The sequence below is a fragment of the Leuresthes tenuis genome, unplaced genomic scaffold, assembly GCF_036924035.1.
Source record: "Leuresthes tenuis unplaced genomic scaffold, fLeuTen1.0.hap1 SCAF_16, whole genome shotgun sequence".
Classification (NCBI taxonomy): domain Eukaryota; kingdom Metazoa; phylum Chordata; class Actinopteri; order Atheriniformes; family Atherinopsidae; genus Leuresthes; species Leuresthes tenuis.
Window position 1 is genome coordinate 31,267,582 of NW_027325370.1, and position 68,003 is coordinate 31,335,584.

Consider the following 68,003-nt stretch of genomic DNA (forward strand, 5'->3'; position numbering starts at 1 on the left):
AGCATGGTATCAAGTGGAATCATATTATTTACTTATGAGAAGTCAATGCTCTACAAGCAGTAGACACCAATCAGAGTGCACTTGGAGAAATAGAATTTTCCTGATGGGCAAGCTAAAGCTAAAATCTACTCAGAATGGGGCCACTAGTCCCACTGTCCATGTGACGTGTTAGAGACAGTGTAGATATTCAAACTATAGTGTTCGATCAAACCACCATCATTAAAAATGTGCTTTTTTTGTGGCTCTTTACTTCGTAGCTTTTAACTTTAGCTCACTTGTCAGGAAAGCTTCTGATCAAACCCTGCATGGTATGGGGCTGCAATAGTGTGTATGGAACTGGAAACTTGCAAATATGAAAAGGCACAAGAAGTTTTGTATAGTTTGTAAAAAATGTTAGAATAAAAATGTTCAGCCAACAGAATGTTTAAAAGTGTTTGCAACAGTCACTTTGAATGCTGAATAAAGATTGTTATCAATGCAGTAGTTCAAGTATTTGCACTGCTGTGGTTAAAAACCTAATTCAATAATGGTTAAAAGCATTCCAACACTGCCAAATGAAAAATGGTACATCAAAAAATGCCGTTGGCAATGTCATTTGACAAATTTTTCTTTCATTTCAGAGGGCAGCAAGAAAACCAGGATTTGCTCAAAAGGGTTTGTCAAGACAAAATGCCAACCTGTGAGGAGAGACGGTGTGAGAGGGAGCAAAAGCGAAGCAAGGGGGGATCTGAGCTGGACTAAAAGCCACCACACACAAATCTGCAATTTCCAGTGTCTCCCTGGCTAATGCTTGCTTACTTGCCATCAAACTAAATGACATATATCGACAGATTACAAGCCATCGTCTAGACAGCTGCATCATCCCAAACATCTCCAATGTAGCTGCAGAGCTGGTAGGCTACACCATTTATTGAGCAGACTGCACAGATTCTGATTAGACAAAAAGCTGGGCAGTGTGTGTGTGTGTGTGTATAGCAACAACAACTGGTGCACAGACACAAAAGTAGTTCAGACTACTGTACCACTACTGTATTGATGTGAAATTTCCAAAGCTGAAGAGCCAATCCTTGAAGAGAGGAAACCCTTAAACCAAGTAGCTATATGGTCTTCTCAACTGATGAGTCAATCAATCAATCAATCAAAGTACTTTATTAATCCCGCAAAGGGAAATTCTCTCGATGCAGCAGCAAACAGTACACATAATAAGTTATATTATTGACATCAAAATAGAACAGAGGATATGCCACATATATATACATGGTATATAAATAATAAGAATAAATATATATTCACGGAATAAAGGGCTTTTATTTTATTGTGCAAATCAATACTGAACACAAATGGATAGGTGCAAACTGTTTCATCTGTTGCCCGAAGGAGAACTGTTAAAGAGTCTGATGGTGAATGGTAAGAAAGACTACTTAAAATGTTTTTTGTTCTTGAACTGTCAGTGGAGCTGAATCAGTCTGTTGGAGAATGAGATCCGCTGTCCCCGTAGTGTTTTATGGAGAGGATGGGAAGGATTGTCCATGATGGAGAGCAGTTTGTTCAGTGATCTCTTGCTCATCACTGACTCAAATGTCTCCAGTTTCAGTCCAATAACTGTGCCAGCCTTTCGTATCAGTTTGTTGATTCTGCTGGCATCCCTGGCATTGATGCTGCTCCCCCAGCAGACTGCAGCAAAGTAGATGGCACTTGCCATCACACTGGTAGAAGATCTCCAGCATCTTACTGCACGCATTGAAGGATCTGAGCTTCCACAGCAAATACAGTCTGCTCATCTCCTTCTTGTACACAGTGTTGGTGTTGGTAGTCGAGTCCGCTCTGTTGTTCAAGTGCACACCTAAATATTTGTATTCCCCAACAACTCCAGCCCCTTCGCCCGTGATGTCAACAGGCTTGCTCCTGACGCTTGTCCTCCTGAAGTTCATCACCATCTCCTTGGTCTTGTCCACTTTCAGGAGCAGGTGATTCCGGTTGCACCAGTCCACGAAGTTGTCCACCAACTGCCTGTACTCCAACTCCTGCCCATCCTTAATACAACCGACCACAGCAGAGTCATCAGAGAACTTCTGCAGGTGGCACGATTCAGAGTGGTGCTGTAAATCAGAGGTGTACAGGGTGAACAGGAATGTGAGAATGTGAGACAGAACATGTTGCGCTCCTGTGTTACTGAACACCACATCAGACAAGATGCTCCCAAGATGAACAAACCGCAGCCTTTCTGACAGATAATCAGCAACCCAGGAGACACTAGATGAGCTGACACCCATCCCTAGCAGCTTATCACACAAAAGATTTGGCTGAATGGTGTTGAAGGCACTGGAGAAATCAAAAAACATGATCCTCACAGTCAGTACGGTTACATGCGGGGAATCGGATCAGATTAATGGCTAAATTACAATAAGATTGAGTCATTCAGCTCATGTAACAAGCTTAATCCGACAAGAAATTGAATCACATCGGGTTACTTGCGATCGAATTAAGACCCTGAGATAAGCGTTCTGCAAATGCTCGAGATTTTTTCCCGCAATCATCACCCAGAAGTCGAAGGAGACGATATTACTGTTGTTGTCACCGCCGTCAGAAAGAAAGAAACAACGCGATGGAGAATGCGCCGTAGTGCATCGTCTGTGCCATAACCAGCTCATCACAGATGTAGAGGGACGCAGCTTCATCTTGCTCTTCGTTCGCCATCTTTCTCGAATGCCTTAGTTTTGTTGTTGTTGGTGGTGAAGACGTCAACAGGAAGTAGCTCTATTAGCGATAGTTGAAATGGGTACAACGCCACTTATCTACTGTGGTATTGCATGCTTTGTGCCAGTGATTAGATTCATTCACCGCCATGTAACAAAGGATAATTACCGTTGCTCAGATAAAGAGCATAACTCAACTATAGCTATAATCCAGTTAATCTCATCATGTGGACCCACTGAGTGTCTCCACCACCATCCAGGTGAGAGTGAGCATGCTGCAGCAGGCAGATGACAGCATTATCCACACCCACACAAGGCTGGCAGGCAAACTAAAGAGGGTCCAGTGCAGCTTTCACCAGCAGTTTCTGGTGGGACAGAACCAGTCTCTCCTGGACTTTCATCATTATGACTGGTCTGAAGTTGTTGAGGTCAGATGGGTTGGTTTTCTTTGGTACCAGTACTATGCAGGATGTTTTCCTCTCCTGCAACAGACTCAGATTGAAAATGTCAGGATATCAGACAACTAGGCTGCACAGGACTTAGGGACCCTCGGGCTGATGCCATCAGGTCCTGTTGCTTTGGCATGTTGGAGTCTATCCAGCTGTCTTCTCACCTGGCCAGATGTCACAGTCATGTTGGGGGGTGTGACTGATCCTGAAGAGGTTGTTGGAGTTGGAGGGTTGTAGTCCAGGGTACTCAGCATGGGTGGTTGTGGGGAAAGCAGTGGCAGAGAAGGTGTGAAGGCAGTTCCTGTGTGGGATGGCCCAGTAGGGGGTCCTGAGCTGAATCTGTTGAAAAATCCATTCAGCTCATTTCCTTTGTCCTGGCTGCCCACTGGTAGTCTTTGATGTTGAAGCCGGTTATCTGCTTCATACCCTTCTACACATCCTTGGTGTTTTTCTGCTGGAGTTTGCTCTCCAGGTTTGTCCTGTAGGAATCCTTACACCTTCTCAGATCAGCCCTCAGTTCACGCTGAGCCCTTTTCAACTCATCCTTGTCACCAGATCTGAAGGCTCTCTTTTTTAGTCTTTTACCAATATCCCTGTATATCAGACAGTTACAGTGGATAGCTTCTTCCATTCTAAATGACGGCTCATCACTTCCACTATGACTTCCAGCTTCCTCCATCTGGATGGAGGTTCTTAGTCTTACTCCTTAAAATAAACAACTTTGTTCTTGAACTGAACAAGCTGCAGCGTTAGTTTGTGCATATATTTGTAGATTTTCACCAAAACAGCAATGTCAGATCAAGAAAAAACAACATACTAGACCAGGCGTATACCAACATTCCTGAAGCTGACAAGAGCCACTTGTGTTTTCACCTGGGTCATCCAGATCACTTCTCCCTGTTTCTGACACCAGTTTACAAACCCCTCACTGCCAGAACAAAGCCTGAAAATATGACTTTGGCCAGAGGGAGCCATATAATCATTACAGGACTGCTTTCTGGACACCAGATGGGAACTTTGTAGAATCTAACATAGCAATACATCTCTACAGTGTTGTCATGTCAGTTTCTGCAATGACATGGTAACAACAACGAAAAACATCAAAGTGTGCCCTAACCAGAAGCCCTGGTTCAATAACCATGTGAGGATGTTGCTCAGGGCCCAGGAAGCAGCCCTTAGAAGAAAGCATGGGATGCTGTACATCGTGGCATCAAAACTGCCAAATGAGAGTATAAAGAGTGGCGTGGCATGAGGACACTAACTGATAACAAACAAGTCATGCCAACCACACAACTGATGCCAGCATGCTCAATAGATTCTTCATACACTTTGAGGACAGCTCATGTAAAAGCCCTGCCAGTATTACGCCACCATCTGAATGTGTCCAGCCACTCACCCACATGTCCTACCAGGTGAACTGTGTCCTTAGCAGGATAATTGTCAAGAAGGCATTGGGGCCAGATGGGGTCTCCAGCCAGGCACTAAAGGTTTGTGCTGACCAGCTTTCACAGGAGTTCACAAATATTTTCAACTTGCCTCTCAAACAAACCACTGTACTCACTTTCTTCCCTGTGTCCAAGTCCTCAGCACCAAGAGGTCTGGATTATTACTGACTAGTCACCCTAACACCAGTAATAAATAAATGCTTTGAGAGACCGATAATGGACCATCTGAAAGCCTGACTTTCCTCTGACCAGGATCCAGTGTGGATGCAGTCTCTCTGGCTCTCCATACAGACTTTACTCATCCTGATAATCAAGATACTTATGTCAGGGTTTTATTTGTGACTTCCATAATCCAAAACAAACTACTAGTAAATAAACTACTGACGTTAGAACTGGGAACCCCTCTCTGTGGATTAAAGACTTCCTGACTAACAGACCCCTGCATATCAAGATAGGTTCTTATCTCCTCTTCCATTACACTCAGCACAAGCACCCCACAACAATGTGTGCTCAGTCTGGTCCTCTATTCCCTGTTAACATGCAACCACCATGGGTCAGATTACTAATAACAATGAGGTGGCACAAGCGCATTCTCCAGGTGTTTTCCAGTGTCCCCCATTGTGGCTAATCTTTATATGGAGGAAGAGGAAAGCAAAGCACTGAGCTCATACAAAGGAACAGCACCTCAAGATAGTAAAAAAATGAATAAAGAAAGAAAGAAAGAAAATGCAATGTTGTCATAGTTTTACTTTCAAGAATTGATTTACCTGAAAAATAAATGACAGACAAAATGACAGCATTTTAACATGCTCTGTCATTGTTACAAAACAAGCTTTAGAACAGATGCCAGTTTTAGTGTAGATAAATAATTTACCTGCAATATTATTTTTTGCTCTCTGCAATGCAGACAGGGTTGCACATGGGACTTTTTCTGAGCCATGTGACCAAGTAGGAAGGAGCTGAAAGCCACATTGACTCCTCCACCAATTCCTTCAGATAGTCCAGAGACAGCTCTTCTTGGCATTTGGCTGAGTAGAATACAGACTTCTTTATCTGCCATCCTCAAACTCCACCATGAGCAGTGTGGTCCAGAATCCCTATATTGGTCGAACGCCAAACACTCGGGTGAGTAACTAAGTGTTTAAGATTCTTTTAAGGATTGATGTTGCATGGGTATGCTGCCTGTGTTTTTCTGCCATACATTGGGAAAAGCAAAAATAATGGTGACATGAGGCAGTAAACATTGGGTCATAGAGTTGCTTTTTCTTGTTATTCTCTTTTTCGAAACACAGCTGTTCCTCTGTTCGGTCACAGAGAAAGTAGCGAGTAGACATGTTCCATAAACAGAAGAGAAGGTTTTAAATTATTGAGTCACTGTGAATTTTTTAGTGAAGAGCATCTAGCAGATTGGGGAAGTAGAAAGAGCAGAGTTGTATTCTAAAATTATTTGCATTTTGAGAACATTATATTTGTAAAATGTTGTTTTTCAATGCAGTCAGGTTTAGTAATTTAAGATTTAAGGAAAAAAACAAATTTCCAATTTTTCATGGTAGAGTTTTATATTCATGGTAGTGTTTTATTTTCATGGTAGTGTTTTGTTTCCACATGAGCTTCCAGAATAGCTTCACTGTTTCCTGACAAGTATTCCTTACATTTATACTAATTTCTAAATTATATAAAAAACCTAATCTTTTTTTATTTTTTTAAGTCCTTAATGACAGAAACGTAACTCATTTTGGCATATGAGACACAGTATATGTTTAATCCGTTATGCATGGTTTGAAAATAATACCATAGAAATAGCTATGAATAGCTATGAATTCAAACAAAATTTATGTAATGTGTTTTTAGTCAATTTGTGTAGGTGTAGGAACAGTGGAGACATTTGTAGGACTCACACAAAGAGTTTAGAGTCTTGCAATCCAGAGTCAGTCCACAGGAAGCTGAAGACCATTGTAACCATGTCCAGGAATGCTCAACCAACAGTAATTAATTAAAAAGCGACTTGTATACTAATCTGTAAACTGATGAGTGCACCCAGGATAATTTCTATGCGATTACAAGCCTCTCTTATGTTAACCAATAATAATGCTAATGAATCCTCCATTACTGAGCGGTAACACTTGACAACATTTGTATGTATGGTAAATACTACTCCCCCTGAAGAATGGTGCCGTCTGTATGCAATTTGCAAAAATACTGATCCAAGTAAAAAAAAAAAACTATTCCATATAGACCTTTATTTACATTAAATTAAAATATGTTGCAAAAAGTATAATCACTATAATAATAATAACTTTTGGTCTTCGTGAAAAAAACAAAACAAATTTGAGGCCTGAACCATTATTAATCAAATAATTTTACTTTCAGATCACACTCCTGTCTTTAGTAGAGTGAGAGGTGTTAAACAGTAACACAAAAAGGGTTAGGGTTCTATTTGGGGACCATAGCTAAAAGATTTGAAAAGTGAGAGAGATGCAAATCAAAGTCCTTCGTGTGTTGGGTCTACATTTTCAATTATGAAGTAACAAAAGAGTTTGTTCCCATGGACTACAAAGGGAGAGGAAGTTGGAGTTACACAATGAGTACTGTCATTTCCAGGTTTAACCAGGCAGGCTGGAAGCTACATATGTTACCTAGCCAATACAGGGATTTTTTTCACCACAGAAAAACTTGACAAAGAATATCAGCGTTAAGGGCGACCAACTTAATTAAGCTTATTGTAACAATAGGAACTGTTTTTTGGAACCTTTGTTTAGTTCCGGATGTGACATGGACATGTTTTGAAGTGACACCACCTGTGTTACCGACCTAAGCTGATTGTACCCTACTCGCTACAGATTAATACAGTTTGTCACCCAAGTGGGTGAAACATCAAGAAGAGTGAAGAGGATACAACCACTCCCACCCCACACTGTCTGGAGATTAGGCAGGGTGTTGAGGCCAGTGGATGGGAGGTCCTATGAGGTTCAGTTGTACTATGGAAGCGTTATTAGGAGAAATCACAGATGCCTCAGGTGTGCACCTGATGTGACCTTCAGTGACCCCTCGAAATTGAGATCAGCCAAAGGCTGTGGGATATGAACTTCCGGAGACTGTTAATGTTCCTCACAGTGGACATAAGCCCAGAGACACCCTGTTACGACCAGGGCTGGTCACACAGTGGTGTAGCCACAGCGATAGAAGGACTGTGTGATATCATGCAGATGAATAAACTGATATGCTGATGTTTACATGCACTTTGCACTCTGGGAAAGTAAACAAGCACAAAAGTTGTGATTTACATATGTTGATATTGTGATGTGATCATTTGCACATTTCAAGTTCGTAGCTAATGGTTGAGTAATATTAAACTGTGATATGAGTTGATTTGTACTATGTTTTCAGTTATGTTAGTTGCTATTTTCATCAGTTTCTGAGAGAAGATTTAGATTGATGATCATACAGAACTGTTTGGGATGTTGTAATAAACACTGTCACTATTAGAGTTTTGTTTGTTGGCTAAAGTCTAATTTTTAGATAATAGCGCTAACTCTCAACAAAGAAAGGATGTAACAATAGGAACTATTGTTGGGAACCTTTGTTTAGTTCTGGATGTGACTTGGACATGTTTTGAAGTGACACCACCTGAGTTACCAGACCGAGCTGATTGTACCGTACACGCTAAAGATAATGTTTGTAACCCAAGTGGGTGAAACACCAAGAAAAGTGCATATTTCTTAGGATGAGGTAACAGATTTTAACACTTATCTGACCTACAAGGGAGAAACAATAGTGGTATTCTCTTTGCTAAAGATAAGAAGTTTACACAGAACCACTACCACTCTCTGCAGGCATTTGCGGTCCATGACAGCGGCATTGCCGTACCACTCAGTGATGCAACTGGTCAAGATGCTCTCAACAACACAGCTGTAGAGATTCCTGAGGATCTCAGCCGACATGCCAAACTTCCTGAGCCTCCTCAGAAAATACAGCCGCTATTGAGCCTTCTTCACCAGCTGTGTGGTGTTCACTGTCCAGGTGAGGTCCTCGCTGATGTGCACCCCCAGGTATTTGAAGGTGCTCACCCTCTCCACCACAAGATCTCGGATGAATAGCGGCTGATGAGGTCGCTTCTCCTTCCTCATGTCCACTATCGTCTCCTTTGTCTTGTCCGTGTTGAGGATGAGGTTGTTGTCCTCACACCATGACACCAGATTTGCCACCTCCCTCCAGTAGGCCGCTTCATCTCCGCCGGTGATATGTCCTATCACTGTGGTGTCATCCGCAAACTTCAGGATGATGTTGTCCCTGTGGGAGGCAACACAGTCGTTGGTGAAGAGGGTGTAGAGGATAGGGTTGAGGCAGGGCTGTACAGTGCGACATATGTCGCACGTGCTACGTCAAAACATGCCTGTGCTAAGAATTGATCTACCTTGTAGCATGGATGTTATGGGCAGATTTAGCCACGAAAAAAAAATCTTGTTTCGAATCTCGAAACAACAACAAAAAAAACAAACAAAAAAAAACAAATCGCAGCTAAATATGCAAATATTTGCAACTTTTTCACTAAAACGAGCTTGCGGTTTGTAACATCAAATGAGAGGACGATGAAATGGGTAAGGCATATTGCCTTACCCATTTCATCGTCACCCATTTCAAGGTCATCGTTGACCTTTGCCTGCAAACCACCGTTCAAGTCAATTAATTATCAAGCCAATGAATTGTGTGTCGTTGTGACATATAACGTAATGTTATATAATTTAAATTATAGTATGATGCAGCGCCACATAACTGGGAAACTTTGTCTTGTAGCCCCACAGAGTCAGAAGATACAGCACCAAGCACAAGCCACGAGCCCACAAGTCCAGAGTGGACAGGTTGTTGTGAGAATGCTGTAAAGAAAAAAGTGCCCAGATATGCTAGATGATTCAGCACTACATTAATGAAACTCACCTGAATTTATCTGAAGGCTTTGTAAAAAGGGGAGAATTATGACCATTTTTAAAATGTGATTTAATGTCAGAAGCAGAGCAAGGAGGGATGAGGGGACAGCGTGTGTGGACAAGCAAGCATTGGTTATAATATAACCACTATCCAAACGATAGTAGAGACACGTTATACTTTTATCATTAAAAGTAAGATAATAAATACACAAAGCCCACAATTAAAAGGGAATAGGATGAAAGTAATGTGAATTAAACCTGCATATTTTGCCATTGAAAATAACTCCAGGGCTGAAAATGAGTCCCACTCAGGCCCTGGCCTGGCTAAAGTTCAATGCGACAAAGCTGAAGAGGTGACAAGCATTTTTAGGGTGTGCTACAACTGTCTGGTCCTGTGCTAAAAAGCTGTCAGCCTCTGTAGCACTAGTGCTATGTGCTGAAAAAGTTAACGTACAGCCCTGGGCTGAGGACGCTCCCCTATGGGGTGCCCACATTTGTGATGATACTGGCTGAAGCCCTGTTGCCGATCCTGACAGACTGCCAGTCAGAAAGTCTAGGAGCCAGTCACAGAGGATGGGATTCAGGCCAAGGGCAGACAGCTTATGGATGAGCTTGTGGGGGATGACCGCGTTGAAGGCGGAGCTGTAATCAACAAGGAGCATCCTGATGTAGATGTCTTTGTTTTCTAGGTGGGAGAGGGAGTAGTGAAGGGCAGCAGCAATGGCGTCTGAGGTGGATCTTTTGGACCATTAGGCATACTGCAGGGGGTCCAGGGGGTCCAGCATGGTGCTCTGAATGTAGGCCAGCATCAATCTCTCAAAACACTTCATCATGATTGGAGTGGGTGCTACTGGTCTGTAGTCATTCAGGTAGGTGGGTGGGCTCTTCTTAGGGCGGGGGATGATGTTTGTGGTCTTCAAGCAGGAGGGGACGGTGCTCTGGATGAGGGAGAGGTTGAAGATGGAGGTGAGAACATCTGCCAGTTCGTTGGCACATGTTCTGAGGAGGTTGTCCTGTATTCTGTGATCTGCTGCAGGCCTTGTCACATCTGCCTGGAGTCGGCAGAAGAGTAGAAGCCATCCAGCTTCTCTCTTTACGGCCTCTTGGCCGCTGTGATGGCTTTCCGCACACCGTTCTACGCAGCTTTGTGCTCTATCTCATTGCCAGATTTAAATGCAGTTAAGCAAGCACGCAGCATGTGCTGTACCTGACTGTCAATCCAGAGGTTTTGTTTGGATTACTTCTTCACTTGTGTGGTGGGCACAATGTTGTCAATACAAGTGCTGATGTACCTAGTGACACACTCTGCATAGTTCTGTATAATGATAGAAGAGTCCTCCAGTATGGCTGCAGCTTTGAACACATTTCAGTCTGTCTGGGCAAAACAGTCCTGCAGGGTGCTCTCAGTCTCTGGTGTCCAAAGTTTAACTTGTTTGGTGACAGGTTTTGTCTGTTTCAGTCTTTAGGCTGGGTACAGGAAGAGAGAGATGTGGTCTGAGAGTAGTGGGGGCAGGGTGCAGCCCTGTATGCACCACGTATGTTGCTGTATACATGATCCAGTGTGTTCTTGCCACAGGTGGGAATATCCACATGCTGATGGTACTTAGGAAACACAGTCTTTAAGTTGCAGTGGTTGAAGTCACCAGCAACAATAAAAAAAAACTAATTTAAAACTTGATTGAAAATCTACCAGAGCAAATCACCTGGATATACTTTTTGGATCATATCACACCATGTGATGCCTTTTAAGCCTTTATCTAAGGACAGCCTAATAGCCAGTCAATCGCAATAGCGAAAAAAAGGCAGCAGTAGAGGAAAACCTTGTGTATTGTTTGTTTGTCCTGCAACCACCTGGGATGAATATTGTAGCCTTACACAGCTGATAAATTAACTACAAAGGCAGGTGTGACCATGGATAGTGTGGAACGGGCAGCAGCTGGAGCTTCTCAGCGGGAGGCTGATGAGATGCCTTGGCCCAACTACACTCTGGACATGCTTTGACAAATTCATGAACATTTGAGGCCATGGTTGGCCACCAAAAGGTTCTCTATAAAACATAGGGTTATATTAATTCCTGGATAGCAGGTTAACCAGGACGAGTGTCCCCACTGAAGCAACTGGGATTGAAATGTAGCAAGAACAAAAATGTGGTTGGGTGGTCCAGTTTCCAGATCATTTCACTGGGCCTGTCTGACCCTCTCCCTCAATGTTCTAGGTGAAGACAGCCACCACACAAAAGGAAGAGAGAATGGTCTCTGGGTCCGAAGAATTTGTCAAGGCAAACTGTCGAGAAAGGGCATCAGGCTTAACCTTACAAGAACCAGGATGGTATTAAATGGTGAAATCGAATCTACAAAAATATTAAGACAAGCATGCTTGCCGGGAATTTAGCTGTGTCGCACTTTGGAGATAGGAAAGGTCATAATTTCTCTCGGCCTTGGAGAGTTGGCGACAGAAATACGCACATGGATGCAGCGCCTGATTGTCCTCGGACTGCTGTGAAAGGACAGCCCCTACACTGATATCTGGAGCATCTACTTCCACAATGAATTGCCTGGAGGCATTTGGCTGTGTGAGAATAGGAGCAGAAACAAAACAAGATTGTAGTTCTTCAAAAGCTTGATCAGTCTCCTGGGTCCACGAGAACTTAAATGCAGAAGAGGTGAGTTTGTGGAGGAGGGAAGCGATGCTACTGTACTTCCTTATGGATCTCCTGTAGAAGTTTGCAAACTGTTAGAAGGGACCACCCACTCTGCCACTGCCTGCACCTTACTGGGATATACCTTTAAGCTGCCTTTGATGAAGCTGAATGATGAAGCCCTAAAAGTTCACTGTATCTAAGTGAAACTAGAATTTCTCTGCTTTCACAAAGAGTCAGTTTTCCTACAATCTTTGAAGTACTTTACATAATTGGCTCCGATGTTCCTTGGGGTTGTTGTTCTTAACAAAAACCAAACGGTTTAGGAAATTCTTTAAGACATTGTTAATGAGGTTCTTGAAAACAGCAGGCACACTGGTCAGACAGAAAGGCATAACCAAGTACTCAAAATGTTCAAGGGGCATGTCTTCCATTAATTTCCCTTGCATACATGAACTAGATGATAGGCATTACAAAGACATAGTTTAGGGAAAACTTGAGCACCATTCCAAACCTCTAATCAGAGCTCAAAAAGGTGAGAGGGTATTTATTCTTCAATGGGATATTATTTAAACCTCTAAAGTTAACGCAATTATGAAGTAAACCGTTCTTTTTAATCAACAAAAAAGAACCCGGCCCCGACAAGACAGGCTGATGGTCTGATAATGCCAGCTGCTAAAGAGTCATTAATATGTTTTTCAATGGCAGATGGTTTGGGTCAGAAGGGGTTATTGACTTTACTAGTAGGGTTAGGTGCACCAGGAACATGATCTATAGGACAATTCTATAATCTACGAGGAGGGAATGAGAGAGCTTTATCCTTACTGAACACTTCAGCCAGGTTGTGATACACAGTGGGAACCAGAGAAAGATCAGGAGATTTAGGAAGTGGTGTGCGTCCCACAGTTTGAGGAACTGCCAAACAAAGACAAGCAGAATGGCATGAAGGACTCCAACCCACCACTCTTAGTTGCAAAGGAGTTGGACATATCTCTCCCAGTTGATGAGGTACTGGTCCCGCAGTGGCGCAGCAGATGGCAAACCATGAAAGTAGGGTTTCCATCAATGATCCAGGGAAGTGAAGTGGTGGTAGCTGAGAAGCCGGTTCAAGAGTCAATAGGGTCTTGACTCAATAGGGTCTTTTGAACCAGCTTGACCTTTGAGATGTGGATAACAAATGGTCCAATAATCTTGGGGGACAACTTCTTGGACTCCACCCTCAGTGGAAGGTCCTGGGTCGAGAGCCAGACCTTCTGACCCACCAAGTAAATGGGTGAGTTGGAGGGGGTAACGATTTTTGACAGTGATATAATTGAGGCCCATGTAGTCGATGCAAGGCCTAAGGGACCCATCCTTCCAAGGAAGAAAACCGCTGCCCCAGTGGGTGACAAGGAGGGACAGATGATCCCGGCAGCAAAGGCATGATTAATATAGGCCTCCATAGCCTCTCTTTCAGGTGAAGACAGGGAGTAGAGGCGACCCTTAGGAGCTGGGGTTCTGGGCAGGAGGTCTATGACGCATTCACAGGGCTGATGACGGGACAGGGAGGTAGCCTTCGCCTTGCTGAACAACTCCCGAATATCGTGACATTCGGCCAGGCCAGGGACCAAACTGGAGCTGGCAGAGGTTCAACAGCTTGTCCTATGCAGACCTGATGACAAGAGGAACTCCACCCCAGGATGGACCCCATCGCCCAGGGGTAGCCAAGGATCAGCAGGAGGTGAGGTAATTTCAGGACGTGGAAATGTAAGGTCTCGTGATGGTTGCCGGACAGGAGCATGTGGATGGGTGTAGTCTGAGGAGTGACAGTCCCCAGCAGATGACCGTCCACAGTTAGGGCTGGCTGTTACTGGATGTGGCAGAGGAACCTGGTCTCTACCCAGCTGAATGGCGAGCTCCTCATCGATAAGGCTGACGTCTGCCCCAGAGTCAATGAAGGTGGCAAGGGTGTGAGAGCCCTTCGTCAACAGAAGCCTGATGTGAAACAAGGGTTGTGGGCATGGAGCAGAGTCTTGGGCCCGGCTCAGCAGAACATCCCTCTCTACTGGTGAACCCTCTCTTTTACTGAAGTGTCTGGCTTGGCCGCAGTAGAGTCAGAGGTTCCCTTGGTGGCGTCACTTCCACTCCTCAGGCGTCAGGCTGGTGCGTCCCATCTGCATGGGTTCAGCACCCCCGATTGCAGGCTCTGCGAGAAGGTTGGGAGTGGATGGAGACCCTTGCAGGTGTCCCTAATGGTGTAGCTCCCCTCTCCTCACCTGAATCCATCTGTCCAGCATAGAGGTTAGCTCGATGATTCCGTCGAGGGAAGGCGGAAGATTGAAGGAGACGAACTCATCCTTGATGTATGGCAATAGTCCATTGAGGAAGGTGTCGCACTGGACTGCAGAGTTCCAGTCGCTAAGATGGGCTTGAGTACAGAAGTCAATGGCGTAGTCCCCCACAGGTCGGTTCCCCTGCCTCAGGCTCATGAGTCCTCTGGTAGCATCAGGGCCCAGGGAAAGAGGTCCAAAAACTTTACGAATCTCCACTGAGAAAGCTTGGAAGGAGGAGCAGACCGACGTGCTGTTCCCCACAGACGTGCTCTGCCAGTAAGATGGTTGATGGCAAAGGCGACCCTCACTGACTCTGAGGCGAAGGTGTGGGACTACAGGGCAAACGTGATGGAACAGTTTATCAGGAACGGATTGCAGCCCTCTGGATCCCCGGAATAATGGTCCAGGGCTCCCACCCTGGGCTTGGTGGAAAACCCAGAGCTGGAGCATGGGGAGTTGGAGCCGAGGCAGGAGCGGCCTGTTGCGACATGGTGACCGCCAGCTGTTAGACCTAGGTGATTAGCGAGGGTAGTGCTCGCTCCAGGGCCGACGCTGGTGCCAACTGCAGAGCCCTCGGATCTGTACATTTCAGTTCTTTAGCAGCCTTCAATAAAGGGAAGGGCCTTACAGCAGACGAGGTAGCCGAGGCGAGGTGTCCAGAGTCAGAAGATGGTGCAGAGGTGCCGACAAGGAGCGAACAGCAGAGGAGCCGGGGCCAGGTGGAGGAGTCAAAGCCAGGAGAATAGACAGACGCCAGAGTTGAGGCAGAGCACGTGGTCAGGGACAGAAGGCAGATAAGATCACCAGGAGGCAGGCGAGGAGGGCAGGTCGGAGGCAGGCAGGGTTGGCAACAAAAGATCAGGTAGGTAATGAACACTGGAAAGTCTTGCATGGATGCAGTAGAACAATCTGGCAAGGAGAGAAAGCTGGAGAGGCTTATATGCAGGGCTGATTGGGAATGAGCTGCAGCTAAGCTTGCAGGTGACTGTAGTTGGGCTGATTATGGAGAAGTGGCTGGCAGGTAGAGTAGAGGGAGAGTGGAAAATTACTGAGGCAGAGTGATAGGAGGTGATACAGGGAGGATAAAACTGTGACAGTCAATAAACATTAGGACTTCCTATGTTCTCTTGAGCCAGTGTAGAACTATGGATTTAATAACTAAACAATTACCTAGATATAAACTACTGAAGATGCTGAATAGTGCATTTAATATATATATTAGAAATTAAACTGTGCTATAATAGTCTGACATCTGTTCAGAATCCCCTCAACATTTAGATTTGATGTAAAACCAATCTGTTCTATGACTATTGATTTGTCAGTCTCTTGGCAACATGGGTTCTTGGGAATGTGGTGACTTTCCAGAGTAGACTAATTACAATACTTAACTCAACTTCTGGTTGTTTGGCCTCTTCAATTCAATTCAATTCAATTCAGTTTTACTTATATAGCGCCAAATCACAACAAATGTGAACTGCCCTCTGTCCATTCTTGCCCTGAGACATGTTTCCTCCATTTTAGTTAAGTCTGAGGTGAAGTATCTGGGTTTAATTTTCGTTTAATTTTGGAGAACGTTTAATAACGATGAAGAAATCCCTAAGTCGTTGGCTAACAAGAAATTTCACGATTTTCGGACGAGTCCTCTTATCTAAAGCCGATGGGGTGTCCAAACTGATTTATCTGTGACATTCTTTATTGACCTCTGATAAAAATATGAAAAAGGCTAACTCAATCATCTTTCAATTTCTCTGGAGGAACAAAACCCACTACTTAAAGAGATCTCATCTAATTAGAGAATACAATCAGGGTGGTATCAAAGCTCTGGACTTTGAAGCCTTAATTGGTTAATTCAGAGTAAATTGGCTGAAAACGTATTTCTCAGTTCCCAACTCTATGTGGTTTCATATTCCTAGAGCTATATTCAAAAAGCTCCATTGCCTAGACCTTTTGCTCAAATGTGACTTCGATTTAACTAAGATTCCTATTCAGTTATCTAAATTCCATAAACAAGTTTTGCATTTCTGGAAAATGATATTCACTCATAATTTTACCCCACATGGATCAGTTTTGTGGAATAACAGAACAATACTGGTTAATAGGAAATCTGCCTGTAAAACTGATTGGTTTGAAAATGGTGTTCTGTTTGTAACTGACTTAATGGATAACAGGGGTGCTTTGTTAGATCACAAAGAGTTTATTGACTAATTTAATCTGGATTGCACTCCCCGAGAGTATAACAAAATATGTAAAGCTATTCCTGTTGCTCTGATCCATCTGATCCAAAACATTTTAATCTACTCTAATGTCACTTCAACTTTACCCAAATTAATAGTAGCTGGCTGCAACTTAACTGATAAAAAATGCAACAATGCTGTTCTCACAACTGCCCTTAAGTCTATTTTTTTTCAATGATTATGACAGAATGACACCAGCAGCAGTAGAGCCAGATATAGCAAAAAATTAGTTTTCTAAATACATTAAATGGCCAGTTCCACCTAAGGTCAAAGAGTCTCACTTAAGAATCTGTCACAAAATCTATCCGGTGGCTGATTTTTTACATATACGATTTAAATTTGATCTGGCGAGTTGTACCTTTTGTGCTTGTCCGACTGAATCCTTAGAACATCTCTTTTTCACTTGCCCCATCTCTAATAAATGTTGGAGTGACATTAGCGACTGGCTATCCTTGACAATAGCAAACATTCCATAGTTTACCATAAACCACGTCTTGTATTACTTTAATGACCTCTACAGTAAAACATCTGATATAGTAAATATTGTTTTCTTGCTTGCTAAATATCATATTCATTGTTGTAAGTGGAGAAACTCTGCCCCAAATTTTGATAATTTTTCAATGAATTTAAACTTTATTACTCCTCATTGAAACATCTTAAATCTGAGTGTGTCAAAAGAATTACCTTCCTTTGTTTTATATACTTTTAAATTATTACTTTTTTATTAGCCTTGCACTGCTGTTTGACTTTTATTTACACTCATGTCCTCTGTGTATTTATTTATTTTCCTATTGCACTGTTCATTGTACCAAGATGTTGTATTTGTGTTTGACAAACAAAATCTAAAAAAAATACATCTTCACTTCCTTGTTTGCACTTCCCATGTGACTGAACTAATCAATCAGAAGCCAGGCCTTCAATTAAGGTAAACTTGAGGGAGTCAGAAAGGCAGATTTAACTTAACTGTCCTAAAGATGCACTTGTAAATAATAAATGTGCAACATACATATGTAAATAGTTAATTGATGTAAATTATAACATTGTAAATGCATTTTTAGGAAATTAACTCAAATATAAATTGTATTAACTTCTGAGCCTTACAATAGCAATGGCAGATAACTCAGATAACTTTGGTATTGTCAAAGAGAACCATCTGGTAGGGTTTTGAAGATGAACTTCTCATTAAAAATACTAATTTCTTTATCCATTTCAACTTGCCATCCACAAGATTAGACTAAATCCCTTCTTGTCCCCAACTACAGAGTGGACTAAGAGTTATGTTCACATAATGTACCTACATTAATCTAGTGTGAAAAAAAAAGTGAATGACTTACAGACAAAATTATGTGAACTCCTTATGAACAATATTTTCTGAGTTCAAGTCTTGGAGTACATTTGTATTTGCATTCTTCACTTTCACAGTTAAATCGGACTTGGGAACTTTGCCTAGCTCAGTTACAGCAATTTTCTCCATGAACACCAACTCTGGTTTCGCTCTCAACCATTTTTTGAGAGTTAATCTGGTATGGTTGTTACTTAATGGGAGGTGACCCACCAGTATCTACAACAATGATTATTACTTTTTTCAATCCCGGAATATCTCCAAACAAAGGCCTATTTTTGTCCACTAGATGCAATATTTGCTCTCTTTTATCAATGCTAAGATGACACAGTGAGTCTCTGAGACTGGTCAGGTTGTTGGAATTCCACAATCTTGTCATAACCAGCTTGAACTTTTTACATAAACCAAAACTATTCAACACAATTGATAGAACTTCACAAGTATGATAAGGCTTCATGAGATAAATTAGACATAGTTGTGATTTTTATCTCCAATCAGGTATCTCTACAATAGAATTGCTGCCCCCCTTTATATTCTCGATAATCTTCTTGTTCTTGTATTTCTTTTTCTTAGTAGCTTGCAATTTACTCGCCAGGTAAAAATCTGAATGTGATCTTGTTCTTTAAAAAATTAAACGATTTGTACGTTTGGTCCCTAGTGACAGCTCTCAAATGTTAACATTGGTGTCTGTAACAGCAAACACTCCCTCAGCTGCCTTTGCACTGAGGCTGGTTATGGACAGACATGACAAATATAAAGTTTGTTATCCTCTCCATAAAACCTGTAGCTTTTTCATAGTTGGTTAGTGGTGACAATACTCAAGATTAGTAGTAGAAAGAAAACATTATAAGAGGTACTTGAAATCTACCTGCCTTTGCTCTAGTTGTTGAGATTGCTGTGGTGATGAATTGCATTATGGGAAGCAGTATGCAATGTAGACTGGTTAGATGCATACTGGAGAACATTTCCAAAGCACTACACCATCCAGGTATTTGTTGTACACCGTATTTTGAAATAGTTTATAAGCAGCATAGTGAGTAATAAGTTTTACATACTATACTAATAGTGTGCAAATTTTAAGACAGTCATACTCGTTAAATTGTAACATCAACTTTTGTTTGATTATCAATTTTTAGATACCAAAACCCGGGGGCAGTGGAGGGGTGCCACCTGGGAGTCGTGACAGCAGTGGATCGTATCGAAGCAGTAGCATTAGCAGTGAAAGTGGAGGGTCTGGAGGCAAGATACTGTCTTTGTTATCCATGAGTGAGAGTATGCATGCTGGCCTGAGCTGTTTCTTGCCGGAGCAAGCACTGGAGCAGGAAGAAAGGCGTCAGCGTAGTCGCCAGTTGTCAGAGATTCAGCGACTGAAGGAAGTTCGTGCAGCTGCTCAGCTTAAAAACTTGGAAGATTTTCTTAAAATGAACCATGTTTCACTCAGGAATAGCACGTCTTACACCACCGGCATGATTTACAGGTAAGATGCTATTTTAAAAAGTACCAACCAGTTACAGATGAATAGAAGCTCATACTAGGAGATAAAAGATGTGATTTCTGATCACTTTGCTGTTACTGTTGAAGACAGTTGTAAGCTATAAAGCGCGTAAAGAAATTAGTTTTGTGGAAATTAGTCAAATTATTTCCACAAAAGAATTTAACATGAGATGAGCAGTTTCAGGTTTCTGGAGATTAATATCACAAAATTTGTAATGGTCCCAACATACCTTCATCGCTTTTAAGAAAGGACAGGAATGACTATACATCCTATGATAAGACAGTATTGGTATTGTCGACCAGGCTAAAGAATAATTTGTTTGCACGTACAAATCCCCTTCACAATGTGTTTCTCATTAATCCAGAGGTGTTGCAATGCAATGTGGTGGACTTTTATCAGGTGCAAACTGGGGTTCAGTGGCATATGACATTCTAGTTAATGTACTGCTCACTCTTCTGGATTAGCCATGGCCTTGCTAAAGCAAAACCATTTGTCAGTCCTCAAAGAGAGGCCACTGATAGCAAGGTATTCTCAGACTATTTTCAGGAAGGCATGGCAAATGAATCAAAGTGCTTTACATAGAAGATAAAAGCATTAAAAACTAAATTTACAATTAAAAAAAGGAACACAGAGGGAGATGTACAGTGCAGTGAAAGTTATTAATCTAAGTTATTCAATTAAATTAAATCAGTTAAGTAAATGCAGTAGTAAACAGGAAAGTGACGTATTTCCGCGGCCCGTAGTCGTGCACCAGTCAAAATTTGTAACTTGGTGCGCACAGAGAACGACAAACCGGATGGACCGATTCGAAAACAGGCTCATGGCTGATGATTGTCTCATGTAAAATACTTATAAATACTGTGCAATTATTTGTAAATAAATGATGTCGTGAGGAATTTACTGTTGTTTCATGCACTGGTATTCACTGGAAGCGGCTTTGAGTATTATGAAAAGCGCTATAAAAAAACCGGATCTGTTATTATGATTGTTGCATCCTGATAATTTCCAAATGTGTCCATTGCAGCACACTATTTCATAACAAATAAACAAACAAAGAAAAGGTAACACAATACAACTATGCAACTATGCTGGGCCCTTAAGTAGTAGAGAGGCCATTCACACTTGGGGGGCCATTAAGGTCACATGTGTGCCTCTGAACCACCTGACCAATGTGTTAATTATTTTGGTCATCCTCACCTGCGCGTTATTTACTTGCCTGAACAAGCATTTGGATCTGGATTTAGATCTGGTTTGGTCACCAGATCCAACGTGCAAATTGTTGTAAAATCACGTCAGGAGGAGGTCAACACCTTCATCGAAAAAACCCAGCTGTCACAACACAAGAAGAGCAACAAGTGCCAAAAGTGGAGAGTCCAAATTGTACGGCTGGCAGCTAAGGACTTCATCAAACCAGAAAAAGATGTCATAGCCAAAGGACTCAGTTTAGACATTTCTCCACAGCAGCTACCAATGGTGGCTCTCATCTTGGCCACTGAATCTGCAATAAGGAAATACAATATTTCAGAAGGAAAAGCAGAGCAACTACTATGAAGGAAACAGGAGCCCTCTCTAACACTAAAACACCTACTTTTAACATTACACCATAGGAAAGGAAAGCAGTGACATCCCCCAGTAGAGACCAAAACATCATCATTTTGCCAGCTGAAATGGGAGGATGCTCAGTCAACGCAGCTGATTATCACAGAAAATTAACAACATTATTGAGTAACAACACCACCTTCCAGACTCTGAAGAGGCAGCCAACTACCAGCTATAGGAAGAAAGTCATAGATTACCACAGACTTTACCCTGGAGAGGCCATACTATGTATTTATAGATTTCCTAAGATACACTAAGAGGGAGTCCCACTCAGACCCATTATCAGCAGCATCAACTCGGTCACCTAACATTGCCAAACACCTTGTCTCCATCTTTGCACCCCAGGTAGGAAACACTCTGCATCATATACAGAACTCCACAGACTTTGCAAATAAAATACGACATCTGAAACTGGCCCCAAGTGAAACCATTGTGTCCTTTGATGTGACCACTTTTCACATGTAAACTGATATCAGAGGCTGTGGAGAACATCAGGAAATAACTGCAGCAAGATGACTCTTTGAATAACAGGACCAACTTAACCCTCGGCAAGATGTCTTTCCACCATCTTTTTCATGTACAATGTACAAATGTTTTGACAGACCTCCATGGATCTCCAGTGTCCCCCGCAATGGTCAATCTTTACATGGTGGAATTGAAAAGCAAAGCACTGAGCTCCTGCAAAGGAACAACACCATGCCACTGGTTCAGATATGTGGATGATACTTGGGTCAAAGAGGACGAAAGACTCAACACTGAGTCACATCATTCACTAAAACACGAACTGGCTATTATCAGAACGCGAGACCTTTTGGCTTAGAATGTCCCCACCAAGGCTGTGGGAAAACAAAGGAACACAAACATTTCAAGAAAGCACTTCAAACCTGTGAATATCCCAACTGGGCTTTTCTCAAATTGGCAAAGAAATCTGGACAAAACAATACAAACAGAGAAGATAAGAAGAACAAGTGATAACATATTTTGTTTCAGGAGTTTCTGAGAAGCTTAGAAGGATCTCCGCCAAACACAACATTCCGGTGCTCTTCAAACTGAAGAACATCCTGAGACAGAGACCGCATCACCCAAAGGACAAAACACCCAAACAAAAGCTGAGTGGCATTGTGTCGGTATTGCAGAGCAGCGAGGAGTGTACGGACCATTATATAAGAGAGACTGACGACTACTACTAAATAATAATAAAGATAATAATGACATATTTATTGTATGGCACCTGTCAAAACCAGTATTACAATGTGTTTGCCACAAATACACATTGTACACCTATGATGTAACACTTTATGATCAACTCTTCTGACTGGCCTGCATTTTTTATGACAATAGAAATCTGGGAAAATCTGGGCTGAGGGTATCCTGTCTTGGATTAGGTAAGTGTAGCATCATACAAGTACATTTATAATGAGTAACACCATGAATGTTCGTAACAAAATCAAGTGCAATTCAACTTTTTTGAGCTGTCATTCATTTATATTTATAATTATTATTATAATTATGATCCACCTGTCTCCTTTTTTGATAACTTCTTAATATTGTAATATTTTTCATGACTTTAAGGTTCCACAGCACAGTTAATATCTATAGGTTTTGTCCTAATACTACATTATTATGCATTCCTATCATCTGGTATGGAACGATTCCATCATTCTAATTTCTCCAGTGGAGCAGTTGACAAAGTAAATCTTAATTAAGTGAAATTTAAGTGTAACAGAAAGAATGGTGTGATTGAAACCTCCAGAGATAACAATAAATACTTTTAAAAGCTGTGTTTCTAGCCGGCCAGCAACAAAGTCCATGACAAGCAGCATCGGCAGAAGCTGATGGTGAGCGGGGAAGGGGGTTACCCTACCCACCTACCAGTGTAAGTCGCTTTGGATAAAAGCGTCTGCCAAATGCATAAACATTACCATAAATATAAACCCCTCAGTTGAAATAGATTAGTTGTGGGAAGAAAAAAAAAACAGGCTGTCATCAAAACATTTGATAAAAATATATATTAATAGAGGGAATACACCAATACAAATGCAGCAACGATACCTTGCTATATTTTCAAAAACTATGCACATGGCAGTATGGCAAAGCTCAACCAACTCGTTGCTTGGACATAGCAAGAGGCTTAGAAGAGTGGACATGGAAACTAGATGTTATTCTTGAAAAATAAATCCTTTTATGTCAGACATTCAAATACAAAAAGGGAGTTTCAAGAAGGGGAAAGCTTGGTCTGCTGAAGCAGATACCTTGATAGTTTCACTGGAATAAATTTGAAATCATCCTAAAGTTTGTGTGAAAAAACATTCTCTAATACAAGAACAATACAACCCCAATTTAAAAAAGCTTGGGGTGTTGTGTAAAATGGTAACAAAAATGGAATCCAATGATTTGAAAATCTCATAAATCAATATTTTATTCATAGATTTATTCATAATAGAACATTGAAAACATATTGAATATTGAAAGTGAGACATTTGACTGTTTCATGAAAAATATCAGTTTATCTCCAATTTGATGACAGAAACATGTCCAAAACACAGGTTGGGACAGGGGAAATGAAAGGCTGGAAAAGATAGTGTTACCAAAAAGAGAAAAAGAAGAATTAATCCTGTAATAAAATCAATAGCTGAATTGGATATAAAAGAGCACCTTAGAGAGGCAGAGTCTCTCAAAGGTAAAGATGGGCAGAGAGAGAAAAACTGTCAACAAATTGTGGAGGATAACGTTCCTCAATGTAAAATTGTGGATAGTTTGAATATTCCATCATCTACTGGACATAATATCATCGAGACGTAGAGCATCTGAGGGAACAAGCACAAGACCAATTGTGTAAATCAGTGTAAGAAGCCAATGATCTTCAGACCATCAGAAGTGCATAAAAAAGATTCTGTTGTGGAAATCACTGCACGGGCCACAAGAAATCCCTGTGAACACAGCTCACCATGCCATTCACAAATGCAGGTTATAGCTCTATCATGCAGAGAATAAGTTATATGTGAACGCAATTATTTACAGCTCAACTTTAAAATGTACGTGTTTTTGACTGAACATTCTTATCTTGGTGACCCCTGCTACACTTAAACCTTATCTGTGTTTGACAGCTGATTCTTTTGAAAATGTTGTTATCTATCTTTAACAATAACTTATCTTTAATACCACTTTATACTGCAGAAATATTTATCTATTAAAGTGTTATCACAGAATATAAGGCCAAATAATTTTGTTCTTGTGCAGGCACGTGGGTTACCTTTGGAGGCCAGATCACAGATGAGGTAAGAGAAAAGATGTGAAAACATGTACATTCACAAGTAATCCATGCTCATGTTTAAGAGAATGTACTGCAGAGAGAATGATTGATTGCCAAATTACAGGAATTAGGAGTTATCAGTTAATGACAGAAGCAGAGAGCTGAACATCTACTAGATTACTTTCTGTTCTTAATTAATTTATAGTTTTAATTTTTTTTCTTTGTTTACTTTTTTTTAACTTTATTTTTTGAAGTTCAGTTTTATAAAAGGAGGAAACTCAAACAACACAGAAAAAGGGCAGGTCACCGAGGGAAAAGAATAATGATGCATCAGAAACAAAAGAAGCAGACAATAATATCGCTTTGAATAGCAACGGGTTACAATAATCCTTGGTTAAAAGCGAACAGGATTAGGGGTCAGGGTTTTTCCCGGCTAAAAATGAGGTGATGGTGGTTCATGATCGTGGGCTCACAGGTGCACATGTACCGTGCCTTCAACTGGCTCAAGCAAGTGTTTTACCAGCAGTCTATTTTAGGAGTTGTAATTACATGAATTAAAAAAAAATGTACAGCATATTCATTTATTTTTAATGTGCTAAACTGCCTTTAAGTGCCCTCTTGGGAGCCAAAACGCATGCTAAAGTCGCCTCTTAGGAGCCAAAACGTGTTCTAAAGTGCCCTCTTAGGAGCTAAAACGTGTGCTAAGGTACCCTCTTAGGAGCCAAAACGCGTGCTAAAGTGCCCTCTTGGGAGCCAAAACGCGTGCTAAGTACCCTCTTAGGAGCCAAAACGCGTGCTAAAGTGCCCTCTTGGGAGCCAAAACGCGTGCTAAAGTGCCCTCTTAGGAGCCAAAACGTGTGCTAAAGTACCCTCTTAGGAGCCAAAACACGTGCTAAAGTGTCCTCTTGGGAGCCAAAACGCGTGCTAAAGTGCCCTCTTAGGAGCCAAAATGTGTGCTAAAGTGCCCTCTTCCATGGTGAGGACGCGCTATATGTGCCCCTTTTTTTCTTTCCGCCCCTGCCCTTCAAAAAGTCTGTGCATGTCACTGCCATATACATCAGCCACACTACATAGAGTAAATAAATTAAAAAATGAATAAATGAAAACATAAGGCGATAAGGTTTTTATACCCCATTCTCACCGACATACAATAGCCATTTTGACCAGTACTTCTGGACCTTTTCCCATAGAATCTAAGAGATAAGGTAAGTATTTCCATTTCACATATTTCTTTTTCAGTGGCAGTCCACTCTCTTAGTGTCGGTTGATTCTTGTTAAACTTTGTTAAGCCACTTCCTTAATCGACTTCTTACCGCCTGTCAGCAGCATTTTCAGAAGGTAGTAACCTGGGGATTAATGATCAATGCTACATTAGCAGGCTTGTGCAGAACAACCTTTTGAAGTGATCCATTTAATCTGAATTAGGTGTGCTGAAGCAGGGCAACATCTAAAACCTGCAGGACAGCAGCCCTCAAGGACCGCCTTTGGACATCCCTGCTCTATAGCCTCTGTTGCGCTGTTATATGTGATGGGGCCACTGTCGAAAAAACACCCGGAGCTTAGCTGGTGGCTGGGTTTGAAAGCGGAGACCCTTTTCTTTCAGAAGCTTTCTGATAGGGATGAATGCTTTCCTCTTCTTTTGGGTCACTGCTGAGTAATCTTGGTCAAAATATATTCTTTGTTTGTCGAGGCGGATCTCTCCTTTTTTCCATGCGGAGCGAAGTATCACTTCTTTGGTTCTGTACTCCAGAAAGTAGATCAATATAGAGCAAGGGTTGATGTTCTGCGGTGGTTTGGGACCCAGAGTGCGGTGTCCAATTCAATTTGGAATTTGTAAAATGCAAGTAAAATTTTAAAAAATTCTATTTTTCATGCTCATGCTTGTGAGTAACCCCCAATTATAAAAGGTGACATGTTGAACAAGTCAGAGATGATTTTTATTGTTTGACTTTAAACTTTAGTCTTTTCTGCGTTTTTGATGAGAAGCACTTTGGTCAACAGCAGTTTTTAAAAAAAATAAAATTGGCTTGATTTGAACTGCAAGATTTGGAAAACATGTACAAAGTCATTAGATACCTGAAATAATCTGTGAGAATCACAAAGTTGTTTCATCCTCTAGAACACTGAAAATCGTTTAAACTTTTTTCTGAATACATTTTTTTTTCATCTTTATTATCTCGAACTTTCTATTTGTAGGTGGCAGAGGAACTGATGACCTTTGCATATGAGAATGGAATTAATCTGTTTGACACAGCTGAAGTATATAATAGTGGAAAGTAAGTATGTTCAAATTTCATATGTCTCTCTCATATCTAAAGCCCCTTTTAATCAAGCCTTCCCTGCCATTGATCTAACAGGAAGTCAAAAGAGAAAGAAAATGTGGAGAAAGAAAATGTATTTTACTGTGCTTAAGTGCAAACATTTAGCATATCTGATATGATTACCAACTCAAAAAACTATTCAGATTTTCATCACTCAACGTGATCAATTTATAACTATAAATCAAGCATATCCATCCACCCTCTTAATCTGTCGGTTGGGTTGCAGAGGGTCTGGAGCCTATCCCAGCCATCACTGGGTGAGAGAAAGGGAACACATTGGACAGGTTGCCAGTTCATCACAGGGCCATAGAGAGAGACAAATGACCACACACACGCTCACTACTGGGGACAATTTAGAGACACCAATTAATTTGGATGGTGGGAAGCAGCCAGGAGAACTCATGCATACACGGGGAGAAACAAACACAGAAAGGCCAGGAATTGAACCTGGAACCCTTTTTCTGTGGGGCAACAGTGCTAACCACCACTGTGCAGCCCCAATTCGTTCTAATTTATCATAATCCAGTTAAGTCAAACAAGCTTCCTAAGTAGACATTGTTTTTTTCCCTTAAGACCTTGCTTTGAACAACCAAAGCCCCACAACAATAAGTACAAAGTGACAGATAACATCGAGAGGGAAATAATAACAACAATTATGAAAATAACAACAGATTATAAAAAGCAAAGTAGGCAAAAAAAGAGTGGAAATTGCAAGCCTACCATCACTGTTAGATAAAATTAAAAAAAAATATGGTTCAAATATTCACATTATTATTGCCTGTTTATGGAGTGAAGAAAAAAAAGTTAATTCTTCCTAATAAATAACAGGAAATGGGGCTTTGTATTTACAGTTTGCACCTCAAAATAAGATCAAATTCAAATGAAAGAATGCAGGAGAGTATTTGTAAAGAAATGAACAAACAAAATGCTTTTATGTCAGAGCAGCATCAATTGATTCATCGACCCCAACCCCCAGGCAATGTAAGAGTCCACTGGGTAGACCTCATTTTTGAGGGCAGCAAATAGATCATTGCATTAGCCCCCTCTGACTTTCAGCAATATACTGTAGCTGTATGCTCTGGGCAGTGATGAAATCTGGAGCCAGGCAGGCACTCACCAAACTAGGTTTTTAGACTTTTAGACCCCAGTTGACTGCCAGGTTAACTGGCAGGTGAGACTTTATCAGAGTTTTGAGTTGGTATTGACTTCAGAAACCCAAATATTTGCTCTCAAGCATGGAAAGGGACTATTTTTAAAAGCAGCACCTAATGCAAAAATCTAGCAACCATGTGCTACCTGTCCCGTTACAGCTTTTGATCCAGCATATTGATGCAAATATGAGATAAAAGTATGGGCAGTCAAATTTGTCAAATAGATGTTTCAACAGTATTGGCAGTTCTTTCTTTAGTGAGAGACAGAAAGAACAAGGAGCAACACAACAGTAACAATTACAGTACATGAACGAGACAGGAAAAATTAAGGAATTGTGTTGCTTCTTATAGGATTATGTGCAATGAAATATGTCTTTCTTAACCAGCTGACCTGTAGGATTATTCAACCATAAGAAATTGTATTTGTATTGATTTACTTTCCCAGGGCTGAAGTTGTCTTGGGAAGTATAATAAAGAAGAAAGGATGGAGGTAGAGTTTATTTTTTCTTTGTTTTTAAGTGGACATGTCACAGTTTATGTTCTGTTCCATGTTTTGAAAGCACTGACCTTCTCCTCTCGTTTCAGGTATCTTGCTCTTCCTCCTGTGTCAAGCGCCTCATTGTCTTCCCTGATTCCAAAGTGTTTCCACCTGTTCCCCTTGGTCCCTCATGTGTTCAAATAGTCTGCGTTTCCCTTGTCTTGTGTCAGTATGTTGTCTCTGTCCATGAACTACATTAAAAGTAATTTTGTCTTGTACCTCGATCCACAGTTCCACGAGCCTGCAGTGAGTGATCCTCCTGCAGTGCTTTCTTGTTTTATAGTTTATTCTTATCCCTAGCCTTAGTTTATTTATTCTACACGGTAAGTTTCATAGCTTTGTTTTTCCTCCGTTTTCAAGGAGTGATTTTTCGTTGTAACTTTTCTTAGTCGCCTCCGTTAAAGGAGAGCTTTAAGTTTATCGGTAAAGTTTCATAGTGACTCTGTTTGTAAAGAGTGCGTCTTTTGTTTAATTCCGCCTCGTTAGGAGAGCATGTCTTTGTTTTGTTAAGCGTTCATAGCCTTTTGTTTTCCTCCCAGTTTGGAGAGTTTTCTGTTTGTAACTTTCATAGCTGCGCTCATCCTCTGCCATAGTTCCTGAGGAGAGTGCTTAGGTTTTTCACAGCCCTTTTCTTTGCTCTGCCGGGAGATCGCCCTGCCTTGCTGTGCTCTGAGTGCTTTGTTAAATAATAAACCCTCTTGGAACCCATACGACCCTGCGTCTGTGTCCTGAGTCCCCTGGTAACTGACAGGACAAAGTCGGCCATTTATTTCCATGAGTGATTTGGTAGTTTGAGCCAGCAGGCCGCCAACACAATTTTGAAAATCCATGTTTTATCCTACAACACCAGCTACCAGTTGGACTAAATGTAATTCAATACCTAATTGAAAAGTTAGATTTTACTTGTTGCCTGAGTGAGGTCCGAGGTTGGGTCATCATGGGTCCATGAATGAAGAAAGCTTGGCTATGTTGAATTAGCTTTATAGTACAGTTAGGCAATGTGCTTTTGATTTTGATGTTTTAGCATTGATACACACTTTTATAAGCATCATGATAGATTGAATAAAACTCACACAGTCTGATATTTGTTTTCATGTGTTCTCACAAAGGCGTTCCAGTTTAGTCATCACCACGAAAATCTTCTGGGGTGGAAAGTATGTGTTTTCTTTTCTTCTCCTTTTCCTTCTCTTTGTATTTTTCTTTCTTTGTATTATTGCGGTTAATTAAGTGTGTTTAGAGGGAGGCATTTAGTTGTGCTGAACATTTGAAGTAGTTTTTCATTGTCCAAAATGTTGCAAAAAGGGTAACCATTTATCAGAACTGTATAGTCAAACAAGCATCATTGCCATTAGTTATTAGAACTTACATGTACATCATTACATCAGCAGAGATCTTAGCAGTGGGAGTCAAATAAAGCTGTCTGTACAACTAATAGTAATAATTATAGTAATTTGTGCTGTTCACACCTAAAATAATTTCCATCATTATTAGTGCTGCTTACACAACAAATAGGAGTGTCTCTCTGTAAATTTGTACCAGCATAAATCCTATTTCTAATTTCAGACAGACTACATTTTGTTTGTCCTGGTTTCTTTCTGTAAATCATTGGGCCTTATACAAGAACCAGTACAAGTGATTTAAGAGAACTTGCGCATTCACCAATTTTTTTTGTATTTTCAGTTTTCTTTTAGGTACAAACATAATTTACAAGTGATCCAGACCTGTCACATTAAATAGTCCACTGTTATTCGAATTGAGTTTGCTTGACTATTGGATTGTATATTTAATTACTTTGAAGATATCATGAATTGGGCTGCACGGTGGTGTGGTGGTTGGCACTGTCGCCTCACAGCAAGAGGAATTGGAGTTGAACCTTAGAACCTGGTTCTAAATTGGTTTTCATATCAAACCATTTCTTCTTTATTTCGGTGACATGACGAACTACAGGTGTCATAGAATTAACAGCACTCGTAATTGCTTCCCATTTCTTCGCTTTACAGGTCCCGTAATTCCACTGCTGACACTGCTAAAAATAACAGATTTTCCTTTTTGGATCTCTGAAAGCAGAACTTCAATTCTCAGAGCCTGTAAAATTGTTCTTTTTGCGCCTTGATGCCATTCTCATGACTCAACACTTCCTGGCACAGGAGATAGTAAGCGTAGCCTTATACGGTATTATTCTGGGCGTGGAGTATGCAAATTTACTATCCTTGTGCACGTGTACTTAAATATGCACGGGTGGCATTCATCATTTACGCATTCATTGTTTACACACTTTTCCGAAGTTAAGAGCTTTTGTTGAATCTGACGTGACGTGTTCGTACGAGATCTTCATGTGAAAAAAGTGAGAGAAATTGAGAATGAGAATACGAAATACGTAAATGATCTTGAATGAGGCCCAATGTCATGTTAATTAAACACTGAGATTTAAATATTTTAATAATAATATTAATGCATTGCATTTTTTCAGTGTACAACTCTTGCTTATAGAAATGACGAGATATATGAATATGACCATTATAATAGTTGAGTGTATGCCTAAACTATAGTTAGCTATAGTTATTTTAAGATTATTAACTTTTGAAGTACTTTGTATGAGCTACTTAGGGAGTGTAAGTGTGTTACCTTCAGTACAGTGCCTACCTGTTTGAAAGACCATAGATACACTGCTAAGCATGCTAAGCATGAGGCTCATGAACCAAAACCTTTTTTTATCATCTTAAGATAAGTCTCACTTGTTGAGGTTGTTTTAGAGGAAAAAAAACGAGTAGTCGCACTCGTCCTAGCATCCCCTTGGGGAATTTATAAACAGGAACATGAGGGATACAAGCCACACAGCGGCATACAAGGAATTTCCAAAAAAAGTAGATTGTGCCATTCTTTTATCATTTCTGATAAAACAAAAAAAAACAACAACCATTATCTGATACCACTATGTCTGAATTTTCCACAAACATTTTCCGTTGTTGACCTTACCAGAGAACAACCTGACCTCAGTCAGGACAGACAGTATGTGGTGTGGGTATGATATTGATTAACCCCCATACTGTCATGTGTTCAACAGTGTACTTCTCTGGTTCTATGCCTGTCACACCACCAGCACTCTGCCCCTACAAACAAGAGTGTATGTCTTGTACATGCAATACACTCACTAGGCATTATTTGGCAAAAATATAAGTTGGAGCAAGACAGTGACTTAAAGTTTGTACAGAAACTTCTCTTCGATCCCACCTCCTAACCTGAGTGTGCAGAAGGCAACTGTGGAAAGAAAAAACTCCCTTTTACCAGGAAGAAACCTCCATCAGAACCAGAACCAGGAAGGGTGGTCATCTGCCTCAACCCTCTGGGGTTTGAGAGGGCAGGAAAGAGGGGACAAGACCAGGCCAGGTATACCTGCTGAGAAAGAGATGGTAAGGTAATGACAACAATGATGTCATATAAACATGGAGAGTAAAGAGGGCAGAGGGAGGAAAGGTGTATCATGGGAGGCGCCCTAGCAGTCTAGGCCTATAGCAGCCTAATTCGTCAAGGGTCAAAGGACATTTGATATTTTGAGCTGGGGTGTGAGGCGGAGCGGTTAGGCGTTACTTCACACACAGCGTGGGCTCTGGATCCAAACTCCTGGAGAGGGGGTGGATTCTGTCATACTCCAGAGTTGCCCAGGGGGAGAGGCGTCGAGTGGATTTGGGATACTCACAAGCCCCCAGCTGAGCACTGAGGGAGAGGGTCACCTTGCTGTGGCTCTATGTTGCAGGAGGGAAGTTTCTGACTGTTGTTTGTGCATATGCACCAAACAGCAGCTCGGGTTTCCCAGTATTCTTAGGGTCTCTGGGTGGTGTCTTCGAAGTGATACCACTTTGATCTCGGGATTCCCTGTTCTCGGGTTCTGATGGAGTGACCTGGAGAGGTGTGAGTGGGAGGAATGGCCTCCCTTATCTGAACCTGAGTGGAGTTTTGTTTGTGGACTTCTGTGCTGGTTATAGATTGCCCATTACAAACACCATGTTCATGCATAAGATGGTTCATAAGTGTACGTGATAGCAGGTTACCTTAGACCAAAGGTTGATGACCAGCTTTGTAGTTGTATCAGAGAGGGGCAGAGCTGTCAGCAGAGTTTATGGACTTGGGAGAAGTCAAAAAGCTTCCTGGCTGTGAGGCAAAGATTTGCCCTGAGATGCCAAAGGCTCTGGACATCTTGGCTGACACGCCTATTCAGTGTCACATGGAGGTCTAGGAAAATACCTGGGCAGTAGCAGACCGGAACCGTGGTTCTCATTTTTAAGAGGAGGGGATGGGAGACTGTGTTCCAACCTAAGGGGGAATCACACTACTCAGCCTTCCTGGGAAAGTTTACTCCAGGGTGTTGGAGAGGTAGTTTTCAACAATTTTCGAAGAGTAGCTTGGTTCTCACCCAGGTCATGGAACAGTGGACCAGATCTTCACCCTTGTGGCATTACTGAGGTGGTCATGGGAGTTTGACCATCCAGTCTCCACGTGTCTTGTGAACTTACGGCCACATCCCTTGAGGGATTCTGTGGGGGGTGCTGTGGGAGTATGGAGTACGGGAGCCGTTTTTTGGGGCAATTCAGTCTCTTTATAACCAAAGCAAAAGTTGTGGCTGCATTCTTGGCACACAGTCAAACTCGTCTACCATTTCTCACCCTTATCACTCATCCCGTTTGTGATTTTCATGGAGAGTAATTCAAGACATAGTGAGGAAGATGTACGGCTGTGTGCCTGTACATTGGGGTTTACCCTGGTGGTCGAGAGGGTAGCCTCACTCCACCTTAGGATGGGGGGACGGGTCTGTTGTTTGTGCTTACGCACCAAACGGCAGTTCAGAGTACCCACCCTTTTTGGAGTCCCTGGAGGAGGCACTGGAGAGTGCTCCTGCAGGAGACTCCCTCATTCTGTTGGGGTACTTGAATGCTCACATGGGCAATGACCTCACCTAAACCTGCTGTGTCCTCATGAGCAATCCAACTTTGTTCATTTTATTTGTTGGTTATCTCACATTACCCGTGACAATCGAGGGAAGACTTGGTTTAAATTTCTTCCACCTTTTCTTCTTTTCTCCTGCTGCCTGACATCTACAATGGTTTCTCATTAACTCACTGGGAGTCTGAGGTCTTTATTGTGGCAGTCGTTGACATTTGGAAAGTTCAGTCGGCTATTCCCACTTTTTAAATTTTTTTTACAAATGTCCGAAAAATTGTCTCACATTTAGGCTCAGAGTTGCTGGAGACAATTAACACAAAACATTTATTCTTGCAGTAAGGAGACAAGTCCACACAACCTATCAGGAAGCTGGCCCAGAGTTGTCAGAGATAAAAAATTATACTATTGCTATTTATATTATTTATTTTTACTACCCGCACAATGTTATGAGAACTAAAAGATAGAAGGAAGCCTCCCCCATCACATAGTACAGCTTTTTCTCATCGTACAACTTCATGGTTTTTCTAACAACAAATATAAAAAATATATAGGATTGTGAACAAGAATAATCTTCCTCATAAGGGTAGCTAGACTCACCCTTACGGGTAGGGTGAGGAGCTCAGTCATTCAGGACACAGTCAAAGTAGAGTCGCTCCTCCTCTACATCAAAGGGAGCCAGTTGAGGTGATTTGGCCATCTGAGCAGGATGCCTTCCTGGTGCCTCCCTGGAGAGGTGTTTTGGATATGTCCCATCAGAAACACGCTCAGGACCCAGGATTTGCCTGCCAAGACTGTTGTCCATGTGACCCGATCCTGGATAAGTAGTAGACAGTGGATTGATGGAGTATGGTTGGAAATCAGTTGAAAGAGTTCCAGAAAATTGCCAGCATTTTCTGACTCATCCTAATATGGCGGCGGCTGTATTGAGGCTATATTGAGGGTGAAGAGCAGTCATCTGCAAACCACATTCAGTGTTATTCAGAACCTCTTGTTCAGAATCTCAGATGTGTTTATCGATATGTATAAATGTATATAAAAGAGAAAAAACACTGTATAACCCGTAACACTGTGTAGTCAATAAAGTGGGGTATTTGTGTGTGAGTGAATGGGTGAATGTGGCTTGTAGTGTAAAAGTGCTTTGAGTGGTCAATAAGTCACCATTTATTTGTATACAGGCCTCTCTTGCCTTGTGCATGTGGCTTCAATGTCAATCATCCCTTTTATATGCTCTAAGTATTTTTCTTCAATTTAATCCGATCTGCAATCTGGATTGACAAGCTGATGGATGATTGGACTGGTTTCATTCTCTGTAGTTACTGTATTTCTCAACAGAGATCAGATGAACTCTGTCGTTTTCATGTTTATTAGATCCTGTCTTTATATGTTTGAAATCCTTGAATACCCATGACATCAAAATTTCCCTTCCATGTCTCTCTTACGAATGGGCCAGCATGTTTTCAAACTAGTGCATTCCATGTCAATGCTTCAGTCCAACAAGGAATACTTCTAAAAAAAAAAAAACAAGGCAAGTAGAGGCTGCTACCCTTGGTGTTCAAATTACTAAGACAGGGTGCTATTTGAGTTTGTTCTGTTTACTTTCATCTGGCAGGTCCACTAGAGTCAAAGAAGTAGTGGTTTTGGTTAAGATGAGTGAAGACAAAATTGAGATGGCCATAAATTCTCAAGGACATGAGTGACTTTCATATGGATGTAACTGGAGGCATTGTTCCTTAGTTATAGTCACCTCTGAAACCAGCAGAGCCCAAATCATAGACTGAGCCCAAAGAAATATAAGCTCAAAAACTGTTCACGAGCTGGCAACGACGCTCAAGCTGTACTGGATGTACTCTGAAACACTTGTGGATATGCAAAGCATAGACAATTTAAAGCATTACTAGTTACTAAAACAATGAAACTGGCTTACAAATGATGTACTTGTTTTGCTCTATGCTTCATACTTATATTTATTTAACATCACAGTGACCCATTTAAAATTTAATTGGAATAATTGTATTAAATTGGATCCAAATAAGATTACATTTTATTAGATTCTGATTGTATTTAATGGCATTTATATCCAATTTGATACTTGATCATGGCCAGTTTAAAGTGCCTTTATATATTGTGAATTGATGCTAAAAAAATAAATTGAATTGGAATTTAACTGAATGAAAACATTACTAAAATTTATTTAACCCTGTCTTCTCAACAAATGCTGTTTTTTCAGAGCAGAAATGGAGAGAGGATTATCAAGAAAACATATTATTGAAGGTAAGACTTTTAGCTATGATTATGATCATATAAAAGATATGCACACACACACATATATATATATGGATCAGCCATAACATCATTACAATACAATGTGTCCTGGTATTCACATGGATGAAACTTTATACTACCTAAACATTTTGGTAGAGCATCCATCCCCTACTTCATATGACAACAATAGCACTCCCCAACAACAGTGGCCTTTCTTCCCCTGATTGTAGCTCAGAGGGATGCGCTACAATTCCCTACAAACTTCCGAGTCTACAAATCGGAAGGTAGGTGGTTTGACTCCAGAAGCGTCCTTGGGTGAGACACTGAATCCCACATTGCCTACCGATGCATCCATCGGTGAACGAATGTGTATAGAATAAGCACTGACTAAGACGTGCTGTATGAGTGAAGGGCTGACTGTGGCATGTAGTGTTAAAGCGCTTTGAGTGGTCGACTGTAGAATACAAGTACTGTCCATTTACCATTCCTCAGCAGAGCAGCAGTCTCCAAACCCCCTAGATACTACCAGGGCCCAGACAGATATCAATTTGATGGGAGCCTAGGGCAATAGAAGGAGAACCCAACCCACAACACACAGGGCCCCACTCCATTGTTCCCTTAGATGTTCCTTGTCCACACGCCGGAACCTTCTTAGATAAGCTTTCTTTTCATTTATTTAAGCAGTCTTCAGGAATAGTTTTCCAGGCTTCACCAACAAGGTTATTTGAGAAAGTCCTTGTCCTATGTCTGTCAAACTATTTTATCTTTTGTGTTTTTTGTTCATACATCCAAATTATTTGCATGGTACTATACATATATCTTAATACATTGATATTCACATACTATGTATATGTAATGTTGAAACAAAATGTATTAAACAGGTCTAAGAGCATCTCTAGACAGACTTCAATTGGAGTACGTAGATGTGGTTTTTGCAAACCGACCAGATCCTACAACACCTATAGAGGGTATGTGTTTTTCTTTTTCTTTGTAATTTCTTTGCCTCTTGTGATTAATTATTATCATTAACATTATTTTCATTTTTTTCCAGGTCCAACAGTACTCTTTCTTTGAATGTTTTCAATAAATATGGCTCCTGGTTAACTCTTTCCTCAAGAATCACTGGTGCTCCTAACTGAAAATAGGATCACCAGCACGTTTAAGTCAACTTAAATGCCTCACTTTCATAATTTTACTGTCTTAATGGTGAGGGACACATGCGACCATTTAAAACTTACCCCTTTCATGTAGTGCTCTTACCTTGAAGCTACTATGTCACTTTTCATGGGTTGAATTTGATCTTTCTCTGTTAAATGTTGAATTCCAGAGGGTTAAGGAAAATTTATTTATTTTCTTATTATCATCTGATAGACCCGACAGTTTCTTTTATATTTTATTTGCTACGAACAATTGTTATTTCTAAAAAGAGCAAGTTGAGAGATCAGAAGTGAAAAGATAAATCAACATATTCAAAGATTTTTTATTCCACAATGTATCTGTGCCAGTTAAATGTGAAATGTATTTGTAAAGATTTAGTGGAACAACAACAGCTTGATTACCAGCGTGTCAATGTGTTGAACTATCACTGAAAAAGACACCAAACCCCCAATTGTCCCAGATATTTAAATCAATGTGTTATCAGAGAGAGAGATAACTGTATATACTCTTATAAGCTATATATATTGTTCATATATAATAAGAATCGCTGTAAGAAGTTTTTGAGAAAGCTTGACTGAGAAACACTCTTTGAAGAACTTAGAAAAGGTTTAAAAAGATGTTATGAGTGCATACTATTTTCCATGAATAGACCTTTAGACCTTAACAGCTTGGTTTAGTTATTTTTCTTCTATTAATGATGAATATCATGAAGTGGTACAAGACTTACCATCCTATGTTTGTGATCTGTTTTTTTTATTTTATTTATTTATTATTTTTTTTTTTATTGGCTTCAGACTTGGCTAGAAGAAAAGTTAAGTTAGAAAGGATTCCAGTTTATTGCAAGTCATTGAAGTAAATTAAATCACTTTCTTATTTTGGTCCAAGCAACAAAAAAAAAAACATCTATTGGATTTTTTTGTGTGTGGAGTGCTATGAAAGTTTTTTGAAATTCTAACAATTTATTATTGATTTTCTTTCCATGCTATATGTCAAAACAAGAATGATGGCAGTAATTAAACACAAAGTGGGTCAATTTTAGTTAAATTCAGTTAATTTAAATTTAAACAGATTCAATTTAACAATGATTCAATTCAATCCCTGAGGGGAAATTATGTTGGTCCAGTATAAATTATTGGTAGATATAGACAAACAGATAGAAATACAAACAAACTTTTGGAAAGTTGAAGAGGAGCAGAGAGAGAGATGTGGTTGAAATCTTCAGATATTTTTTATTGACATTTTGAGTATTAGTCTGTCCCATATTCAAATAAATGTGCTGGTACTCTTATTTCAACAGATTTTTTTATGATGAGTTTGTTTAATCACTTACAGAAAATACCATTGTTGTAGGAACTTGCATTAAGGAATTTTCAGAACTACTATAAAAGACTTGGCTACTTGTATTTGTCAAGCTTAAAAGTTAGAACCTTTATAGCTCAGATATTTAACAATACAGTTATGTTATTCTTTGTCTTTCTTTGTTTTTAAATATATTTTGCAATCTATTAGCTGAATCTTGCTCCTTTTGACTGTTTTGTCAGAAACTGTGAGGGCTATGACCTATGTGATCAACCAGGGGATGGCTATGTATTGGGGTACATCACGGTGGGCCTCTATGGAGATCATGGTGAGTTTGAAAATTGATTGTAAATGTATTTATTGATTGTCTTCAATTCAAGCATCTAGGCATGCAGACGGCTTCTACAAACATTTGTGAAAGAATGGGTCGCTCTCAGGAGCTCAGTGAATTCCAGCATGGTACCGTGATAGGATGCTACCTGTGCAACAAGTCCAAGAACTTGACTGGCCTGCACCTCAACCCGATAGAACACCTTTGGGATGAATTAGAGCAGAGCCAGGCCTTCTTGTCCAACATCGGTTTCTGACGTCACAAATGCGGTTCTGGAAGAATGCTGCAAAGAGTCGGCCTACGTCATATTAAACCCTACGGATATAGAATGGGATGTCACTTATGCGTGTAAAGGCAGATGAGCAAATACTTTTGGCAATATAGTGTATGTCAACAGACAACACCAGCATTGGGCAGTTTCGGTAACAAGCCACAATGTCCTTATAAGGAGTATCATTTATTGACTCTCATCTTTCAGTTTCACTTGCTGTTTACATATCACCACTATTAATTATGCTTAGGTAACATAGTTACCTGATGAGATGTAGACACAAAAATTGCTTGGATAGGATGACAAAAAAAACATGATTTATGTAAAAATGAATGTTTTTCACAATGCTAAAATAACATTTTATGCATTTATCAGTCGAGATGTGACATGTACTAGTATTTTTGTATTGCAAATTTAAAGAGTTTAGAGCAGGGATGTCCAAAGTCTGTCCTTGAGGGCTGCTATTCTGCAGGATTTAGATGTTTCCCTGCTTCAACACACCTGATTCAGATGAAATGGATCTCTTCAAAAGACTGTTAATTTCTGCACAAGCCTGCTAATGATGCATTAATCTGGGTCCTGGTGGAAATCCTGGGTAAGACTCAGAAACCAACACCACATCCAAGCATGATCATGACAAGGGATGGTTCAGGGTCTCCCAAGCCATCCTTGACTGTAAGCTTTTTAAAAAGAACCACTTTAAGCCTAATCCTAAAGGTGGATACTGCCTAACTGGTTCCATAAAAGAAGTGCCTCATAGCTGAAGCCTCAGCCTCCCATTCTCCTTTTGGAAACTTTATGAAACACAAGTAAGCCTGAAGACTGAGAGTGAAGTGCTCCAGATAGTAAGACAGTATATGCGCGGAGAAGGATTTTAGATTTAGTGATAAGAAGCTTGAAAATGAGAGAAACATGATCTCTCTTTCTAATACCCACAAGAACTCTGGCTGCAGCATTTTGGATTGGTCAGAAACGTTTCAGAGGGTTTCCTGGATATCCTGACAACAAGGAATTGCAGTAGTCCAGCCTAAAAGTAACAAATGCATTCAGAATTTTCTGCAACAGTCTGAGATAAGATGTTCGTAATTTTGGCATTATTATGAAGTTAAAAGGAGACCTATCCTGTGAGTTAGGGTTAGATCCCAGATGGGATATGTAAACCCTTCAACATGTTCCATGTCTGCCCCAAGGCATCCTTCCAGTTGGGTGTGACAGAAAACCCCTCAAAAGGAGACAACCAGGATGCATCATAACCAGATGCCTGAACCGCCCCTGCTGACTTCTTTTGATGTGGAGGAGCAGCAGCTCTACTCCAAGCTCCTTCCAGATAGTAGAGTTCCTCGCCTTATCTCTAAGGCTGAGCCCAGCCACCCTCCGAAAAAAACTAATTTCAGCTGTTTGACTTCATTCTTTCAGTCACTACCCAGGTCTGCGACGATAGATGAGGGTTGGAACAAAGATGGACCTGTAAACTAAAAGCTTCTCCTTCCAGCTCAGCTCCCTCTTCAGCTCAACTAAGCGGAGCAGCGTCCTCATTACTGCACGCAAAGCCCCAATCCGTCTGTCCATCTCTCACTCCAACTTGCCTTCATTCATGACTATAATAATTGTCTCCTGTCTGAGGCAGAGACTCATTCCCAACACGCAGTGAGCACTCCATTGTTTTCCAGTTAAGAACCATGGCGTCATATTTGAAGGAGCTGACTTTTATTCCGTCCGCTTCACATTCTGTTGTGAACTGCTCCAGTGCACACTGAAGATCATGGCTTAAAGAAACCAACAGAACCACTTCATCTGCAAGAAGCAGAGATGTAGCCTTGAGGTTCCCAAATTAGACAACCTCTCCCTGGCTACACCTTAAAATCCTGTCCATGAAAATCCCAAACAGGATTTGTTACAAGGGGCAGCCTTGGCGGAGGCCAATACACAAGGGGTCAAGAGAGAGAGGGGGATGGCATGCAGTAAAGATTAAGATTAAGACTTTTATTGACATGTAAATACATGAAATACACCAAATTATTCCTCTGCATTTAATCCATCCAGTTTGGCACCTGTTAAACACACACTTGCACAGGGTCTCACACTCATGGAGACGCCATACGTTGGACCAGTGGGCAGCCATACACAACGCTTGGGGAGCATGGGGGTACAGTGCCTTGCTCAAGGGCACCTCGGCCATGGCAAGGAGGTGGACTGCCACCCTCCAGCTGTCAGTTCACCAATCCTTGAGCAGTAAGAGTGGGAATTGAACCACCGACCTTTAGGTTATTGGACGACCCACTCTCACCACTGCCACCTAAGTAAAGGATCACAGGTCAGGATATGAACATGAGCTTCAGCCGCTGTGCAGGGGGAACCCAGTTGAATTTTTTGGATTCTTCTTCTTTCCTTTCCATTTCAGAGGAACAGAGACTTCTAAAAGAATAACCCTTCTACAGACTTATGTCAAACCTTAGTATTATTTTAAAGATATTTATAAACCAAAGGATTTTCTTTGTCAGCCTCTGGCTTTAAGTTTTGTAGGCTTGTTAGCAGGCCAAAGGAGGAGTTCTCTGGGTGCTGCTGTTAGCATTTTCTGAGAAATGGTTTCACAAGACATTATGGCCATTGAACAGATGGCCCAGCTCTTTTGATTAGCTGCTAACAATGTGCACAAGGGTCCCTTTCTTCGGACAAAGGCAAGCTCCATCTTCCTCATGTAGAAACTGCTAGATAAGCTTGTTAGAAGATTAAATACAACTGTATGTATGTTCACCTGTTTTGCTTTTCCCCATGCCCTGTCATAGAAAGATGTATTGCTATCAAACCTACCCTTTCTGAAGACAGTGGCACCCACCAGTACCCTGTGCCTTGGCTGCCTGTACTTCCTCCAAGAAAGCCCCAACATTTTGTCAGGGCGCAAGGTGTTGAATGGAGGGAGGACCCAGATGCAGACTTAAGCTAAACTTGATTTATTACAAAAACAAAGAACAAAAGGCAAGAACCAAAAGCGCGGCTGAGCCGGATATCAATAATTCTTAACTGGGAAAAATTACAAGACAAAACTATGACTATGAAATAAGACGACACTATGAAAACTAAGAGGCAGAATCTGACCTGACCAAACGTGACTTGAAACATGGAAGATCAGGTGAGGATTCCGCAATGGACAGAGGGGAAACCTAGAAACTAAATACTGTGGGGAGGTTATCGGTGATGGGGTGCAGCTGTGAACAGAAACAGGTGACGTGAGTGAACCTAACGTGGCAGGGGAAAAAACATGACAAGAACCTAAAACCAGAAAACAAGACTAAACAAAACAGAACTCAAAACGTGACGTGACACATTTTTGGAGGAACCTGTTCATTCCCCTCTCAAGGCCCTTGATAGTGTAGATTATTTTGCAGGTTTGGTGCCCCAGGTAACTACTTGTGCATGGTGGTTACTGTGCACACTGATGAGGCAGCATGCTTTAGGGCTGCCAGGCCTGTTTTTGGTTTTGTCATTGATTCTGGGTTGTTGTGTGCCATTGAGAAGGTAAATGTTTTTGATGTGACATTTTTTAATCATGGGAATGTAGGGTCTCCACTGACACAATTGATCAGGCACCTGTGACTGAAGTAGTTATTTGTGAGGATTCTGTTTATTTACGGGATTTATGGCCCTGGTGCATTTATTTGGTTCAAATAGCAAGCTATTACAACTTAACTGGTAACAAAATTCCCATGGTGCTTTCTTTAGGAGGCATACTCTGTCGCTCGACAGTTCAACCAGATCCCACCTATCTGTGAACAGGCAGAGTACCATATGTTCCAAAGGGAGAAGGTTGAAGTGCAACTACCGGAACTCTTCCACAAAATAGGTAAGCATCTGTCATTGTAGATGAGGAAACCTAACCCAATCATTAAATCAATGAACAAGTAACTCTGTCATTAATTGAGTAACAAGTCACCGCCTTGTGTTTGTGAGAAAATACCAGTGGTGTATAGCTATATAATGTTAAGTTTGGTTAAATTATTCAGTATAGTTCCAGTTATGTTTATACTGGCCCTGTCCATTCCCATATTAACAGCTTCCTGGTTTCCTATATTATAAAACTGTCACTAAATATTAATAATTATATGTGTAGGATGGACCATTACAAAGTTTGTTTTGAAAATCCAGGCATTGGGGCTATGACATGGTCTCCACTGGCATCTGGCATCATCTCAGGGAAATATGACAATGGGATCCCCCCTTATACACGTGCTTCACTAAAGGTAACACTTTGGTTTCTCCCACTTCAGTTTTGCGGTTGTATTGTGTTATGTCCATGTACTTTGTTTATTCTACAGCCTTTGAATCCAAACAAGCTGATGATATGTCTAAAGCAACCAGAAAAGGCAGGGAAACATTTGAAAGAGAACCAGCAAACATATTTAGGCACACAATTGTTTTTCTGTGCTAAAATGAAATTACAAATACTCAAATAGGTACTTACTATTCATATAGCTTTGTTTCAGATGTTACAGTTTTCTCTCTCAGATGCTTCCTCAGTCACAACTATTGTGCAGCATTGAAACCTCGACATCGTTTCTTTTTTCTAAAATGTGTTTTTTTTTTTATTTGACGTAAACATCTGTAATGTTAAAACATCATTCATGACTTATAAAAATGTTTATGGTTATAGAAGACTTGAAACTTTCCTGTGGTTTAGCTCCAAATTCTTCTCAGAAACCGTGTAGTCAGTGAGAATGCTGTCTCTGCTGATTCAGCATTCTCACGATTGTTTTCCTGTTTCTCTTTATTATTCCATCATCTTAGTTCTTCCATACATTTTTTGTTGCTAACTACTCCTGCATGCTTTCACCAATTTCTACAATTTTGGTATCAAAACGTTCAGATTATTCAGGAGATGTCTTTTATGACTTTTGGTGTTTCTAACCTTTATACTTTTTAAAATATTTAACTTTTATTCAAATTTTCCCGTCATTCAAATGAATGGTAAATGCTTTCAACTCTTCCTCCTCTTTCCTGCCAAAATACTTTGCATACTTTGCAGAGACACCATTCAAACTTTAAACGGGTCACAAGACATTCAGCTATTACCAAATGATTCAGCGTTTTCAAATATTTGAAATATGACAGTTTCAAAAACATGAACATTTTTCTTCCTTCTTGATTTTTATGAATGAGCAGCCAGCAGAGGGGCACACTGATCATTTTCAGCTTTTTCTGATATTCAAACAAATTCCTCTAACTTTCCTACAGTTTAACTCAGAGAAACAAATTATACCTTAAAATGTAGGTACACTTGTCCTCTTTCAGCCGATGTAACTACTAAATAGCTCACATTTACAGAATTTCAGCTATGAGCCTTGAAGCGAGAGAAACCTTTAAAATCTCACTAACTCCAATGGAAATTTGGTCTGACACCAGAGACAGGTTCAACTGTGTTCAACTCGCTGCCGTTTAAATGTTTTTCACTCCATTGAAATAAAAACTACATTGCCGCATTCCTCCAAGCCTTCTGGTTCTTATGGTCTTCAAATTATTTTCCTCGCTCTTCCAGTCTTCTCACAGGAGGTCATAGTATCCAAAAAAAGCAATTTCTGCAGGTTATACAGGGAGAGAGCTCGTTAAGCTGCAGTTGATTACAAACATTCCTATCACTGATGACATCACTCTTCCACTCCCTGCTGTATATTACACTGAAGCCATTTTAACTATTACTCACTTGATTTCTGCTAAAATTTCACTAGATTCAGCATTTTGAGCATGGTCAACTAATCACATTCAGCTCATGAGCATTCTCACTGCTGTTTCGCAGGAACAGCTTTTTCTAGTCTTTTTTTAGGTTTTCTGGATTTGCTCCTTTTTTGTTTATTGATTTATTTAATTTGGGTGGTGTGGGAGCAGACACAGTCATTATGGGGCTTTGGGGGGTAGCAGCAGGTGGGAAGCAGATAAGTGTGTAAGACTAGAACTTTGCATCCTTTTCTCAACTCTGGGTTGTCATGTCTTTGGATGATGGATGGATGGCATCTCTCCTCATCAGACCAGGTTTTCTTCAGAAAGATTGCCAATTATCTCTGTAGCCCAAGTTGTTTGCTGGACACCGGGGTCCCGACTGCTCTGGTTCTGCTAGGGGGCGGCTAACGGGGTTTGGTAGGTACACTCGATGGCGCCGCACTGACTAAAGGGGCCTGGCTCGCTATTGGGTGGTTTTCAACGGTACAGAGCCGAGCTTCCAATTCAGATAACCTCTCCTCCAAAACTACAAAAAGGCTACATTTGTTACATGTACCATTACCACTAAAGGAGGAAGAGGAGTAACTAAACATCTGACACACAGAGCAGGTGAAAGCAGAAGATGGAGGAAGAGAACTGGTAGCCGTGCTAAGCTAGAGAACCCAACACCAGACTCTCTTTTAGAGAACATCATGTGTATTCTAATCATGTGCATGTGTGTGTATGTCTATGTGGGACTTGTGGTTTGGGGAATTGGATGTAAAATGGTATTTTTCAAATCTAAATTTTATTAGCTCTGTCAAGACCTTTCTTTTGGATCTTTTTTTGTATGTAAAGTGCTTTAGAAATAAAGATGGATTGATTGATTGAGAAAAAGTAAAAATAAACACCAAATATCTGTAGGAGTAAGTGTTAGAATAGAACAAGTATGCAATAGTTAACTATGTAAAAATGTGTAACTTAAAAGAAGAAATTGAAATTGAGTGATTTTTAATAGTCCAAGAGGAACAAGAAGTTCCACAGAAAACAATCAAGGTAACAGGAAGTGATGCAATGCATCTTACCACAAAGCGTCAGAGCTTCCTTGTATGCTACCGTGAAATATGTTTCTATACTGGACCTGTTGATAAATTCCCCCAAGAGGCTGCCCAGACAAGTCCAACTACTCTGGACATTTCTCCACAACAACGTAAACTCACAACGAGCAATTCAAGGTCCTCTCCTTCACAGTGACATGTCCAAGATTCCAGCATCTGTTGTTAGCAAGCATTGCAGCTCTTCCACCTTTGCTTTTGCCACTTCTCCCAATTTCTCCATCGATTAGAGATATCTTCAAGCCAGGTAAAGAGGTGATGGTATAGGTTTCTGCAGCCATGTCTCAGTGAAATACATATAAGTGTATTCTCAATATTCTCTCTGTCCTCTTGAGAGCTTCAAGCTCGTCCAATTTATTTGCTAGCAATCTAACATTTGCCATCAGTATCAATGAAAGGAAATAAACACCTGGATGAGAGAGAATTTTCTACAATTAAATGAAGACAAAACTGAGATCATTCTGTTTGGTAGCAAAGAGAAGAGGGTCAGCATCGGTAAATATCTTGAGACTCAGGCCCTTAAAATCACTGACCAAGTTCGTAACCCTGGAGTGTTGATAGACTTAGATCTGACTTTCAGCAGCCACATCAAAGCTTTTTACCAACTTAAGGTTTTCTCTCTCAAAAAGACCTCTTGTACAAAGACTTGCGTGGATTTCCTACTGAAACATGCGTACGCTCAAACCAAAATACCCTCCAACGTACAAAAATATCCAATCAACGTGCAATTGAGCGCACATGTCGGAGTACCCGACTCCTCCCTGTCCACGCCCCTACTTGAATATGCAAATCATATTAAAATGAGCCCTGCACCTGCGATTCCTCTCTCTGCACGATCAGAAAATAAAGAAAAAAGAATGAGTAATATGGGAAAAGGAATAACATTACAGAAAGCAAGATGGAGGTGCTACTTTCTGAAGTGGAGTTCCGCAAAAATGTGCTGTTTAGCACGCTGTCCTACGATATAAGCAGCAAACGTAAGAGGAGTGGATGGAAGAGCGTGAGTGAAGCCTTTAATGCTGTTGGGTCTGAGAAGTGCACACGAGCAGAGGTGAAGAAGAAGTGGTCCGATATTAAGGTGGATGTGAAGCGGAGACTGGCTGCCCTCTGCCAAAGTGTGGCCAAAACAGGCGCGGGGGGGGGGGGGGGGGGGGGGGGGCTGTTTGAACAGAGAGTCAGCACAGCTATGGGTGACACTGCTCTCTCAGGGGTGGTGGGAGTGTGGGTGACTCTGATTACCCCCGAGGTAAATACCTATATTTGTGTAACTCACAACAAACGTGTTCATACAGTAATCAGTAAGTGCAGAAGTGCGCCAGGGAAAAGGTGAGACTGATTAAGACATTTCACACTTTACGCACAGTGTTATTAACATTTGCACACAGAGACGATCAGGGGCTTGTTAGAAAAATCTTAAGCTGTTGTTTAACCAGCAAAAAACAGCAAGTTACTAACTTTAACCACCAACTGTGATGCTGTGAAGATGGGATAGAAATTGGGGGCACACATGCTCAATGCACGTCACGGGGAATAATATTAGGACAATGCAGAAGGATTGCACTAAAAACGGCTGATGAGCCAGTTGTCGTCATGTGCCAGCAAATCCTCTCAGTCTCTGAACACACGCCCTCTTCCACTTGCTCCAATTACAATGTCTTCCAATACAGCTAAAGCAGTCATAGTTTTTAATTGTATGCATTGCAACACTTTGTGCATGCTTTTATATCCACTCATGTAATTGCAGACACATGGATGTGTTAATTGTTCATGTGTCTCAAATGTGCACATCACTCAGTCTGAGGACAAATTGTGTTCACATTTATTTATTATAACAGTTTCCCAACATCACCTCTAAGTGTCGCCAAAGAAATCAACAGCTGTAGAAAAGTGTGTGCACCAGCCCTGAAGTTGGCGTGAGGCACCACACATTTCCACGGTCATTTCGCTCTTGATACATCTGACGTTGACGTGAAAAGCTGTGTACGCCACTTTTTTGTACATGTACGCAGCCTTTGTACATGAGGCCCCTGCCCTGGCCTGTACTTTCTCCACCTATTACTCTGTCTTGCCTCTGCCAAACATCCACTGTGTTTTCTATTTAAATCATCAGGTACTTTTGAGCTGGTTTTAATTTACCTTTGGAAAACTTCATTATCTGCTATAGTCTGTCATCAAGTCGATCTGATCTACTGCAACTTCCTGCCAACTTTGATGCGACACATTGTAGAATTTCTAGAATGCACCATCCCCTATAATATTTTAATATTCAGTTGAAATAAATTAAAAAAGCATTAATTTGAGTGACGATTGTTCTACCTGAGTTTAGTATGAGATGTATGAATTATAGCGCTCACAGGGACAGCTCTCTGCATTGTCTGCCTGATAAAATGAGGTTTATTTGAGACTTTGTGTATCTCTCTGTCCAGGAGAAAAAAGAATTAGACAGGAAATAAGCCATGTGATCTTTTTTTTTATTTTTAGAAATTAATTAATTATTTTTGAGAACTCATCACTACTTTTATTTTCCTCTGCTTTAATAAACTACAATCTGTTTCTTAATCAGGTTACATGACCTCAAAGTTAAGTTCTGTGCGTACCATATTCATCCATTCACTTTTCTGTAAAGTTCATACAATTTGACATTCTGTTTGTCATATCACCCTTCTGAAACTGGTGCTTTACCTTAACATACACTGTCACAATTTGTCAAATGATTTGTTTTTAATGTTTTGTGCGTATTGAGAAATAAGTAAAAACATTGTCTGCATCTATCTAATTTGTCATTGGTTGTTTTCTGACGCAGTAACCAAGTCAAGGCAGACATTGAACAGACTTAATAGATAAAAATCTAATTAATGCAACACCAGACAGACACAATGTAGATCCAGAAAGCCTCTCCTGTGTGTTACAGGACATAAACAAGCTAATGAAGCAGTGTATAGATGAAGTGAGCCCCGGGAGATGATTAGTGCGTTGGCTGTGGGAGTAACAGTGCTGAAACTTACTCCATCACTTTGGGTAACTTTATATCACATAACCCAATAGACTTGTGTCTTTGTACATCAAAAGTAATATATATATATATATATTTTTTTTTTTTTTCAGTGTGGGTACACTTTATAAAACAAGCCATTTAAATCCTTCAGAACATTCTACGGGGTCAACAGTGTATTCAGAATGAGTCCATGGTGATAAGCCTGTACCTAAGACAACATAAAGGGATGGCATTACATTTTACTATAGAGACTGTGTTGGACCAAAATTTCTGAAAATCATGATTTCCTCAAATAATCAGATTAGTTTTTATATTTTTCAATGGTCCTCGGTCAACTAATCAATCTTTTCTTTCTTTGTCAGCGAGCTGCCATTGTCTGTCAGAGGCAGGCAGTATATGTGTGTTTCCATAAAGAAATAGTGTGCTCACACTTGTTACCACAGCCACAGTAACTTTATGTAAAATTAGCATGTGCTTCTGGTTGTTTTGATCAGAGCCGAATCCACCACTGCTGCAAATGATTTAATACAGGACTGAATGCAGTTGAAGCACTTTTGCGTTGGACTTTGTAATTAAGGTCTTCGTTATTATTTGACCATTATTTGACCATTATTCATTGACCAGAAGCACTTTACATTTATTAAAATGCTCTTTAATATCATAACACAAAGTATAAAAATTACTTCTCAAACAGAGATGAATGTATTTTTATTGATGTTTGGAAACTGATGTGCTTGGACAGCTGCCACTCAGCTGGCACTGGAGGCCTGTCCTGTGGAAGAAGTACATAGATCGTCTCACAAAATTATTAATTGAAAGATGAACGTGCAATGTGCAGGATTCTTACCCGTTCTGTTGTTTCTATTTCCAGGGTGTTCAGGTCCAGGTGCCTGAACCCCAGTTTGAAGGTTCTGGAATGGGCCTGGGGAGCAAGCATGTGTTTGAGTGCTGGATTAAGATACTAGATTTAGGTATGGTGTCTGAAATAGTTTTTAGTTATATCCTGTTTCTGTAAAAGTTTGTTAGTTAAGATATAAGTCTATAAAAGGCTGTCTGTCACTACCAGAGGCTGCTGCTATGTCCTTAGAGACAGAGGTCTGTCTATGTGTGTCATAATGTTATTTGTTGTGGGTGAATGAACTCCTGGTTGGTAGTTATGGCCAGATGAAGCTTTGTGAACCATTCAAGCTTTTAATTGAATTGGTTCACTCAAGGGCAAAGCTTGTTAAGGCTTCACTTTCTCCACTAAGTCATCTACTGGACACAAATAATTAAACAGGTCAACGTTTAGAGTGAGATTACATCTGTTAGGACTGGAGCGACTTGAAATTTAGTGCATATGAATCCTCCTAGTTCTCCCAATTATTTCTGCTCCTTAAAAACCATTTCCATTTTATCCTGTTCATAACTGACCCACATAAATAGAAATTAAGCTAATGGGTTAATCTAATAAAGACAAATTTAACTAACTCAAATAAACTTTACACATTTAAAAACAAAAAGACAAATGGATAAAAAAAAAACATTTGGCCCCAAATGGGCCCCTAAAACAGCAATCCTCATTTTCTGTATATGTGTGTGCATTTCAACTTATGAATGGTGTTATAAGTTCACTGTCATGGAGCAGAGCATTCAAGATGTTCATAGTTTTGGTTTTGTTTAATCCCACTATGGGGAAAACTCTCTGCATCTGCACTTGAGTATGGAAGAACTAACACCAGTTTGCCAATCTTAGGCTACATTCACATTGCCGTGGAAAGTAGCCCATTTGTGAGCCAAATCTGATTCTTTTAGGACAGTCTGAACAGCACAAATCCAATTTTAACAAATGATACCCATGCCGCTTTCATATGTGGTCCTAAATTGGATACATATCTGATGTTTTTCAAAGCGACCTCAGTCTGAACGGTCATGTCACATTTCATCTGACTTTTACGTCATTGAAGGGAGACAGACGTCACAATAATGTGCCGGGGGAGGCAGGACGCAACAAGCTCACATTTAAACAATGGATGAAACAAGCACGGCAGACACGCTTAATAGTCGGTGGAAAGAAAGGGAGGTTTTGGACTTAATTTAAATCCTCATAATGTTGTTGTCTCTGCGTGTACAACAAATTCAAAACTCATACACGCTGACATGTGTATCGTCCATATTTGCTTCCATAAACACGGCGTGCGGTGTGTGACGTCACTTCTTTTGCACATGCCAGTCACTTCAGGGCTGCAGTCACATGTAAATTATATTTTGAACAACCACACAAAAAGTCGGATCTCAGCAACAAATTAGAAATGATGGTTAAGAGCTACAGTTTGAACGTAGACAGTCTTCCAAATCTGCTCTCCTCCCCTGCCTCCTCCTCTTCAGTCTCAACTGTCTCTATCTATTCTTCTGTCTCCCTTGCTGTCTCCTCCACCTGTCTACACCTCTGCCACCAATTCTGGTAAATATATATGGTAAATATATGATGCACTTATATTAGTATAGTGTTTATTTTTCAGAGATTTAAACCTTAACCTTCCTTGGACGTCATCACATAAGTGATACACAAAATATTTCTCGGGTTACCCGACACGCACTCAGAAGCCTTTGCACGGCAAGTCACATCACTGCTGGTTGGTCTGCACTGAATCTCTGCCTCAAGCCTGTTTAATTCAGTTGCTACAGGCAATCCTAACAAACTTATACGCCAAGATGACAGCTGATGTTAATGGGACTTAAGATTAGCATGAAAAGGATTTTGGTGGATTTGAATGAATGGTCAACATTATATGGCCTATTAACTCCAGAGCAGATCAGGGAAAACCAAAACAGATACCCCCTCACTGGTGAAGTTATACACCCTCCCTCCAGACAGGACACTGAAACTGAACCCACTGATATAAGAGTACTCCTGAGGCAGTGAGAAAAACTGTATAATAATGATAAATAGAGCCTCTACAGGAAGCCAGAGGATACATGCCTGTTGGTCCAACTAAAAGAACAAACCCTTAAAAGGCATTTAAAAAGCTCCACAGAAAAGATGAAGCATCTGGGGTCTCAGAGGACTTTAGAGTCAGCAGGACACAGAACATTTTGTTACCCATGACTTTTAGAACCTAGAGTAATACATCTGACTGCACTTAACAACTAGAACTTCACTAATACATACTGTGACAAAAACTTGTGACTTTTTTTTGCTAATTTCTGTTGACTTTCTGCATTTAAAAGCCCATAACACTGTATGTGCTGTCTACAGGGTTATCACTGGATAAAAGACAAGATCCTGAGTGAGGAGGGGCACCGTCAGCAGGTGAAGCTGAAAGAGTTGCAGGCAGTTGCTGAGCGACTTGACTGCACTCTCCCCCAACTGGCTATTGGTAAAGTAAACACTGAATATGTTGCTTTGACTGTAAGAACATCAAAGTGTTCATGATGCTTTTCCACCGGGTACCAAATCTCAAAATACTGAGCTGTATATTTTTAGAAATGGTTAGTGTTACAGATTACAGCACATAAGATTGATCAGTAAATTTATGCTAACTGTTTAAAAATTGTCTTTATTTTCATGTGATAATATTTTAGATATAAAGAAATGTATTTCTAATATTAGTATTAGTATTTTTTCACAAAATAATATTTTTTTGTTGTTTTTGTTGAGAAGAAAAGCTATTCAAAGAAATTAATGCGAAACATATGCAACACACAGTCTTTTATTCCAAAACCAATGTTATGATCCAGATGAATTACTGACAATGACTGGTAAGGGACTGCATTTACATTTTAATCGTTCTCTGTAAATTCCCACAGCTTGGTGCCTGAGAAATGAAGGGGTGAACTCTGTACTGCTTGGAGCTTCAAGAACTGATCAGCTGATTGAGAATATCAGAGCAATCCAGGTCAGAAACCCTACAGATAACAAAAAAAAAAATCAGAATTATTCCATAACTGCAATCTAGTGCTAGTTGCAAATAATAATAAAAAATTGAAAATAGCAAGCTGTGGAAATCTGGTGCTTCAGTTTATCTTTTACCCTCATCTAAGCAAATTGCTGCATTTGGTTCTGTGAGCTGTGCCCATGGGTTTACAAAAGAATATAATTATTTTAGAGAGCAAGCAATGGAATCTTTCAGGTTAGATGTTCACAGATTTGCACTGTCGGGATCAATAGCTCAGAAACAAAGGGATGTTTAATCAAAACAGGTGGTCACAACAGTTCCACAAAAGATGATCAAATACCATTGTTGTATAGCTCGTTCCAGTAATGATATCATTATTGGTGCCAGGTCTCGTAAACACTCTTAGTTTTTTGGTAACTTGTCTTGTCACTTCCTGTTTTATTTTGAAGTATTAACCAGTCCTCTCGCTTCAGATAACCGTTAGTGGAGTGTTTCTTTATTTATACCGTTAAGGTTCATAGAAACTCCATTAGAAGGAGTCTCTTTCTGTTTTTGCTTTATTACATTTCGATAGTGCCTCCGACGGTTCGGAGAGGAGTAAGTTTAACTTGTAAAATTTATATAGCTTTTGTTTTTGTCCTCCTAGCGTGGAGAGAGCTTTCATTTGAAAAGTTTTATTGCCACATTCTCCTCTCCATAGATATTGAGGAGAGAGTGTTAGGAATTTATAGCCCATTGTTCTGCTCTGCAAAGAGATTATCAGTGATCATTGTTAAATAAAACCAGATTATTGATACGACCCTGCATTTGCCTCCTGTGCTTTCACGGATCGTGACAGTTGGCAAGTTCTGGACCAAAGGCCCATGTTTAAGATCTAAATATATGATTTTTAAGCAATGTCAATATGGAAGGGCCATACAAGCCAAAATCCCTTCTGACTTGACTTCCTGATCTCAGCGAGGAAGATAGAATAGTGTTTGTTCCCACGGACTGCAAAAGGAGGGGGAGTTTGGAGCATAGGTGTGAAGGTGTACCCATGCAGCTGGGAGTCGCATACATAACTCATCCAATGCAGCGGTTTCTGCAGTTATCGGTTGTCCAAAAGTTGCACCAGGTCACAATCGTTCAATGGTTCAATTGAGGGATTGTTTTTCAGATTCTACTCAGGATACACACTTGTCCAACTTGTCATAGAATGTTTCATTGATAAATAGAGGGATTAGATGGAGGATATAAAGAAATTTGTGAAGGGTAGCCACCTTAATTAAGCACATCAAATCTACAAGGGGTCGTGGTGAAAGAGATCAGTGGTTGAAATCCTTCTCATTCTTCTTGACCAGAGTAACATGAAGATTGCCACCTTTCATGTGGGAGATCTGGGTTCAAATCCCCTGCATGAAAGATACTATCTCCAGTAGGGGTCCTTGGGCAAGACCCACTTACACTATCTGTAAGTCGCTTTGGATAAAAGCGTCTGCCAAATGCATAAACATACTTGAATGGTTTTAGAGAACATAAGAAGTGTGAAACCCATGAGATTAATGGTAATAAGTTATTAGCATATTAGCAGATATTGATTTGAAATTTATGTTAGCAACAATTTTTTTATGAGATATCAGTGAAATCAAAATTAGTTTGTTGCTTACAAATGACCTGGTGTTATACTCGTAATAAATGTTTTGCTGTGTGTTGCTATGTAGCTTATTTTTTACACGTTTTACGAAAGAACTCTCATTCATTGTGCAACTGTTTTTTTTTCCGTTCATATCTATAAAATTTACCCACCCTACTTTTTATTGTCACTTTTAGAACTCACCGACTGTAACCTGTTTTATGTTACTTGCCTTTATTTTTAGATTTAGAAAACTGAATTGAAATATGCGAAATGAAGTGACTGTGAGGCTGTTAACAGGTATTAACATGCAGGCATTATCTAGGTCTAACAACAGATGTTAAAGCACTCTGAACACACTGATTTGAGCCACATTCTTGTAAAAGTGGAAATAAAGATGAAAAACCAGTTACCTGACAAACCTGTTGTTGTTTGGTTTGGAAAATAAGAATAACTAAAAAACAAAATCATTCTATGTAAAAGCCGAAATGTCTACAGTTCTCTGTAGCTGAGAATAACTGATGCTTCCTCTGTTCTCCTTCCACAGGTTCTTCCAAAGTTATCACTGCCCATTGTCACTGAGATGGATTGCATCTTGAGAAACAAGCCCTATAGTAAAAAGGACTTCAGATCTTAACCCCCCCCCCCCCCCCGTTATAAACTGCCATTGCCCATTTTAAAACCTGCCTTCAAATAAGAGGCACATTGTAACTAACTGTCAGTTTGGAAAGTTTATAAGATATAGAGATATAAAAGCAATCTAAACACTGAGTCTGCATTCTTGATAATGTTCACACCCACTGTCACTTGATATAATAACTTATTTTATTATGTAGGAGATAATCAGTATGTAAACCAGAGCAACACATGTGATACTAAAACCGTTATCCTACACACAAAAGGAACAGAGGACATAGGGTGCATTTTGGTAGATAGAAATTGTCTTCACTGTTGTTAGATTGTTGCCTCAGCATGTCAGAGGATGTTTCATTTACTAAACTGCTTTGTTGCTGTTGTCTGCAATGAAAGACATTCTGTCAAATATCTGAAAATCTATTGTGCGCCAAACATTATGTAATGCATTCATATATTCAATGTAATTACAATATGACTGTTTATTTTGGTATTTTGGTTTACTTTTAATCAGAATTCAGAACCGTTGTTAAAGCATTTTATTACTGTTAAATTAATCAATGCTTATTTCTTATTTTAGAGAGGTAAACTTATTTTTACTCAGACTGGATGTGGTTAAAAGACTCGGTGTAAGTGCAGACCATTTACCTTTGTAAATCAGGTTTGTCATTTTAATTTTGTGTTTCACAAACGTTCAGAGTAAAGGTTTAATTCAACACCCATACAGCTAAAATGATCATTTTAATAAAGATAATGAGGTGTGATGAGACAACATAAAGAGTTTTCTTTTTTCAAAGCTATGTTTCTTATATTTGTCAGGCTACTGCTGTTTTACTAAAATGGAAAAAAGATAAATGTATCTGGCTTTGTGCTACTAGCATCTGTTTATAGAAGTACAAATTAAGTACGCTTCGAGATCTGACCACACTCAGTGATCTAAGATGCATGTGCTCACATTCTTGTAAAAGTGTAAATACAGATGGGCCATACTGAAAAACCACCTGACAAGCCTTCACTAGAATCTTATTATTGCTTGGTTTGTAAAATAAAAGAATGAATGAATAAGTAAATAAATAAATACATAAATGAACAAATTGTCCCAGCCCCTCCTTTTTGGTTGCTGGGCTGGCTCTTTGTCTTTACGTTTTGTACTACAGGTGCCCAGAAGGCTGGTCGGGTCATATATCTAGAACACCTGGGCCCAGCGTTCCCAGTATAACAGGAGTATATCAGAGAATGCTGTAACCAGTTTTAAAGAGTTGATTTCATCATCCTTTTCTTCATTGACATGTGCAGATATGACAGAGGACGGCTACCTAAATTTTACTCCAGTAGAACTTGACTCTCTTGTTGACAGCACTATAGTTTCAATGCGTACAACACTGGATAATGAAAAGGAAGGTAATCAGTCAGAAGAGGTTGGCTCCTTGGTATAATTAACAGCTGCGTGCGTTAAAGCAGACTGCAAGAAAGCTGGAGAGACAGTGGCATTCCTCTAATTTAGAAGAGTCTCAATTAGTCTGGAAAGATAGTTTAATAACGTATAAGAAAGCACTTTGTAAAGCTAGAACTGCTTATTATTCATCATTGATAGAAGAGAATAAGAATAATCTCAGGTTTCTTTTCAGCACTGTTGCCAGGCTGACAAAGAGTCCGAGCTCTGTTGAGCCATGTATTCCTTTAACTCTCAGCAGTGATTTCATGAGATTCTTTATCAATAAAATTGTTTCTATCAGAGAGAAGATTAATGGAATCCTTCCCACTATTATCACTGATGTATCATCAAGTGCAGCAGCTTTAGAAGTATCTTTAGAACCTGATTTGTATTTAGACGGTTTTGCCCTTAATTGACACTTCCATATTGGATTTGATCAATCGGTCTTTGTTGACAGGATATGTACCTCAGACTTTTAAGGTTGCTGTAATTAAACCTTGACTTAAAAAACCTACTCTTGATTCAGAAGGGTTGGCTAATTATCGACCTATATCCAATCTCCCTTTTTTGTCTGAAGTTCTTGAAAAAATTGTTTCAGTTCAACTTTGTGATAATTTATATAGAAATAATCTGTTTGAAGAGTTTCAGTCAGGATTCAGAGTGCATCATAGCACAGAAACAGCACTGGTGAAAGTTACCAATGATCTCCTCTTAGCCTCTGATAGCGGACTTGTTTCTGTGCTTGTCCTGTTGGATCTCAGTGCTGCATTTGATACGATCGATCACAGCATTCTGTTACAGAGACTTGAACATGTTATTGGGATTAAAGGAACTGCATTAGGCTGGTTTAAGTCATATTTATCTGATAGATTCCAGTTTGTTCTTTTAAATGAAGAATCTTCCTCACACATTGGAGTAAGTCATGGAGTTCCTCAGGGTTCTGTGCTTGGACCGATTATTTTTACTTTATACATGCTTCCATTTGTTAACATTATTAAAATAGACTAGAATAGAAAAATACTTTATTCATTAGGAAATTCAAATCAGTGAAGTAGCTCAAAAATTATAAATATTTACAATGATTGCATACTAGACAACAACAACAATAATAATGAATGACGAAATAAATAAATTTGAGAAGAACATGTCAGCAGTCACTGTTAAAAAGCTTTGTTTCAGATTGTCTCAGATCTGAACAGTCTCTATCTCCCCTCCATCAATGCAGACTGACTGGTATGGAGTTTTAGATCTCCTGAAGTCCACCACCAGCTCTTCGGTCGTTTTTGGTTGTTTTTGGTCCAGCCATAGAGGGACTCCACAAAGTCCCTGTACTCCTTTTCCTGTCCACCGTGCACACATGCCACAACAGCCGTATCATCAGAATACTTCTGTGTGTGGCAGGACTCTGAGTTGTACCTGAAGTCTGATGTGTACAGGGTGAAAAGAAAAGTAGCCAAAATGGTACCCTGCAGAGTGCATTCTAGTGTTCCAGAAACACATCTCCCCATCCTGACATACTGTGGTCTGGCAGTCAGATAGTCTATAATCCATGATGTCAGGGAGGGGTGCAACCGGTGCTGGAAGCTGCCACAGAGGTGGAGGAACAGCTGGACAGAAGAAGCCTGTTGGTGAGAGTTTCTGCAGAGGTGGAGGTGCAGTTCGGTGGAGGAGGAGGCTTGGCGATGCGATTGCCATTGAGGTGGAAGTAAAGCTGGGCAGTGGAAGCAATATAGAGGAAGTAGCTGTGGGGGTGGAGGGAGCAGCAGCAGAGGTGGAAAAAGCCACACTATCAAACCTGTTGAAATATTGGTTAAAAGTATTGTCTCTGTCCACATCACCTTCCACAGACAGAGTTTTTCAGTCTGTATCCAGTGATGGCCCTCATGCCCCTCCACACCTCCTTGGTGTTATTGTTCTCCAGCTGTCTCTCTACCTTTTTCTTGTACTCCACCTTAGCTCGCCGTAGTGTCTTTTTAAGCTCCCGTTGTACATTCCTCCACCTTTCTCCATCCCCATTCTGGAACGCCATCTTTTTCTGGTTCAGGAGGTCTTTGATGTCACTGGTGATCCATGGTTTATTATTAGGATAGTACCTTACAGTCCTCACTGGAATCACAGCATCCCTAAAGAAGTTAATGTTGTCAGTGATGGTGCTGACCCGCCTGTCCATGTCAATGTCCATTTCTTCTTCCTCAAGCAGTACAGCCCAGTCTGTGACATCAAAGCAGTCTCTCAATGCATCACACACCTCTAGTGACCACTTTCTGAAAGATCTGGTAACAACAGGAAGTATTTGTACACAAGGTCTGTATGTGGGTTGTAGATAGACCATGCTGTGATCAGAGCTACCCAGTGGTGGAAGAGACACTGCCCTGTAAGCCTCCTTCACGTTAGCATAGAACAGATCTAATGTCTTTTCTCCACGTGTTGGACAGTGCACATACTGTACAAAGCCAGTCAGGCAGGAGGATAGAGAGATGTGGCCGAAATGTGATTGCAATGAATGTCTCAGGATGCTGGGTCTGTATCCTAGCAACGGCGTCATGGATGACGTCACACGCTGTTGTAGGTGCCGCCCTTGGTGCAATGTAAAAAAAAAAAACGATGACGACTGTATATGGGAAATCTCTGGGAGCACTGAACACAAGAAAACCAACTGACAGTGGTTTCAATGTCTGCACAGCATATACTGGACTAGGGGCTGTAGTGGTAAGATTACTGCCTTTCATGTGGGTTCAAATCCCCTGCATGAAAGGTACTACTTCCAGTAGGAGTCCTCAGGCAAGACCCCTTACCCTATATGCCACCACCAGCTCTTCGGTCTTGGTGGTGTTCAGGAGCAAAAAGTTGTTTTTGGTCCAGCCATAGAGGGACTCCACAAAGTCCCTGTACTCCTTTTCCTGTCCACCGTGCACACATGCCACAACAGCCGTATCATCAGAATACTTCTGTGTGTGGCAGGACTCTGAGTTGTACCTGAAGTCTGATGTGTACAGGGTGAAAAGAAAAGTAGCCAAAATGGTACCCTGCAGAGTGCATTCTAGTGTTCCAGAAACACATCTCCCCATCCTGACATACTGTGGTCTGGCAGTCAGATAGTCTATAATCCATGATGTCAGGGAGGGGTGCAACCGGTGCTGGAAGCTGCCACAGAGGTGGAGGAACAGCTGGACAGAAGAAGCCTGTTGGTGAGAGTTTCTGCAGAGGTAGAGGTGCAGTTCGGTGGAGGAGGAGGCTTGGCGATGCGATTGCCATTGAGGTGGAAGTAAAGCTGGGCAGTGGAAGCAATATAGAGGAAGTAGCTGTGGGGGTGGAGGGAGCAGCAGCAGAGGTGGAAAAAGCCACACTATCAAACCTGTTGAAATATTGGTTAAAAGTGTTGTCTCTGTCCACATCACCTTCCACAGACAGAGTTTTTCAGTCTGTATCCAGTGATGGCCCTCATGCCCCTCCACACCTCCTTGGTGTTATTGTTCTCCAGCTGTCTCTCTACCTTTTTCTTGTACTCCACCTTAGCTCGCCGTAGTGTCTTTTTAAGCTCCCGTTGTACATTCCTCCACCTTTCTCCATCCCCATTCTGGAACGCCATCTTTTTCTGGTTCAGGAGGTCTTTGATGTCACTGGTGATCCATGGTTTATTATTAGGATAGCACCTTACAGTCCTCACTGGAATCACAGTGTCCCTAAAGAAGTCAATGTTGTCAGTGATGGTGCTGACCCGCCTGTCCATGTCAATGTCCATTTCTTCTTCCTCAAGCAGTACAGCCCAGTCTGTGACATCAAAGCAGTCTCTCAATGCATCACACACCTCTAGTGACCACTTTCTGAAAGATCTGGTAACAACAGGAAGTATTTGTACACAAGGTCTGTATGTGGGTTGTAGATAGACCATGCTGTGATCAGAGCTACCCAGTGGTGGAAGAGACACTGCCCTGTAAGCCTCCTTCACGTTAGCATAGAACAGATCTAATGTCTTTTCTCCACGTGTTGGACAGTGCACATACTGTACAAAGCCAGTCAGGCAGGAGGATAGAGAGATGTGGCCGAAATGTGATTGCAATGAATGTCTCAGGATGCTGGGTCTGTATCCTAGCAACGGCGTCATGGATGACGTCACACGCTGTTGTAGGTGCCGCCCTTGGTGCAATGTAAAAAAAAAAAACGATGACGACTGTATATGGGAACTCTCTGGGAGCACTGAACACAAGAAAACCAACTGACAGTGGTTTCAATGTCTGCACAGCATATACTGGACTAGGGGCTGTAGTGGTAAGATTACTGCCTTTCATGTGGGTTCAAATCCCCTGCATGAAAGGTACTACTTCCAGTAGGAGTCCTCAGGCAAGACCCCTTACCCTATATGCCTACGTAAGTTGCTTTGGATAAAAGTGTCTGCTAAATGCATAAATATCATATATCCTGCCCTTAACAGTCATATTGCAGGGGTTAACCCATCTCTGATTAAAAAAAAACAGGATAAAGCTTACTGCTTGTACTCAGGTCTCAATCTGCTCGTACGGCTGTGAAGTCGTGTTGTCATTCAGCCAGGACTCAGACAGACAGATCAAACTGCTCTCCTTATACAGCCGTTGGTTCCGCACAAGCGAGTTAGCGTTTCCCATAATCACAGAGGGCAGAACAGGCTTGTACCTCCACCTCCTGTTGTCCCTCTTTGCCTTTTTTGCTCCAGCTCTGCATCCACGGTACAGCTTTCTTAGCTCAGTCGGAATTGAATGTTTAATTCCGCATCCAATCCTTGACAGTGCCAACAGTTCTCTTGTGTACACTGCTCTAGTACTGATAGCAGTGCACATCGTCAAAGAAATAAAATCAAACGAAATGTAAATAAAAATCAGATCACTAAAAAAGTTTAGATAAAAACTAAAAATCACATAAAATTATAGAAACTACAAACAAAATTGAGAGCTACACAGACTTGGTGCCGATAAGGCCGGCGCACAGCAACCAATTTGAACATTTGGACATTGGATGTTGAACCATATAACATTTGGAACTGAATTTAATGCTTCTTGAGCTGCAAACTGGAGAGCACTGCAAGCAGAACAAAGGCCTCAGAGGAAGAGCCAGAGGTTGGATCCGACCATAAACGTCACACAATGAATGAAGGAAGTGGAAATAAGAGACTTCGGGGGCGTGACATCTATATCAGCCTTGGGGGCCGAGGAGAGGTATGTCAGGGGTGTGAAGATCCACAGGAGCATGCTGGACCTGGTGAGCCTGGTTATTATATGAACAACTGCCAAAGAGCACGAGGAAACTCAGATCCTCAGCGTGAGCAAGGCCAGCCTCTGCAACGTGGAGTGAGAGACCCGGTGGACACCTGGGCAGGGACAGACTTTAAATACAAATATTGATTCCAATTGGACCCCTAACAATTTGTCAGGGAGAGATGTGTTTTATAGGATTAAAATGTTAAAACTGTATATTTAAAAAAAAACGATTAGAACAGAGCTTGTTAATGTGAATGCAAACAGAAACAACTAAAGTTTATTTTTGAAAGACATCATTTTAAAAAACTGATTGAGAAATAAAATTGTTCATCCACTGATTTTTAATTACAGGATGCAATGATCAGAATCCTGTGTGATGCACTAATGGTAACAAAACCACAGATAGTGACTGTAGCAATGAGAGCACACCATAACTCAGATAAAATCAGGTAAAAAGTGATGTAGTGATGGAGATGCCAAGACACATCCCAAATCAATCATCATTAAAAAAACTGTGTTCAGTTAGATAGAAAAGAGCTGAAAATAATTCCAAATTTTCCAAATTACCCAGAGATCAGAAGACAAAGAGGGAGCAAGTAAAACTGTTGAGAGATTAAGTGTCTTGAGTTTGTTGTGATTTGGATAACTGAATTTACGGATTTGGATTAATATAAGCTGAGTTTTTGTGTGACACTCCAATATTTACAGGTTTGAAATAAAGAAATCCAAGTATAGGTTTGTGCTTGATTTGAGCATAATACATGTTGTGCAGGTAGTCTGCAGTTCTCCTTTCCAGTGTGTCGCCAGATGTTACAGTTTTACGGTGTGTTCCATCTGTGTTTTGAATATTTCTGCATGATTTTCTGGTTTGTTAATGTTCTGCTTATTCAGCGTTTTTCAGTGTTTCTCTTTGTTAATCTGGTTGAGTGGCACCAATTGATACTATATTTCTATTTCACGCATTTTAGTCAGTGTTTATTGTTTGATTTAATTCTTATTTATTTCCAGTCTTAGCAGTTGCTAATGATATTCAGTTAAATTCAACTCAGTTTTAATTATATAGCGCCAAATCACAGCAAATGTCACTTGAGTCGGAGGAAGGGAAGGTTTCCCTCAATGCATGTGTTCAATAGCATTAGTGCACAACAACCTTTCACTAATCTGGTCAAAGCAACAACAACCACAGCTCTAAGTTACTTGACTTTAATCACCATCAGTGTGAATTTTGTTTCTGTTATTTCATCAAATATTGAAGATGTAAAGAAAAATAACTTGTAATAGTTATTTTCCTCACCATCTGCGGCAGCTTTGTACCCTCAGTCAAAAGTAGACAATGCTACATTCTTTTTATAAAACCAGTAATTAATGTTTGTCCCACATAATGAAGAAAAATGTATATCCCTGCATACATAAAAAGTCAGCACATTCTGTCACAGGGTGCTGTTGCCTTGTATTCACCCAACATTCACCTCAGACCAAGTCTACTAACCAAAGGCGGGCTGACTGCAGCTCAAGAGGAAAAGCAGTCGTCGGTGGTTTGACTCCTGGCCTCCCTGGATCAAATGTTGAAGCGTCATTGGGCAAGACACTGATCCCCCACATTGTCTTCTATGTGTGTGATAGTGAAAATTTAAATACTATATAGATGAAGAAGTGCCTTATCTATATAGATGTACACGCACAGTGTGTTTGTGACAAAAAAGATTGCACTAAAGTTATTTTTTACATTTGACTTGTTCAAGGAGAGCATTGAGGGAAGAAACTACAAAGGGTTTTCTATACCTTACAAATAAATTACGACAGTTGTTATCCTCAAAGAATAAAGAAGTAGAAATCAAAGCTAAAATATGTAGGTGTGAGTAACTTTTAAGATAAATATTTGACTGTGCCAGTTATCAACATATGTCATGGAATTTTTCAGAGAATCCTTCTCCAGTTTGGCTAAACAGATCAACTTGTCAGGATGCTCTTAAAGAAACAGTTCACCACTACAAGTCCCAATCATATCAGGTCAAGATGTATAAGACTTTTCCTCTTTTCTCTGTTCCGGAGATGTTGGCATCCTTCTTCACAGACAGACTCAAGTTAAAAGAAACACTTAAAAGGGCAATACAGATAAATGCCACATGAAGAGAAGAGTATATATGTGTTTTAAGAGCTTTTTTTCATTTAATTTCATTCAATCTTTGCAAGTGTCAACTAAAGAAAAAAGATTAAATGCTATAAAGAAAAGGAAAAGGAGGAAAAGATGGAGGAACTTTAATGCTTTAATAACAGATTGTGTAATCCTGGACATCTCAATGTGAATGTGAAGATCTGTAGCCTGGACATTGAACTGCTCATCCCCGTTACATCTATATTGTCCACCAAGTTGCAGCAACTCTGATCATGTAGTGTTTATTGTATTTTTTTAGATTTTATATCAAGCTTTCTTTTCTTTTTTTTTAAATACATTAATTTTTAAGAGATTTCTTCTGTTGGTGAGTTCTACTCTTACTTCAGACACTTAATTAATATTAATGAGATAACATGCCAAAAGGGAGACGTGTTTATAAACCTGAGCAGCTGATTGAGCTTTCCAAATACCAAATAATGCCCAGAAAAAGACCCCAAATCCCAGATGAGCGAACAAAGAAAAGCAGTGGAGGAAGTTTAAACCAAGTCACTCGATCCAAAAGGGGAATTTTATGTGTTGTGTGTTTTATGTGTTTCACTGAGACATGACATGAGCATATATTCCAAAGCCTCTCTACCTCGCATTCAAACAATACGTGCCAATAGAGACGTCAGAAGAAGTAGCAAAAATAATGGTGGAGGTATGGCAGTATTCGTTCACAAGAGATGGCTTAATCTTGGAGATGTCTCTTTGATGGGGAGGATCTGTACCTGGCGAGAACCAGCAACCAGAAGAGAGTTTCAGTGCTGTGGAAGACATCCTGCCTCGCTCCTGTACCAAGGCAAATTTCATCCATCTGCCCTCAGCAACTACAGACCAGTTCATCAGAGTCATCCCACATCATCAGAGTCCTGGAGAGCCTGTCGTGGCTCACCTCAGTAGGTTGATGAACACCATTCAGGATCCACTACCGCTTGCTTATTGCCCTGGGCTTGGTCTTGAAGATGCCCTCATCTGCCCACTCTCATCTGGACAGAGCAGGCAGCACAGTGAGACGTGTGTTGTTTGATTTCTCCAGCGCTTTTAGCACAATTCCACCTGCACTATTATGTAAGAAGCTGCAGAAAATACAGGTGAAAACCTCCACAACTTCCACAGCAGACTACAGTTTGTGAGACTGAAGGGTTGCGTGTCTGAGAAAGTGGTCAGCAGCACAGGAGCGCCACACGAGACTGTCTCTCTTCATTCTTTCTTGTACACCTCAGACTCCCAGCACAACTGTCATCTCCAGAAATACTCTGATTTCTCTGCAGCTGTTGGGTGTTTCAGTGATGGAGGCTGAGAACAGGGAGCTGGTCAATCGCTTTGTAGCATGGTATGAGAACAATCACCTCATCTGAAGCACAAATTAAAAGAGATTGTTGATTTAAGTAGCACCGTGAATTGAGCCAAGCTCTGTCTCCATCCTAGAAGAGGAGGCGGAGGTAGTTGAGGACTAGATACCCGAGAGTTTACCTGGACAACAGACTGGAAATGCAACACCGAGACCGTCTACAAGGAGGGACACAACAGACTATATTGGGTTAGAGTTAGTCATGATAGAAAGGAAATTTGGATCAGAGCACCTAAAAGAGTTTTTGATGATTAAAAACATTTTTTCACACAATTTCTCAAATTCTCCGTCTGTCAAATGGTGTACCTTATCTGAAAAATGTACATATGACAGAAAGATTTGAAGGATTGGGACAATGTCCAGTCAGTTCACTGAATGACAGTCCTGCTCGTCTGTTGTCTGAAATAAATACAAGGCCAAAGTAAGAAAAAACGTTGTGGAGGCCTGTTGCCACTGCAGGTTCTCTCAGAGAGACTCAGAGACAGCGGACGGTTCAACGTATAGTTTATTAAACTCTTTTTCACGAATGTGGAGTCGTTCGCAGGCCTTCACTCCCGGTTCGTGCTGCCGACTCCACTTCAATCCTCCTCGCAGCTCCAGCACGCTACTGAGTTTTTAAAAGAGGAGAGTGATTAGACAAGTGACTGCCGGTGTACTAATCACTCACCTAGTCCTGCTCCCCAGAGCTCTCTCCACAGCTCTCTCCTGCAGCTGATGCACCACGCCCCCTCCACATACCTCCACCGCCTGACTTTGGCCGGGGAGCCGTCCGGCCTAACCTACTCCCGCCCCCCACCTCGCCATGCGAGCGGGAAAGGAAGTCGGCCACCGCCATCTGTGCCCCAAGCCTATGGACCACTTTGAATTTAAAAGGCTGTAGTGCCAGATACCAGCGGGTGATCCGTGCATTGATATCTTTCATTCAGTGGAGCCACTGGAGGGGAGCATGGTCTGAGCAGATGGGCGCCCCAGCAAGTAATACCGCAGAGCGCCGACCGCCCACCAGATGGCCAGGCACTCCCTCTCCACCGTGCTGTATCTGGTCTCCCTCTCGGATAGTTTCCGGCTGATGTAAAGCACTGGGCGGTCAACGCCCCGCACCTGCTGGGACAGAACAGCCCCCAACCCCCTTCCCGATGCATCAGTCTGCAGGACAAATGGGAGAGAGAAGTTAGGTGTGTGGAGAAGAGGCTCCCCACAGAGGGTCTGCTTTACCCTCTCAAGTGACGCCTGGCACTGCTCCGTCCACCGGACCGGATCAGAGGCACCTTTTCGGGTAAGGTCGGTCAAGGGGCTGGTCAGCTCCGCAAAGTTGGGAATAAATCGCCGGTAATATCCGGCCAGCCCCAAAAACCGCCTCATCTCTTTCTTGGTCTTAGGTTTTGGGCAGGCTGCAATCGCTGCTGTCTTGTCTATCTGTGGACGCACCTGCCCGCCGCCCAAGTGGTACCCCAGATACCGTACCTCCCTCCGTCCAACTGCACACTTCTTTGGGTTGGCCGTGAGCCCCGCCCGCCTCAGCATACGCAGCATGCCGCCGCAGGACCCGATCCATAAGGCGTTGAAATGTGGCTGGGGCCCCGAACAACCCGAACGGATGTGTGACAAATTGGTACAACCCGTACGGAGTGGAGAAGGCCGTTTTTTCCTTAGACTCTGGAGACAAGGGAATCTGCCAGTAGCCCTTGGTCAAATCCAGTGTCGTAAAAAAACGAGCAGTGCCCAGGCGATCCAGGAGCTCGTCGACCCGGGGCAGGGCATAGGATAGGCATCAAATCGTGACACATCATTCACCTTGCGATAGTCCACACAGAACCGGATAGACCCATCTTTCTTGACTACAAGAAGGATGGGACTACCCCAGGCACTGTTAGACTCCTCAATTACACCCATCTCCAGCATAGCTTCCAATTCTGCCTGAACCACTTTTCTCTTGTGCTCAGGTAACCGATAGGGACGTGAACGCACTGTCACGCCCGGGTGTGTCTCAACATGGTGTTGAATAAGGCTTGTGCGTCCTGGCAGGGGGGAGAACACATCAGCGTAATGCTGCTGCAACTGGGCTATGTCTGCTCTCTGGGACGGTGAGAGGTGGTTTTCACAAAGGAGCGAGGCGGGATTGGTCGATTTTGGGACCTCAGGCCCTAACTCATCCCTCTACGCAATTGCCGTCACCAAGGAAATCGACTCCGCCTCTCTCCACGCTTTAAGGAGGTTGAGGTGATAAATCTGTGTCGACCCTCCCCTGTCAGATCGCACAAGCTCATAATCGACATCACCCACCCGTCGTGTGACCACAAAGGGACCTTGCCACTTGGCGAGTAATTTTGAGCTAGAAGATGGGAGCAATACAAGTACTTTATCTCCCGGTGAAAATTGTCTTAACCTAGATCCTCTGTTTTACAGCCGCCGCTGACGTTCCTGGGCCCGGAGCAAATTCTCCCGTGACAACTGCCCTAGTGTGTGGAGCTTTGATCTCAGGTCCAGGACATACTGAACTTCATTCTTACTGGGGCTTGGACCGTCCTCCCAGCTTTCCTTAACCAGATCCAAAACCCCACGTGGTTTTCTGCCAAACAGCAGCTCAAAGGGAGAAAATCCTGTTGAGGCCTGGGGTACCTCGCGCACTGCAAACAGCAGAGGATCAAGCCACCTATCCCACTTGCTACAATCCTCGTGCACAAACTTACGGATCATGGACTTCAACGTCTTTTTCAGGCGCTCCACCAGGCCGTCAGTTTGAGGGTGGTAAACACTGGTTCTAATCGACTTGATGCCCAATAATCCGTACAGTTCTCTCAGTGTTCTTGACATAAATTGGGTGCCTTGATCAGTCAGGATCTCTTTCGGGATCCCGACTCGGGAGATAACTTGAAACAGTGCCTGCGCTACACTCTTTGCAGAGATGGTGCGCAGCGGCACTGCTTCTGGATATCGTGTTGCATAATCCACCAGAACTAACACAAAGCGATATCCACGTGCGCTCCGATGAAAGGGCCCGATGAGGTCCATCCCAATACGCTCAAATGGGACCTCAATCAGCGGCAATGGGCGCAAAGGCGCTTTCGGGACGGCCGGTTGGTTAACCAACTGGCATTCGGAGCAGGACGCGCACCAGCGGCGCACGTCTGCCCGAATGCCTGGCCAATAGAACCGGGCCATTATACGATTCATCGTTTTTTCATACCCCATATGCCCCGCCATTGGGTTATAATGAGCCGCCTGGAAAACGATTTCCCGACGGCTTTTC

At 41.2% G+C, this 68,003-nt stretch overlaps 1 protein-coding gene and 1 pseudogene across 1 annotated transcript; both read left to right on the top strand.

The window, feature by feature from the left end:
- Positions 1-19,270: 19,270 nt before the first annotated feature.
- Positions 19,271-54,621, top strand: LOC140271704 (voltage-gated potassium channel subunit beta-2-like). The gene is made up of 14 exons (XM_072366991.1): positions 19,271-19,518; positions 22,477-22,520; positions 24,376-24,413; positions 26,585-26,664; positions 28,306-28,350; positions 29,508-29,552; positions 35,564-35,607; positions 36,480-36,566; positions 38,298-38,383; positions 42,378-42,498; positions 42,801-42,895; positions 51,694-51,814; positions 52,245-52,333; positions 54,493-54,621. Exons 1-14 carry the CDS (start codon positions 19,304-19,306, stop codon positions 54,580-54,582), a joined length of 1,200 nt encoding a protein of 399 aa, XP_072223092.1. The 5' UTR covers positions 19,271-19,303; the 3' UTR covers positions 54,583-54,621.
- LOC140271211 (uncharacterized) lies at positions 20,680-21,955 on the top strand (annotated as a pseudogene).
- Positions 54,622-68,003: the final 13,382 nt, after the last annotated feature.

Coding starts and splice junctions, on each gene's coding strand:
- LOC140271704 (XM_072366991.1), top strand. CDS start 19,304: ATGAGTGAGAGTATGCATGCTGGCCTGAGCTGTTTCTTGCCGGAGCAA. Junction 38,384..42,377: donor GGGCCTCTATGGAGATCATG/GTGAGTTTGAAA, acceptor TGCTTTCTTTAG/GAGGCATACTCTGTCGCTCG. Junction 42,896..51,693: donor ATACACGTGCTTCACTAAAG/GTAACACTTTGG, acceptor TGCTGTCTACAG/GGTTATCACTGGATAAAAGA.